The 60948-nt window shown below is 49.5% G+C and overlaps 3 protein-coding genes across 5 annotated transcripts; all 3 read right to left on the reverse strand.

Annotated features, from left to right (window-relative positions):
* Positions 1–33351: 33351 nt before the first annotated feature.
* On the reverse strand, positions 33352–36002 carry LOC120683054 (phenylalanine ammonia-lyase-like). The gene is made up of 2 exons (XM_039965069.1): positions 35466–36002; positions 33352–35324 (listed from the first exon to the last, which is right to left on the reverse strand). The coding sequence occupies exons 1-2, from the start codon at positions 35858–35860 to the stop codon at positions 33578–33580; spliced, it is 2142 nt and encodes a 713-aa protein (XP_039821003.1). The 5' UTR covers positions 35861–36002; the 3' UTR covers positions 33352–33577.
* A 16046-nt stretch (positions 36003–52048) lies between these two features.
* LOC120682315 lies at positions 52049–54229 on the reverse strand. Of its 2 annotated transcripts, none has more exons than XM_039964150.1 (3): positions 54019–54229; positions 52799–52859; positions 52049–52367 (listed from the first exon to the last, which is right to left on the reverse strand). In XM_039964150.1, exons 1-3 carry the CDS (start codon positions 54101–54103, stop codon positions 52313–52315), a joined length of 201 nt encoding a protein of 66 aa, XP_039820084.1. In that variant the 5' UTR covers positions 54104–54229; the 3' UTR covers positions 52049–52312. The 2 variants fall into 2 exon arrangements, with proteins under 2 accessions (XP_039820084.1, XP_039820085.1); XM_039964151.1 differs by having other exon boundaries at positions 52049–52384; positions 54019–54225.
* A 310-nt stretch (positions 54230–54539) lies between these two features.
* Positions 54540–56989, reverse strand: LOC120682314 (probable small nuclear ribonucleoprotein Sm D2). Of its 2 annotated transcripts, none has more exons than XM_039964148.1 (5): positions 56827–56989; positions 56579–56614; positions 55841–55915; positions 54961–55065; positions 54540–54868 (listed from the first exon to the last, which is right to left on the reverse strand). In XM_039964148.1, exons 2-5 carry the CDS (start codon positions 56591–56593, stop codon positions 54752–54754), a joined length of 312 nt encoding a protein of 103 aa, XP_039820082.1. In that variant the 5' UTR covers positions 56594–56614; positions 56827–56989; the 3' UTR covers positions 54540–54751. The 2 variants fall into 2 exon arrangements, with proteins under 2 accessions (XP_039820082.1, XP_039820081.1); XM_039964147.1 differs by having other exon boundaries at positions 55841–55918; positions 56827–56986.
* Between the last annotated feature and the right edge of the window lie 3959 nt (positions 56990–60948).

Here is a 60948-nt window from a genome sequence, read left to right on the forward strand (position 1 = left end):
CGTGGAAAGAGAAGATGGATCATCTTGCAATTCTTGAAGTCCTTCCCTCATGTGTATGAATATCATTTTCAATGTGTCTTCACCTTTGTTGCCTCAATTTCCTTCAACTTCTTCTTGTACTAAGTCATGGTCCCAATCTTTGCTTCTCATCGTGGTCGCCTCCATCAATTCCTCATTGTCCCATTGCTGCCTCATCTTCACGAATTTTTCTTTCAATTTCCAGAACAGAACATGTACTGAAATATTGCTCCATTGCGAAGTGCACGAATTTTCCTTTCCAAAGAGTCCTTATTCGCCCAAAATTGATTCCGAACAAGAGAGTTATGTCCATTTTATCCCAGCGCTGCAATCTGTCCCGACGAATTTCAGAACGCGCAACGTCCAATGTTCTTGCCATATCTCCTTGTACGGGTCTTGAAATTCATTGATCTTGAATGCGTTGGAATGTGAATTTGATGGAGCTTCTGAATATCAACTTTTTGCTTCTTGTACAGCTCTTAACATGTTCTCAAATTGATAAAAACAGCTGCTTGCTTTGGAACTTTGGAGATGTTGACGAATTTGGTTTTTTTCTTTGATCACGAATTCATGGGAACGCTTTGTCATGCCTGCAAAAAAAATTCAAGTGCACAATCTACCCCCAAGGTGACAGTCGGGAGTAGAGACAATTGCCAATAAACCTACCATTCCCTAGATCTCAAATTGTGGCATAGCTAGCTTAGCGGAAAAAAAATAAAAAAAAATAAAAACCTAGTGAGTGTACGTGTGTGCTAGTGTAAATGCAAATGAGAGGAAGGTATATAAACAAAGACAATTTTTACACCTAGTTCTAAACACCATGTTTACAACTAGGTTGCCGAACTTCTCCATAGCCAAAAAGAATTATTTAACCAAGGTCAAAACACCATGTCTATCCCAAGATCAAAAGGCCTTCATAGCACAAGAAAAAAATAAAGCGCATTGCAAAGCTTATAAACCAACCAAATGCAACATGAGAACAAAATGGATTGTTATCTTGGTCAAAAGAGTTTAAAGATGGAAGTCCGCAAACAAGTTTAAACACCACGTTTACACAAGATTGCAATAGGAAAATGCTGTCATGACAAGCATTACATGGATAGGAAAGCATACATCAATAAGATTGAGACCAAGCTAGCAAAATGAGGGCATGAACAATGGAATGGATGCAAAGTGCAAATGCAAAGTTAGCAAAAACAAGTGTTAGCACGGTTGAAAAGACCTTTCGATGTTGTTCCGCAACTAGTTTATTCAAAAACAATTGCTAAGAATGACAAAAAGCCTTCGCGACACTTCATAAGAAGTGAGGCTTTTGTCAATGAAAAGGTTATTTATCGAGAAAGGATCAAGCAACCGAGCTAACAAGGTTTTAGAAGTAGGTTTATGGGTTTCCTATATTTTTGGCTTAAAACAAAAAATTTGAAGAGAGAGTGTTGGGTATAGAAATTCTATCTAAGGTGGTTTTAAAAAAACTAGAGAGAAACAAAAGTTAGATTTTTTTTTGAATGAAAAACATACCCTATGGTTTTGGGATTGCTCTATGAGTGGTTTTCCTAAGGGTTTTAGGATCTCAAAAGCGAGGCTAGTCAATTTTTTAGAAAAGGTTTTTTTTAAAATGCAACATGCAATGCAATGCAAGGGTGAGACGAACAACATGGTATGCAATGCAACACGGGGTGGATGAACAAAATGATATGACATGATGAGATGGTCTAAAACAAAACAAAAAGTTAGCCTAAGTTAACTAGCCACAAGTTTAGAATCAAAGGGTGGTGCAATGCTTCATAAATCTCTCTAAAAAGACACAAAGAAAAAGACTCAAAACACTAATAGGCACACAAAAAAGGTCTACAAGTTTCCCAAGATCAAATAACAAAGTGCTCCCTCAATAACATTTAGAATGAACAACATGATGTTGTGGTTTTTATTAGAGCAATGATACAATGTTACTTGATATTCCGATTAAAGAGTGCAATGTAGACGGTCATATTAATATATAAAATACCGGGTTGCCTCCCGCAAAGCGCTTCATTTAAAGTCATAAAGCTCGACTTTCTCACATACCTTTTCATTGTTGTGAAGCCATGGTTCTTCGTGCAAGAATCCGAAGTAGCCATGCAGCTTGATGTCGCCCTTGAAATCCGTCGTGGTTGCTTGCAACATCTTTTGTTTGTCGAAGGTCGACCGCTTGTGTATTTATTCACCAATGTTCTTGGGGCTCTTTCTCTGCTATAAGCCTCTGAATTCGATCATGCATGCTCAATGTAAGCATCGCCCAAGCTCCTCATTCTTGTTGTTGTCATCGTTATTTCCTATATCTTGTTCTCATCGCATTGCTCCTACCTCTTCTTCGTGGACTCTCTCCTGTGTACTCAACAGAACATATACCGAAATATAGATCTATTAAAAAATTTATGAAATTACCTTTCCAACGAGTGGTCATTCATCTTAAACCGAGTTCAGACGTGGGAGTTATGCCCGTTTCATTTTGGCGCTGCGTGCTGTCCAGAAAATTTCAAAGTGCACGACCTTCGATGTTTCAGCCATAACCGCTTGTTGGAATCTCCGATTGACTTGATTCTTGATTCGTTGGAACCAGAACTTCGTGGAGCTTTCGAATATCCAAAAATATGCTGCTAGTTTACTCTGAGGTGGAGCTGAATGTTGATGATAACAGTACCATCTCGCGAATTGATCCGAAGATATCGATGATCATGATCTTGTGGTCTTTAGAGCGCCTTGTTGTGCGTCCCTAGGCTCCAAGGTCATCACCATTGATTTACCAGCACATAGCATGGCTTTAATTATGTGTCTTCTCCATGATTCTTGCTTTACCCAAGGTATCGGGATTAGTGGAGGCTCCCGTGCTTTGTGTTGATGATCTGAGCAGTTTTCTTCCTTGATAGCATCACTCGACTAGAAGTATATCGAGCATCCCACTGGAGAAGATGGGTGGTGTCATGATTCTTCTAATCATGTTTCCTCCAGCTTTGGTCAACTTCAAATCATCATCTTTTGTGCGCTCGGCCTTCCAATCATCCTTTGACATCGTCATCACTTTCTCCGTTGTTTGCTGCTGCACCTTTCTTCGTTGAATTGCTCCTTCGTCCAGTGCAGAACATGTACCAAAATCCAAGCTCATTGTGAGGTGTATCAAATCATGTTTCCAACAAGTGGTCATTTACCCTAATTAGACCTCGGATGAAAAAGTTATGTTTGTTTTACTCCGGCGCTACGCTTCGTCCCGAGAGATTTCAGAACGTGCAGCGTTGAAAGATCTTTCCATAACTCTTCACACCGATCTCCAAAATTAACGATTTTTGATGCGTTGGAAAGAAGACTTGACGGAGCTTCATAATAATCTATTATTTCTTCATGGCACATATCTGATCTTGGACGAAAAACTCATCACAACAGCGACACTTCATAGATGATGATGATCCAATCGCACGATTTTGTTTTCGGACATGCTTTATACCTATTGCTTGAGCAAACAAATCTTCCCAAAAACATTAGTCTTTAAAACTAATTGACATGGCGGCGTACCTTGTTTATCAACTTTTTTTTCTTGGGAGTGGGGACTCGATAGCGGATGCTGGGCCACTAACAAAAGTTAGCACCTACCACTAAAGAGCGAAACTTGATGTTATTCACATCTTGTCGAAGTGGATCTAGGGTTTTCGATGTTGATGTCGAGAACTCCTTGATCGTCTTGCCGTCGATTGTCGAAGTTTGTTGGAGCGGTTGTGGACTTCTCGAAGCCCAAGTTTGGTGTCTAGCTTTTTCCACCTGCTTTCAAGGACACAAACAAGAAAACAAGGGTATATGCAATAATAAAATTTAGGGTTAGCCCAAAATATTAGATAGATCGCCCTAGGGTTCGAATTGCCGATGCCCGGCAACGGCGCTAGAAAAGCTTGTTGACGCTCCTTAGAGCCCTCAATTACGTACCGCAAGCGCACGGATCGTGTGTAGCTTTTCCCTTAGAGTATTCCATCCAAGGTTTATCAATCCACGGATCGGCAATGAACAACCTAGGGTTTTCCATCTAATCTAACGGATCTATCCTAACATGAAGCATGAATTGCATATAAAGAGTAAACCTATATAAGATGTGAGTGATGTGTATAGGTTGATCTCATCCATGAACAAAGACACAACCAGAGCATAACCAAAGGGGTGACTAAGCCTATTATCTTCTAGTTGCAACTCCGGCCAAAGCGATAACCTAATCTAACTCGTACCATGATAAAGAGTCATCCTACTCAACATTACACGTTCATCCGGCCTTTTCCCTCCCGCATGCTGTCACCACACAAGGATAATACGACCGGCTTCTCATGCACCACAATGATGAATCCGCAAGACAAAGACTAATCACCACGATTAGATCTATTCCTACTAAGAACATATGCTAGCTATCATATGAACAAGAAAGCATGCATCGAAGTGGATCAGAGTAGAGACAAGATTAGATTAACATCACCATTCAATGTACCTATGCCTTGATGGCATGGCTCCGGAACTCCGCCTTGGCACAACCACGCAGGGAGGCCATGGCGGCTAGGGGCGGCCTAAGCCATCTCCTAGGCAACGTCGAGGACTTGCAGCGGCCGTCGTCTCCCTCCGGTCTTTGCCCTAGGTTTTCGTCGAGTTCTGGGTGGATGGATGCCTCGAGTTGAATAAGGTGGGAGCTATTTATAAGACGAGGAAGCCACCGGTCGAAGGGGAGGCCGAACTACCTCAGAAAAGGTCTGGGCCGGCCGGCCCCATGGGCCTAGGCCAGCCGGCCTACCCCTTTTCGGTCTCGCCTCGGTCTCATCTTTGGCGTGTAGACTCCTCGCATCTTCTAGAGTTTCTGTCCTTCACGATTACACCCCTTTAGACGTTGTTATCTTGGAGATATCTTCGAGGAAAGGATAGGATAGGGAATTCTTCCTTAAATCTTCATTTGCTTTGCTTAATCCCGAAGTATCTTGATCTCATCTTCGTGGGCTCGGTCCTTTGGGCTCTCTTGGAGGATGGATGTGCGTGAATGGGCTTCGAATCAACATGGGCTTTGGTCCTCCCTTTGGGCTTTGGCCTTCGTCTCTCTCCGTGTTAGCGCTCAATCACGGGCCTCGTCATTTCATGCTCCAAAATAGGCCAAAAACCTGCAAAAATGAAGTTCCTCCAAAATATATGTGCAAGTGTGAAAATGACCAATAATTAGGCCGGGGTTAGGATGGTTAGTGATTTTGATATTAAATTCATGCCATTATCAAGGATAAACAAGGGATAAAAGGGGTACTTAAGGAGCGCCAACAATGACCTAGCTGCTCACAAAATTTCAGCATCATTAGACTTGTGTGCCAAAAGTTATGGCCTGAACATGGTACCTCGGCCTGCTGAAAAGCAGACTGGACAGAGAGACAAAATTTGCATTTTTCGACCATCTTAACTATCGATTTAGCTTTGGAGTTGAATACCAAAGTTGTAGCACAATAAATTATCTATCTTCTGTAAAAATTTGGGCGCATTTTGATGAACAGAGTGCAAGTTATGGATTTTCTTGTAACAAACAGCGTTGCTGTCCCTGTGGTTATCGTGCTCATTCCAGTTCTACTTTTCCGCGCTTACCCTTCTGTACTTTGGGGAAGTCATATGTAACCATACTAATGAGAGAATTTGCTGTTCCAGATGGTGGGAGCGACACGTGGCAACCCTGAGGGTTTTGGGAACGCGAATGGTAGCGGATCGCAGCAGCTGCCACCACCGCCACCCAACTTCGCGGAATATATGGCCGCCCAAACCGAGTTACTCCGTCAACTCGTCCAGGGACAACAACAACAACAACAACAACAACAACAACAACAACAACAGCAACGGGGTGGACCCAATGTTCATCAACCTCAAGCTGCTGGTTACCCGGAATTCTTGGCAACTCAGCCCCCACTGTTCAACAAGACAGAAGAGCCACTAGATGCGGATGCTTGGATTCGCACAATCGAGTCCAAGTTTTCACTACTTCTGGTGCCATGCTCAGAGCAAAACAAGGCTCGCTTTGCCGCGCAACAGCTTCGCGGTTCGGCGCGTCTTTGGTGGGATAACTACCTTGGCATGCTCCCAGCTGATCACATTGTCACTTGGGATGAGTTCAAGACTGCATTCTAGGGTCACCATATTCCAGAAGGACTCATGGAAAGGAAGCTAAATAAGTTCCTAGATCTTACTCAAGGGACACGTACAGTTCTCCAATATGCCCAAGCTTTCAATAATCTCTGTCAGTACGCGGGCTATCATGCTGACACAGATGCTAAGAAGAGTGATTGTTTTCGCAGAGGCTTAAATACCAAGCTCAAAGAACGTCTAAACCCCATTAAGGTCGACACATACAATGAGCTGGTTAATCTAGCACTCACTCAAGAGGACTGTATCATGGCTCACCGTGCTGAGAAAAAGAGGAAAGCGACAGCTGGACCCTCTAGTGCGCAGCCACAGAGGTATCGCGTAGTGCAGAATATTGCACCCCAGATACCTCAGAAAGCCCCTGTTATCGCCATAAATTAACAGGATTAATTTATGGGCTGAAAGCAAGATGGGTTTAAAGCAGAAGATTGAAGAATGCTTGTAAATCGGCTCCTGCGTGAGCATTTGGGCCACATAGGCCATGTATCTTAGATTTAGTTCAAGATTAGAGATAGAGTCCAATCGGGACAAGATTAGCTTAGATTGTTTCCCAAGTCTCCGGACTATAAATATGTACCCTATGTTATTCATGAAAGAGAGAGCGTCATCACGTCTCGCAAACAACAACTCTCGGCGCATCGCCACCCCTAATCTTAGGGTTTCATCCAAGGAAGCGCCATATTGCCCTGATCGCTTCTCGCGATCAGGGCAGCATTGTTCTTACTTTTATCTTGGTATTACTCGTACTGAAGCATTTTTGATGGCGAGTAATGCTAGTTATCCTGATGTTCATAGTATGGTTTTTAGTAGATCTGTTGTGCTTCGTTGCTTATCATCTATGAATATCACGTTGTCGCTGTGCAGTCACGTTTCAATCTTATGCTAGTTCTTGTCGCATAGAATTAGTTGCACAGAGACAACACCCTGCTTCTTTTATGTCTAGTAGATCTAATCTGTTATGGTTTGCTCTTGTCTCTAAGAGTTGGCGTAATATCTGCTAGATTAGGCCTTGCAAACGGGTTGGATGATCCGGTGGCGTACTAGATGCTTTATCTTAGCCTTAATAGGGATTGTTCTGGGAATCGGCTCTTGCTAGTTCTTAGGCCTCTGTTTTGGGTTTTGATTTAGTTATCTATTACGTTCATTAGGCCCAGTCACGTGTAGGATGTTCCGATCTAGCAGTGAAGCTTTTACCATCGTGGATTGGATTGACTAGATTCAATTGAAGCAGCTTTACAGTTAATTGCTTATTTTATCATATCTAGATACAATTAGATCCAATCTGACACCGGGACTCGATCGGCTCTTTAAAGCCGATGCAAGAGTCATCCCGGGGAGCCGACCACGGCTCGGACTTATGTTTACACGTGTCTTTGTACGTAGGAAACTGTTTGAAGCACGTTCGCACCCTCCTGATCGGGTATAGGTCAGGTGGCATGCCCGGTTTTCCACAGAACCTCCGGGCGTGTGATGGAATTGCGGGCCGTCGACGAGGGAGCAGTGCCTTCCAGCGCCCCGGCGACCTCCCGGCTCTTCGTGTTGCCTGTCGCTGCTCGCCGGTGGGTTTCGACCGACATCATATTCTGGCACGCCCAGTGGGACACTTCTCGGCAACAATGTCTGGAGCCCAAGATCAAGAACCCGCTCCCAAGCCCGTCACGTACGAAGAGCTCCCTCCTGAACACAAGAAGAAGTATGATGAGGTTAAAGCTCTGTTAGAAGCCGATCTCATCAGCTCTTTTGAGAGGACCCGCAACCATGGCATTAAGTGGAAGGGGTTCTCGCCTGAAGGCGCTCTCGACAACGTGGATTTGTCTGTACCATCAGAGGAGCGCACCAGGGCCCTGCGTCAGGAGATGAACTACATGGTGGCCCATTTGCTTCATCGGCACTCTCAGAGCCTGATGAACGAGCTCGAGCGTATGGCGCATCGCGTCATCCAGGAGATAATCAAGAACCAGTACTCTCCATCGGGACCAACCCTGGGGAGTCACACAGAGGAAGCCGCACTGCATTCTAAGCCGCAAGTGCCGTTCTCATTTGCGGCCCCAAGACCACAAAATTCGTCGATCTATGTCGTCCACAAGATCGGCGGCGATCCTGGAGAAGGCCAATTCCTCACCGAGCCACCCAAGGAGATCCCGCACGGCTACACGTGCGCATACATCCCTGACAGTGTCAATCCAACACACTCGGTGCAGTTGGTAAACCCAGAAGCTTCTGTAGCAGACGCGGAGAAACAAGCGTGGCTGGCAAAGTACGCTACTGGGCCGAGTGCTGAGCCATCGGCCCCAGGAGTTCTTAGTGTGGAGTAGGTCAGTGCAATACTGAGAGACCAGTTTAGCATCCTGCCCAAGAGGAAAGCGATCGGCTATTCCAAGCCATATCCAAGTGATTACGACTTGATCCCGTTGCCTCCCAAGTATCGGCTTCCTGAGTTCACCAAATTCAACGGGTCAGAAGGAGCCAGCTCCATAGAGCATGTGAGCCGATACTTAATGCAGCTTGGGATGATCTCAGTGTCAGATCCTCTGAGGGTCCGGTTCTTTGGCCAATCTCTTACAGGCCCAGCTTTTGGATGGTACGCGTCATTGGCTCCGGATTCGATTCGAACCTGGAGGCAGCTGGAAGATCAGTTCCACACCCAGTACCACTCAGAGGCTGCTGAAGCTGGAATTGCCGACCTCGCCCAAGTCAGGCAGAAGCGAGGAGAGACTGTGTCGGAGTACATACAGCGCTTCAGAGAAGTCAAGAACCGATGCTACTCATCGCGCATCACAGAGAAGGAGACAGTCGATTTGGCTGTTCTGGGACTCGCTAAGCCAATCAAGGATCTGGCTTTTCAGTTGGAGTTCACGTCTCTGGCGCACCTGGTGTAGAAGCTTACGACATATGAGCATTACCATCCTGAGCTGTACCAAGATAAGTTCAAGCGCCATGTAAACATGCTCCAGGCGGATGAATCTGATGACTCTGGCGAGGAGCGAGAAGTGGCCGTGGCAGAGTGGACTCGGGGGGAAACCCTGCCCCGTGCAAGTGGATCAAACAGCAGGGGCTTGTGAAGGGCTTCGACTTCGACGTGACCAAAGCAGAGCAGATATTTGATCTGCTCCTCAAGGAAAAACAGCTAAAGCTCCCAGAGAATCACAAGCTACCGACAGCACAAGAGCTGCAGGGGAGGCTGTACTGTAAATGGCACCACTCGTTCACTCATGCCACGGGAGAATGCAAGGAGCTACGTCGACAGATCCAATCGGCTATCGAGCAAGGCCGATTAATCCTGGCTCAGCACACAATGAAGGTTGACACAAAGCCCTTCCCGCAAGCTAATGTTGTGGAGCTGTCAGACTTCGGATCCGAGGGCCAGGATCTGGCATTCCAGATCAACATGGTGGGACCCATGCGCTGCCATGACAAGCAGAGGAGAGAGGCCGCTTCTGGCAAATGGCCGCAGGATGAACACAAGCTGGAACAGCAACATGTGACTGAAGAGCAAGTGCGTCACATCCGCAACCAGCTTACAGCTTCTAATCGGCTTCTGGAAAAGTACCAGTACCAATACAAGTTGCGCTGCCGATACGAATCGAAAGAGGATGAGTTTGAGCACCGCACAGGAAGGACACTGGGGAGACGCCAGGCTATACGCGACCACTGGCATTGCCCGTTCTTCAGGTATTGCTGGAATTCCGGCATGAGCCGATTGGCTACTATAGATGATTGCTTGGAGTGCAGGCCTCGAGGATGCCAGCAGGACGAGACATCGGTGTTCGGCGCTTAAGGCCCAGAACACATCAAGATGACCATGTGAGGCGCCCATCCAGGGGTGATTCCGAGCCAGAAGAAGAAGACAGGTACCATCGCCCACGGTGGTGTCCTGACGGGCTTAATCGCTCGCAGAAGCGCAGAGTGCAGCGCTTGCACAATCTGGAAGAGGCAGAAGCAAAGTACCTCGACGTGCTGAGGAAGGCGCGTCCGGATCTCGCGGAGCAAGTCAGGCGATCGCGAAGGGAGGAAAGGAGCCCTCCAAGAAAAGAGTGGCGCCCCAAGCAGACAAAAGCCTATGAGAAGTCATCGGTTGACGTGAACATGGTGTTCGTGCTCCCATCGGAGTTTCGGGCACCTCAACCGGAAGAATTGGCCATCGCGTAGCTGGATCTCAGCCCACGGCCAATCATCTTTGAGAAGCCCAAGGAGAAAAGCTACAAGCACCTGAAGGGATTGTATCTCAAGGGCTTCATCAATGGCAAGCCTATAAACAGGATGTTGGTCGACACTGGCGCCGCAGTCAACCTGATGCCATACTCTGTGCTGCGCCGACTGGGTCGTTCTTCTGCTAACCTGATCAAGACCAATGTGATGCTCAATGACTTCAACAGACAACCATCAGAGGCAATGGGGGTTCTTAATATGGAGCTGACAGTGGGCCGCAAGGCGATCCCGACTTCGTTCTTCATCATCAACAGCAAGAGTACATACACGGTATTGCTTGGGAGGGATTGGATCCACGCCAACTGTTGTATCCCTTCCACAATGCATCAGTATCTCGTCCAATGGGACGGTGATGAAGTGGAGGTGGTCCGTGCAGATGATTCCAGCGAGGTCTCGCTCGCAGACATGAACGCTTGGGATGCGGATGGGCAAGAGCCGATCTCAGGGATCGCCCTGGAAGATTGTGATAGGATCGAAGCGACAAAAAATGGACCGAGGCTCGTCTTATCCACTGGACTCACAGAGTAGACGCATCCTGGCATGCTGCGGGATGCAGTACGAATAGAGAGGCCGGTCCCAGCGACCGGCCCCAAAAAATAGAAAAATCCTATTTGTGGTCGGAATTGTTACTTCATGAACATACGATGGCCTGCTCTGGCAGTTGGCCACTCATCGATTATTTGGTTTCGAATGATAATGGAAGTATAGAAGCGGCCAGCCCGTGCGGTTGGCCAAATAATTTTTCTTGTCATCTCCCTGTGTTTGCCGCTGATTTTGTGGATAACGAAGACTCACCTGCGTTCGCAGCTGGTTTTTTAGACGACGGCAAGCTAGGATATGGGTTCAAGTCTGCTGACGATTTGGAAGAGGTTGACATCGGTCCTGGGGATAAGCCACGGCCGATATTTATCAGCAAAAAGTTGGATCCGGTCTTGCGAGGGGAGATGATTGCACTGCTGAAAGATTACCGGGACTATTTCGCATGGGACTACACTTTGATGCCCGGTCTGGATAGAAGCATCATCGAGAATCGGCTCCCGCTCAAGAAAGGATTTCGGCCGTTTCAGCAACGAGCACGTCAGATGAAGGCCGAAGTTCTAGAAGAAGTCAAGAAAGAAGTGGACAAGATGTTGGATGCTGGGTTCATCAGGCCGTGCCGGTATGTAGAATGGATCTCTAGCGTGGTACCGGTACAAAAGAAGGATGGCCGATGGCGTGTCTGCATCGATTTTAGAGATCTCAACAGAGCGACGCCAAAGGACGAATACCCGATGCCTGTTGCAGAGACATTGATCAACGCAGCTGCTGGCCACAAAATGATGAGTTTTATGAATGGCAATGCCGGCTACAACCAGATCTTCATGGCCCCGGAAGACGTGAATAAGACCGCGTTCAGAGTACCAGGCGCGGTCGGCTTGTTCGAGTACTTGGTAATGACATTTGGACTGAAAAATGCCGGTGCAACGTACCAACGTGCCATGAATTACATTTTTCATGATCTCATCGGCAAATTAGTAGAAATCTACATTGATGATGTCGTAGTTAAGTCCAAATCAGCTGGAGGGCACCTAAAAGATTTGCGTCAAGTTTTGGAGCGGACTCGAAGGTTTGGGCTCAAAATGAACCCAAAGAAGTGCGCTTTTGGTGTGTTGGCCGGTCAATTTCTGGGATTCCTGGTGCATGAACGGGGAATCGAGATCGGCCTAAAAGAGTCAAGAAGCTGTGAAGACGATGAAGCCACCTACTACAAAGAAAGAGTTGCAGAAGCTCATCGGTAAAATTAACTTTGTCAGACGATTTATTTCTGATCTGTCTGGATGCATTGAGCCGTTCATGGGTTTGGTGAAGATCAAATCCGCTGATGAGTTTCACTGGGGGGCAGAATAGCAGCAAGCTTTCGATGAAATCAAAAAATATTTGTCAAAGCCTCCAGTGTTGGTTCCTCCTCAGCATGATAGGCCGTTTTACGTGTACCTATCCGTGGGTGACACTTCCATTGCTTCAGTGTTGGTCCAGAAGCATGACGGCCAGGAGAGGGTGGTTTTCTATCTCAGCAGACGCATGTTAGACGCCGAGACCAGGTATCCTGAAATCGAGAAGCTTTGCCTTTGCTTATACTTTACATGTACGAAGCTTCGTCATATTTTGCTCTCGGCGGAAACAATTGTCATATGCAAATCGGATGTCATAAAGCACATGCTGTCGGCTCCTGTCCTGAAAGGCCGGCTTGGAAAATGGATGTTTGCATTGTCAGAGTTCGATATCCGGTACCAGCCTGCAAAAGCAGTCAAAGGACAAGCACTGGCGGATCTTGTTGCAGACAGGATCAGCACTGATATTGTTGCATTATTTATTCGTGCTTGGGTTATGTTCTTTGACGGATCGGCTTGTGATGATGGGTGCGGTGTGGGGATTCTGTTGGTCTCGCCTCGTGGGGCGACTTACTCCTTTTCCATCAGGATGACTGCCCCATGCACCAATAATTTGGTGGAGTATGAAGCCGTTCGCAAAGGGATGGAACTACTCCTCGAAGCCGGAGCAGAAGCGGTGGAAATTTTTGGAGATTCGAAGTTGGTGATTTCTCAGCTCACGGAGGAGTATAGACGTGAGAGCGAGACTCTTTTCCCGATTTGGGTGCAGTGCCGTGAGTTGATGTCACGATTCAGGTACATCAACTTCCACTGGATACGCAGGACTCTGAACAATGAAGCCAATGATTTGGCACAGATGGCTTCTGGCTACAAGGAGACAGCCGATGGAGTCGATGTGGAGGTTTAGTTTCTAGAACCCGGAGACTGGAGAGCCGATATCTTCAATTACTTGAAGGATTCGGCTCGGGGGGCACCCAGAAGGATAAGACTCAAGGCCATGAAGTATGTTCAGATAGGGGATGACATGTTCTACAGGACATTGGAAGGACTACTACTTAAATGTCTGGGACCTTCAGAGTCAAATCGGCTCTTGCATGAGGTTCATGAAGGAGCCTGCGGTACTCACCAATCGACTCATAAGATGAAGTGGCTGATTAGGCGATCGGGTTATTACTGGCCCACTATGCTTGAAGATTGTTTCAAATATTACAAGGAATGTCAAGCATGTCAGAGATTCGGCAAGATTTAGATAGTGCCAGCATCAGTAATGAATCCTATCATCAAACTGTGGCCATTCAGAGGTTGGGCCATGGACATGATTGGTCAGATCAACCCGTCATCTAGCAAAGGTCACCAATGGGTCTTAGCTGCTACAGATTATTTTACAAAGTGGGTAGAGGCAGTGCCCATGAGGTCACTAGCGTCGAGAGATGTGATCAGCTTTGTCAAAGAACACATCATTCACAGATTTGGGATCCCTCAGACCATTACGACCGATGGAGGATCGGTCTTTATATCGGAGTTCAGAAAGTTTGCCGATGACATGGGGATTAAGCTGATCAGATCATCTCCGTATTATGCCCAAGCTAATGGACAGGCTGAAGCATCCAACCAGAGCCTCATCAAGCTCATAAAGAGAAAGATCGATGAATATCCTAGGCGTTGGCATGAGGTGTTGTCAGAAGCTTTGTGGGCATATCGTATTTCATGTCACGGGTCCACCAAGACATTGCCGTACCATCTAGTCTACGGCCAGGATGCTGTGCTACCATGGGAGATCACGGCCGGATCAAGGCGTGTTGAGTTTCAGAATGATCTATCTGCTGAACAGTATGCAGCCTTGATGAACGATAATGTGGAGGACCTGACAGAGCTAAGGCTTTGGTCGCTGGAGAAGATCAAAGAAAATAAGGCTAAAGTTTCTCGTGCGTACAACAAGAGGGTCAAACCTAAGGATTTTCATGTTGGAGACTTGGTTTGGCAGGTAGTATTGCCATTGGGAACTAAAGATAAAAAGTTTGGTAAATGGTCTCCAACTTGGCATGGGCCGTACAAGGTTGATCAGGTTTTGCCTGGGAATGCGTACATGCTCGAGGAATTGGACGGTGTCAAGTTTCCTGTTACTGTCAATGGTCAGCACCTCAAGAAGTACTTCCCGAGCATGTGGGAGAGTGAGTAACAAGAGCCGATGTAATCCATCTGGCTATACTAAGAAAGGACAACACGTTGAGTTGGCCAGTAAAAAAAATCATGACAGGCCAACACGTTGAGTTGGCCAGTAAAAAAATGAATGAGAGGCCAACACGTTGAGTTGGCCAAGAAGAAAAAAAAGAAGGTGCATATGAGAAGTAAAATAGCCGATGTGTAACCATCGACTTAAGATGTTTTTAAACAAGTACAAGTCTCAGGTTTTACAGGCAACATTAATTGTTTCTTGAGCTTATCTATTGGTTCAGGAATTCTTCTATGGCATGGATGACTTCTGCACGTACGGCGTCAGCTCTTGCAATTATCGCTTCGTCATCCTTGTCATCGCCTGTAACTATTTGACGACTCAAGGTGTTGATCTCTGCAAACTATGCTTGTATCTGCTCGGTTATTTCCTGAGTTTCTTGTTTGGAGTTTGCGATGGAAGTTTCCTCGGCTTGGATGAGTTTCTTGGTGGTACGAACCTTCTCTTCGAGTTTTGCCAGTTCTTTCTTCAGGAGGTCGAGTCGGTTCATGTTGGCAGACACGTCAGCTTTGATATCTAGAGTTCCCTTCTTCTGGTTGAGGGCCTTGCACTTTTGAGCAATGTCAGCTTTTAGAGAAGCTTGAGAACGACGTGCTTCTATTCTTTGTCGTGCTTTATTCACTTCTAACCGGAAGAATGGAAGATTGCTGGCTGGCCAAAGCTTGATTTGCAATGGCTCCGGGAGTTGGGATTCTATTTGCTCGAAAATGTCCTTTATATTGCTAAAATCATCAACCAGAGCAGTAATCGGAGCAGATAGAAGATCCTTGATGAGTTGAAGCTGATGTGCCAGATTAACCGATTGCTGCGAAGATGGTGTTTCTGCTCCAGGGGCAGCCAGACCCATTGATGCCGGGTCAAAGGAAAGTAAACCTAAAATGTCAAAGCCCTATGGACATATCTGGAGTTAGAGCAAGATGCATTTATGGAGCTATCGGCTGGTTCAGAATTGGGTTTGTAGTGTTACCTGTTCTGAAGAAGAAGCGTTGGGCGGTTCAAGAGCAACTGTCCTGTTAGAGCTGGTGTTGACATCAAGAATATCGACTGTATCGGCTTGTTCCTCATTTGCCTCCATCAGTGCATTACGAGTTGCAGTCATCTCATGCTGTACTGGGCTTTCTGCATTGGAGATGTCTTCAGTTACAGTCAACCAGAGTACAGGTGTATGCAATAAAGAAGGAGTTTTTGAATGATAAGTTACCTGGTTGGTGTTGGACTCTGATGGGTTTGGGGAAGCTGGTGCTGGTTTCTTGATCACTCGCCTCGTGATCATCTTCCTTTTCTTGATCAAGACTCGGGGGGCAACGCTTGCAGAAGTTTGTCTTCGCTTGGAAGCCGACTGAAGTAAGTCTGGCTGAACAGTCATTATCACTTTCTTCATTGATGGTGATCCTTTGCAGAAGAGTACATCAGGAGCAGTTGGAAGAAAGTGGAATGGCTCCCCAGTGCTGGTCGTAGGTTCTGGATAATCTTGTTGCTGCTAACAGGATGAGCAGGATTAGTCATGCAAAGGATGGAGGACTTAGAAGGATGAATGCATAAATTCAGTACCTCTTCCTCGGGGATTACGTATTCAGGATCGATTTTCTGCAGTCGAAGACCTAGAGCCTTCCTGAATACATGTGTTCTCCACATTCCCCACCATGTGCTGAAGCCGATTGACGAGGATGTGAAGGACAGATCGGCTGCTATTGGAATATGGAGGTTATCAAACATGTTGTAGCATCTTGAGCTGGTGAGACCATCAAGCAGATCGGCTCTGCTCTCCACCAAGTGGTGAATATGGAAGTGGGGAGGGACCTGTCCTAGGCCAAATTGTCGAGCTGCTATGACTGGTTGGTAAGATTTATAACCTGACTTGATAATTCTATTAGAAGTACTAATGCCAACAGGGAGGAAGCCAGGTCGAATCATCAAAGAATACAGATGTCGAGTGCTGTCGTCATCGGCAAAACTATCTAGTCTGAAGGCAGTTGGGTTTTCAAAGGATTCAGATTCAGTAAATGGGAAATAGAGGGGGTTATCTAGTCCTTTGTAGAAGACTCTGAACCAGTTTGCTGCATCTGCTGAATTCAGTTTACTGCCAGGGAGACTAAATAAAGCTTGGCCGTAGCTTGTACATCTGATTGGTTTGCCACTCTCATCAGGGAAAGAGTTATTGGTCAGGTCTTGGAAGTTGGGAATATGGTGCTGAAAGTACAGTTGTGCCCACAACTGAATAAACCACCAAGGGCCTCCAGTTCTCAGATTCTTTTTGTTAAGCAAGTTAGATGTCATCAAATGGAGATATCTGTATGTTTCTCCAAGAAAAAGTTTGCCTAGGCCGGTGTGATTACCATGGGCCAGGTGATAGGCCAAGGGGAGATAGTTCTTAGTTGGAGCTAAAGAAGGACCACAGAAGATGAAGTGTTCTAGCCAAAGGTTTAAGAAGGCTGTGTGTTCCTTCTCAGTCACTGGACCTTTTGTTTTCATGTGCTGACTCATGTAAGTACCCCAGTTTGTGCAGTTAACCTTGGAAGAAAGTTTGAAGGGGACTTCTGCCATTTTGTGAGCAGCAGGATTAGGAGAGCTAATGTCTAGGCCAGTGATCATGGTGACATCCAGCAGAGTAGGGGTCATGGGTCCATGACCAAAGAGGAAACAATTCAGGGCATCAGACCAGAAATAGCCGATGGTTTTTAGAAGATTTTCATCTTTATCAAGGGGTGACAGTGATAAGCTAAGTGCATCGGCTATGTTCAAATCCTGCCATAAGGGCATGTGAGCTTTTGCTACTCTGCTGTACCATGTAATCCAGCTCTCAGGGGGATTAGGCCAGGCCCTCAAGCAGTCGGCCCAAAGGTTCAAATCGATGTTTTGACTCACAAAAGGGATCCTATTTGCTTCACAAGAGATCAAATCTATGGGGTTTTCATGGGTTTGTGGGCCAAGACAAAAGGATTTTGGGTTGGAAGGATGCGACAGAAGGATGCCTGACACCTGAAGTTCAGAAATTCAGAAGTATGCGTATGGTGTCATATTTCAGAGTTTTAGTTTCAGAAGCTTAGTAAGCTGAAGAAAATTAAAGGATTAGGCCGAATATTACCTTCAGGCCCCAGATTGCCGCATCATCGATTGCAGAGCTTGTCGTCTGAGCTGCAGAATCTGCCATGGTTCAGATCTGTTGACTTAGGGTTTGATTGCTAAGGGTTCTGATTCGAATTCCGGCTCCTTGGATAGTTCTTGCTCGGATTTGTAGAGCTTGGTTTCGAATTACGCTCGAATTTGAGAGTTCGTCAAGTTCGGTTCAAGCTGGAAGTGATATTCTACTCATGTGTGGGTTGCTTCTAGTTTGAATTTCGTCAGCTCTTGGATATTTATAGAAGCCTGATGCGTTGCCATCGGCTTTTTGGAAAGTAAACAAATGCGCGGAATTGAAGGAAATTCGATTTCATTTAAAGGAAAGTTCATTACAAAGAAAGCCGATTTTTACAAAGGAATTAATCCTTCGGCTTTGTGATCCTACCCCTACGATGCTACCTACATCTACCAGTCATAGGTATCTGAATGCCTATGGCGCTTCGGGCTTCGCGACGGTGCGTCTCCGCCGTCATCATCATCGTCGTCGTCGTCGTCGCTGCTGCCATTGCCGCTGTCATCGGCACTGCTGCTGCTTCATCCGCCGCCGCTGCTGCTTCCTTCTTCGCTCCCCTCCATGGGGGCTTTGAGTAATTGGTGAGGGTTTCCTCCTGCCGTCGTGTCGTCGCTGGAGGAAGAGTCGATCTTTTCGGAGGGGTCGGCTCCCTCCCAGGAGAAGGCATCATCTTTGCTGCTCTCCAGTTTCTCTTGGAACAGGAACTGGAGGTCTTCTTCTCCTTCAGTTTCGGGCTCGTCTTCCTCAGAGACGACCTCGAAATCGAACTCCTCTGCGTCCCAATGCAGAGGAGCCAGCGCTTCGTACGCTGCTATCGGGTCCCATTCGGGGGTCGGCTCTCGGCTCTCTGGGATAGAGTCGATGGAGGAGGTGGAGAGGGAAGAAGAAGACGGAGATGAGGAGGAGGAAGAAGAGGAATCTCCAAAAGAGTTCGAGCCCGAGGAAGAAGAGATGGCCATGGCTGTTGAAAGGTTGGGGTTTCTGCGCTACTGGCTTTGGGAGGAAGAAGGAGTTCGCTGTGAAAAAGAGCTGATTCGGGGAGAGATTAAATAGCGAAAGATGGAAGACGGATCGGCAGTTTCACGTTCTACGAGGAGCCAGTTGCTGAGATGTTGTGTCTTCCTTGGTGGTTGCAGCAGTTTTAATGAGCATTAACGGGAAGATGAAGCGACGGAGTGGTTTTGGAACTATCATTGCCAAAACCAGGGGGGCATGTGTTATCGCCATAAATTAACAGGATTAATTTATGGGCAAAAGCAAGATGGGCTTAAAGCAGAAGATTGAAGAAGGCTTATAAATCGACTCCTGTGTGAGCATTTGGGCCACATATGCCATGTATCTTAGATTTAGTTCAAGATTAGAGATAGAGTCCAATCGGGACAAGATTAGCTTAGATTGTTTCCCAAGTCTCCGGACTATAAATATGTACCCTATGTTATTCATGAAAGAGAGAGCGTCATCACATCTCGCAAACAACAACTCTCGGCGCATCGCCACCCCTAATCCTAGGGTTCATCCAAGTAAGCGCCATGTTGCCCTGATCGCTTCTCGCGATCAGGGCAGCATTGTTCTTGCTTTTATCTTGGTATTACTCATACTGAAGCATTTTTTATGACGAGTAATGCTAGTTATCCTGATGTTCATAGCATGGTTTTTAGTAGATCCGTTGTGCTTCGTTGCTTATCATCTACGAATATCACGTTGTCTCTCTGCAGTCACGTTTCAATCTTATGCTAGTTCTTGTCGCATAGAATTAGTTGCACAGAGACAACACCCTGCTTCTTTTATGTCTAGTAGATCTAATCTGTTATGGTTTGCTCTTGTCTCTAAGAGTTGGCGTAATATCTGCTAGATTAGGCCTTGCAAACGGGTTGGATGATCCGGTGGCGTACTAGATGCTTTATCTTAGCCTTAATAGGGATTGTTCCGGGAATCGGCTCTTGCTAGTTCTTAGGCCTCTGTTTTGGGTTTTGGTTTAGTTATCTATTACATTCATTAGGCCCAGTCACGTGTAGGATGTTCCGATCTAGCAGTGAAGCTTTTACCATCGTGGATTGGATTGACTAGATTCAATTGAAGCAGCTTTACAGTTAATTGCTTATTTTATCATATCTGGATACAATTAGATCCAATCTGACACCGGGACTCGATCAGCTCTTTAAAGCCGATGCAAGAGTCGTCCCGGGGAGCCGACCATGGCTCGGACTTATGTTTACACGTGTCTTTGTACGCAGGAAACTGTTTGAAACACGTTCGCACCCTCCTGATCGGGTATAGGTCAGGTGGCACGCCCGGTTTTCCACAGAACCTCCGGGCGTGTGACGGAATTGCGGGCCGTCGACAAGGGAGAAGTGTCTGCCAGTGCCCCGGCGACCTCCCGGCTCTTCGTGTTGCCTGTCGCTGCTCGCCGGTGGGTTTCGACCGACAACAGCCCCTCAGCAAGGGCGTTGGGTTATCAGGCCTCCACAACAGCAGGGCATTGCATGTTTCCCTGTTCCTCAATTAACTGGCCCAAGGCCAAATGCTCCACAGCCCGCCCGTCCAAGTGATGGAAATCGTTGCTTCAATTGTGGGAGCTCCACTCATTTCGCCCGTGAGTGCCCGCAACCCAAGCGACAAAACCAGGGCCAAGGCTATAATCAGAACAACAAGAACAAGGGCAGAAAGCAGACTATTCAGGCCAGGCAAGGGCGCATTAATTTCACCACTCTTGCAGAACTTCCCGAGGGCGCACCAGTGATGACGGGTACATTTTCTATCCACAACAAGCCTGCAGTTATATTATTTGATTCTGGTGCATCACATAGCTTCATTAATGCAAAATTTGGTGCAAAAGTGGGTTTGGATTTCTGTCACACCAAAGGGTCTTATATGATATCAACACCGGGTGGAAAAGTTGCTTCCAATCAAATCATGAGAAACGTTCCGATCAAATTGGGTAGCAAAACTATCAAAACTGAACTAATCCTTTTGGCACTGGGAGGCATAGATGTGATTTTGGGTATGGATTGGATGAATCTACATGGAGTGGTCTTAGACATTCCTTCCCGAGCTGTTGAAATCAATTCCCCAACCCATGGAACCACTACTCTCTATTTGCCATTTCAAGAGTGCATAAATTCTTGTGCATTTACCATGAGTGGATCCAAAGTAGAAGAAATCCCGGTGGTATGCGAGTATGCCGATGTTTTTCCGGATGACTTGCCAAGAATGCCACCAGATAGAGACATTGAATTCATTATTGAGTTGTAGCCAGGCACTGCCCCTATCTCAAAGAGACCATATAGAATGCCACCTAAGGAGTTGGCCGAGTTAAAGATTCAACTTCAAGAACTTCTAGACAAAGGTTTCATTCGCCCTAGTGCATCACCTTGGGGTTGTCCAGCCCTCTTTGTAAAGAAAAAGGATGATAGTTTGAGGTTGTGTGTGGACTACCGACCTCTCAATGCGGTGACAATTAAAAACAAATATCCACTTCCCCGCATTGATGCTCTCTTTGATCAACTAGCCGGAGCTCGAGTTTTCTCAAAGATTGATCTTCGCTCTGGTTATCATCAGATCAAGATTCGTCCATGTGATATTCCTAAAACTGCCTTCTCCACGCGATATGGACTCTATGAATATTTAGTCATGTCTTTTGGTCTCACAAATGCACCTGTCTACTTCATGTACCTCATGAACTCGGTATTCATGCCTGAGCTTGACAAGTTTGTCGTGGTTTTCATTGATGACATCCTTATTTATTCCAAGAATGAGGAAGACCATGCTACGCACCTACGCATTGTTCTCCAACGTCTTCGGGACCATCAGCTCTATGCTAAATTTTCCAAGTGTGAATTCTAGCTAGATAGTGTGAAATTCTTGGGCCACACTATTTCCAGCAAAGGCATAGCTATGGATCCTAGCAAAGTGCAAGAGGTGATGGACTGGAAACCTCCTACCTCCGTTCATCAGATTCGCAGTTTTCTTGGTTTAGCTAGATATTATCGCCGATTCATTCCAGATTTCTCCAGAATTGCTAAGCCAATGACGGAACTGTTGAAGAAAGGAGTAAAATTTGTGTGGGATGAAAAATGTGAAAAGGCTTTCCACACCCTAAGGGAGCAGTTGACTATAGCACTTGTCTTAGCTCAACCTGATAATACCAGGTCCTTTGACGTGTATTGTGACGCGTCGGGTACTGGTCTTGGTTGTGTGATCATGCAAGACAATAGAGTTATTGCTTATGCGTCACGAGCTCTTCGACCCCATGAGCAGAATTATCCTACTCATGACCTCGAGTTAGCAGCTGTCATTCATGCCTTAAAGATATGGAGGCATTATCTTTTGGGTACTCATTGCAATATCTACACAGATCACAAAAGTCTCAAATATATCTTTACTCAAGCTGACCTAAATATGAGACAAAGACGGTGGCTAGAATTAATCAAAGATTATGATCTTGAGGTGCACTATCACCTAGGCAAGGCTAATGTTGTAGCAGATGCACTAAGCCGCAAAGCTCATTGCCATTGCCTATCCATGGAATCCTATTCTGAAACCCTCTGTCATGAGATGAGGAAGCTCCAGTTGGAAATAATTCCCCAAGGCACGTTAAATCACATCTCAGTTGAACCAACTCTTCATGACCAAATCATTATGGCCCAATTACATGATAAAGGTGTTGGGATCATTAAACAAAAACTCTCTCAAGGAGAAAGGAAATATAAGTGTTTTCGTCAAGACCATAACGGAGTTCTATGGTTTGAAAGTCGATTAGTTGTTCCGAAAAATCATGATCTTCGGAAGCAAATTCTCGACGAGGCACATCTTTCCAAATTTCTATTCACCCGGGCAGTACCAAGATGTATCAAGATCTTAGACAAAATTTCTGGTGGACTAGGATGAAAAGGGAAATTGCTAAATATGTCTCAGAATGTGACACCTGTCAGAGAGTAAAAGCCAGCCACTTGAAAGTAGCCGGTTTACTTCAACCTTTGTCTATCCCATCGTGGAAATGGGAAGACATAAGTATGAACTTCATTGTTGGATTGCCAAACACATCCCAGAAGCACGATTCCATTTGGGTTATCGTGGATAGACTCACCAAGATGGCACATTTCATTCCGGTACATACTACTTACACTGCCAAGAAGTATGCTGAGATCTATCTCGATCGCATTGTTTGCTTGCATGGGGTACCCAAGACAATCATTTCTGATCGCGGTACACAATTCGTTGCACGCTTTTGGGAACAGTTGTAAGCATCTCTTGGGACAAAATTGATTCGAAGCTCAGCTTATCACCCACAAACTGACGGACAAACTGAGAGGGTGAACCAAATCCTGGAAGACATGTTGAGAGCTTGTGTCATTCATTATGACAAGAGTTGGGACAAATGTCTAGCTCTAGCGGAGTTCTTGTACAACAATAATTACCAAGAGAGTTTGAAAATGGCACCATTTGAGGCCATGTATGGTCGATGGTGTCGTACCCCTTTGAGCTGGTCGCAAGTCGAAGAACGAGTGGTCTTCGGACCCGATCTCGTAACAGAGGCAGAAGAGAAAGTACGGGTAATACAAGAGAATCTAAAAGCCGCCCAGTCTAGACAAAAGAGTTATTTTGATAAAAGGAGAGACCCTTTGCAATTTGAAGTGGGTGATCAAGTCTATCTTCGAGTCTCTCCAACCAAGGGTGTGCAGAGATTCGGAGTAAAGGGCAAATTAGCTCCCCGATATGTTGGCCCTTATGAAATCACTGAAATTTGTGGACCCGTGGCCTATAGAGTGCGACTTTCTACCCGACTTGCAGCAGTACATGATGTTTTCCATGTCTCTCAACTCAAGAAATGTGTCCGAGTTCCCACCGAGATCATTGAACAAACAGAAATATTAGTAGAACCAGATCTCTCTTATGTCGAGTATCCTATCAAGGTTCTTGATCAAAAGGAAAGGGTCACTCGAAGAAAAGTAGTTAAAATGTACAAAATTCAATGGAGTCACCATACCGAAGAGGAAGCTACCTGGGAAACTGAAAGCTACCTAAATCAAAATTTCCCCGGTTTCCTGAATTCAACTGGAGGTACACCCCTTTTCCTCGCTTAGCTTACTTATCTGAATCTCGGGACGAGATTCTTTTAAGGGGGTAGGCTGTAACACCTTCGGTGTTTAGCACTGTTTAAAACATGCAATTAACATAAAATGACACGTTAAAACCCCCAAAATTTTCAGTTACTTAAAAGCCCGAAATCTGTTTAAATGAACCAAAAAGTCAACTCTCACACCTTGGCTCAAATGAACTTTTGCCCAAAACGAAAGTTGTAGAGTTTGACAAGATAAACAACTTTCGTATTCAAAGTTTTTCAAGTTATAACATGAAATTTGGAGATAACCCCGAAAAACAGTGGGTTCATTAAACTTGAATTCAAATTTTAAACTTTCAAATCGTTGCTCCAACGAAGTTTTGCCTGAAGGGAAAGTTGTAGGAATTTGAATTTTGAACAACTTTCGTATTTAAACTTTTTCGAGTTCCCATGGAAAATTTTGAGTTTGGATCAAGTCAAAATGTTGACTCTCTCTTTCTCTCTCTACTCTCTTTCTCTCTCTCTCCCTCGCTCTCCCTGTTCCTCCCTGAGCGCGCTCGGCACTTGAGTGTGCACGCGCGCGCTCGCTGCGCTGCTGTCACCCCTTCACTGCGCCTGCTGCCGCCGCGCTGCTGCCTTGCCGAGGGCGCGCCATCAACACGCGCTCGAGTGCGCACGCCCCGGACCGAGATCGCTGCGCCTCTGCTCGGCTCTGCTGACGCTCCGCGACGCCGCCGTGGCGACAACCGCGCACGCCAGGGCGCACGCCGCGGCCGGCCTTCAATGCCACGCCGCCCGCTGCTGCCACCATGCCGCGACACCCCCAACCCTCCTCTCTGCGCCCCTGAGCCGGTCAGTGCTGCCGCTCGGCGAGCACGCCACCGCACGCCGCGCACGCGCCGAGCTCGCTCTTCAACTACGCCCCCCCTTCCTGCCGAGCTCCCCCTCCCCATTTGCTTCACCAAGGGGCGTTCCACCCTCCCGCTCCACTCCCCTTCCCTCACCAAGCCGAGCCGCGCCGCCCCAGAGCCAGAACGGCGCCGCCGCCCCGCCATTGCCGCCCGCCGCTCGAGCTCGCCGCGGAGCCCCCTGCTCCGCCCCTCCTCGACCCAAATAAACCCCCAAAATAGCTTCCTCATGGCGCCGTGAAGCTCCCCGGCCTGCCCTTGCCCTCCCTCTCACGCCGGAGCGCCGCCGCCGGCCGTGCTGCTACGCCGCCGGCCGCGCTCCCGGCCGCCCCCGACCTCGACGAGACCCCCTCCGAGTAGCGCTCGCCTCCCTCTTGCCTTTCCCCCACTTCCCCTCGCCGCCGGTGAGCTCCCCCGCCGGGAAATGCCACCGCCGCCGCCTCCTCTGTTCCAGCTCCAGCCAGGGGCTTATGTGCGAGCCCCCAAATCTTTCCAGGGGCCTAGATGCAAGATCTCGTTTCCTTTTCTTTTTGTTTTCAAAAACAGCAAAATTGTAAATTCGTTTAAAAATCGTAGAAAAATCAGAAAAATACAAACTCAACTGTTCTGGAATCCTTGCAAAGAGATTTACAACTTTTGTTACATGCACTTTTCTTTTGCTCAATATTTTTTTGCTATATTTAAAACACAAGGAAAATATAGCTTTTATTAGATCTTAAGTTACATGCACGATCTGTTGGCCATTTTTGTTCAGTGTGTCACATGTTAGATTCATAGCCTTGTGTATAAGTTTCATAGTCAGTTATCATGCCTAGCTAGGTCTTGCTTTATGTCTAGGTTAAATAGTTTTATTTATCCAAGTTGTTCTGATATGATTCATGAGCTGAAACTTTTACAGTTGCTCTATATAGATGCATGTATTCTTCAGAAAAAGTTTGGAAATTTTTAGTTAAGTCAAACTGGTCCAAATAAATTAGGGTAGGAAGAAATGTACTAAATCATGAAAAATAGTTCCTATTCCTGGAAAAATCTGATATTTTTACTACAGTCTTTAATTAAGTTGGGAACATTTGTTATAAATTTTAAGTCTCAGAATCTTGGTATAACAGTCTGTGGAATTTAGTTTTGATCCATGCAGCTATACTTTGTGCTATTTTTCATGCCTTGTGTAATTCTTAGTTAAATCTGAAATTTTTACAATAGACTTACAATAGATTGAGAAAAACTCAGTAAAAATTGTAGCATCTTTACTTGTTGGGTTTGTTCTGTATAAATGAATCTTAATCCTAGCAGTAGCTGTTTAAAGTATTTTTAATAATTAATATGCTTAGTGAAAATAGCTGAACATTTTATGGTAGGTTTGTACTTAAATAATTGACTCTCCATAAAAATTTCATCTTCAGAAGCTATACCCACCAGCTGTTTGGAATTTTCCATGCTTGCACTTGAAAATAACTTTTCCAAAAATAACAAAACCCTCACTTACTTAATAAGAAATAGTTAATCTAGATAATACTCTATAAATGATTGCCCAAGGAGATGTAAGGAAAATATTTTATAACTCTATAGTGAATTAAATTAAGTTTGTTACCATCACCACAACTCACGCATATGCATTCATGTAGATTTGACTACTCTCGCTGACGGTACGTACGAGCTGGTGCCGGAGTCCGAGAGTGAGCAGCGTGAAGCTCAAGTTAACCTAACTGAAATCACTAAAGACCTGAACCAGAGTTCAGAAGAGCCCAAGGCTAGCTCCGCTCAGGAAGGCAAGCCCCGGAGCATGTCCTACCTATTTTAAATTTATGCAACTATTTATATTTTTATCTACTTGTGCATTTAAGTTTGTAGGATTTGTTTGGAACCCTAGTTGCATAATCTTAAGTACCTATGTTTAAATACTAGTATGTGTAGCTAGTTGGCTATACTAATGGTTCGGTAGAAGTCGAGTGATTTCCTGTCACTCGCGAGCTCATAGGAGTTGAATGCTTACTACACACTGCAATATAAGGTTTATGGGCAGGGTTGTTGTACTTGTGATACCCCGTCTGTTTAGTGAAAATGGATAAGGCCGTGGTGTGTGGTAGTGGTGGTTAAGCGTTTGAACGTACTAACCACATGCCGAGAAATATGGTAATCGGTAAGCTTAAGTACCTGATCGGACCGGGGAGTGGACTTTTCCCTCACCCTCTTGGAACGTTGTTTCTCATGCAGGTGCAAGCGTGGTCACGACCCGGCGTCGACCGTGGCATGGGGCTCTTGTAGTCGAAGGGGGTGACCCTGATCCACAAGCCGGAAAGAAAGGGGAAATGTTGTGTGGGGATTCGGTTCCCATGCGTGTGTTTAGGTCTACCTGGCCAGGTTAACAAATTCGATTCGAATCGTCCGCCTCTTATGGATATTGGGACTGCTTAACCCCTTTTCCACATAGAGTAAGAAGTGGAACAATGATGATGAGAAATATGGTTGAATGATGAAAATAATTGTTTTTCACCATGTATGCTATTGGATAGATGCTAATGTAGAATGGTTAATCAAACTAGAACTTGAAAGCTAAAATCGGAAAATAAGGACTTACTCTTTATTGCTTTTCGGCAGAAACAAACCCCTCAAGCCAAAAGCCTTGCATGTCTAGTTAGAGGGCTAAGTATATCCTAGTCGGGTAAGCCTTGCTGAGTATTAGTATACTCAGCCTTGCTTGTGGCTCAACTTTGTTTTCAGGTGATACGTTTGAAGATCAGATAGCTAGCTTGACATGGCCGTGTACTTTACCTCCTGTTTGGTCGGTAGAGTGGGATTCGACTCCGGCCAACGATGACAATGCCGAGTGATGTCATGTACGGGCTTCATCATGACATCGTGTATCATCGTTTAGATCTCGCTTTATTTCCGCTGCAGTTGAACTCTGAACTACTTTCAATTTGAACTTCAAGTACCTTTCTGAGATTTCAAACTTGGTTTGTAATAATTAAGTTAAAACTCTGTAATATAATGTATTTGTGAAATGTTGTACTCTCTGGACTCACCTTCGTGTGGGTTACATGTAAGCTTTGGGTTCAATCGACGCTCAGGTGGATTCTTCGGGACTTTACCCGACAGCCATGCCGAATTACTCCGTTTGAAGTGCGTGTTAGCCGGGATTACCTTTAGGGTGATGGTTAGCGCACTTGAGCCGGATTAATTTGGGCGGTGCTGCCACAGCCACCGGGGCGCCCGCCTGTATCCGGGCGTTCACCGGAGGCTTGGGTGCCGCCACGTCCAAGTCGGCGTTGAGGTTGCGGCCCTCAATGTTGAGACGGCGCTCTCGCACCCTCTCCACAGAGATGCGGGCGTCCTCACCCGCACGCTTACGGTTGAGCTCCGCCCGCAGGTCTTCTGTTCGTGCACCCCTCACTATGGGGGAGCTCACGGATGCCAACGCACCGCCCTGGCGCCGGTGGTAGGGTATCACAGCATTGACAGGCGGAGGTCGTTGCCCAGTCTTTGCAGAATTGGGGGAGGCCTGAGCCAGATGGAGGAGACGGTCAACATTGTCCCGCCACTGCCTCAGGGCGTCTGGCGAGGCTGCAGCAGCCGGAGGGTTGCGAAGCAACTCCCTAGCTGCCGCCAGCGCTCCGCCGCTCGCAGCTTGTGAGGGGGCCCTTGACGGGCGCCCTGACTCCTGCCGACGAGCAGCGCGCGCCGCCGCCGACGGTGGCTGCTCCACAGGCACGGTTGCCCCTGGAGCAGGAACGCGAAAGGCGTGTGGCGTGGAGGACGCCACGCCCTCTGTCATCTCCACGTCGTCCACCCGAACCATGGAGACGAGCAAGAGATGAATTGGAACCAGCTAAAGTGCCCCTACCTGGCGCGCCAAATGTCGTGGTGTGGCAAACCACAGCCAGGTGACGGAATGCACCCGCTTAAGCCCAGAGGGTGAGTACTCGGGGGTTAGATAGGATTAGTTCGATCTCGCCCAAGAACACGATGAACACAGCAGGGTTAGAGTGGTTCGGGCCGCCGGAGCGTAATACCCTACATCCACTGTGTGTTGTATTGCCTTGCCTCGAGAGAGTTTGCGAGAGCTTGGCGCTGAGTCCAGCGTGCGCCTGTGTGTTCTGGAGAGCTTTCTCAATACAGCGAGCGCCTCCCTTTTATATCTCAAGGGAAGCGCGTACATGGCCGTTGGGTCCCCGACAGGTGGGCCCAACAATGTAGTACAAGATAACATATTGTCCATACGTTATGGCTTTGCAGGCGGAGGAGATCTCACTCCTGGATTTCCTTACCTGCTCCTGGAATCCCCCGTTCATCATGTCCAGGCGTTGTCTTGTCGAAACGGCGCCTGGCGTAGCTTGCGGCGTCGCCTGCCACGTAGCTGAACGGGCCGTGTAGCTTGCGGCGTAGGCGGCATGATGGAAAAGCGCCATGCCGTCGTATCCAATTAATGCGGCAGACGGGCTCTGCGCGGGTGTGGCGCAGGCGGCCTCACTGTGTACCTCGGTAATACGCGGTCTACAGTGAGGACTGACAAAGTCTGCCCCGCGTGCCGCGGCAGCAGAGCACGCCTCAATTACCCGCATTGAATGCGGTGGGTGGGCGAGTCTTCCAGTGGAAGACTCGTGTTCGCGCCTGCGGGACGCGTGGCGGCTCCGGACCCCCCCCCCCCCCCCCCCCGGTATGTTGGTTCTACGCGCGTGGGAGGCCCGGACGGACGCGGGAGGTCCCGGACCCCTATGGGGGGTCCGCGGCCTCGGCTATCGGCTCGGAGCTTCCCCTCCTCAGGGACACGTGGCGTCTCCGGACCCGTCCCTGAGCGGGGAGCGGGTCCGGGGCCGTTGGCCCGATGAGGTAAGGGCCTGACCCTTGGGGCCTGGCTGCTCCGCCCTTTACCGCGTAGCTACGGATGACTACGCGAACCTTGCCTTGCTGCAATAGAAGTGGGTATCTCTATTACAGGGTACCGACAATGCAGGTACGGTGTTTATGGCCTACTGGTATCCCTCGATATTATATGGATCAGCATGATCAAGAGAAATAGAAACAGAAAAAGAAAAAAAAGTAACTCCCCGGATGAGTGGTCTTGAACTTTTTTTTAATGAAACAGGAGGGGGTTGAGCTTCTGATTCAAATATGAGGGTATTACTGGAGCCTCAAATGTTCCAGCACATTAAGATGATAATCTCCATGGAAAAGGGCACCTGCAATTATCCCTGAAAGATTCCAGCACTTGAAAAGGTTGCGACGCTGATGCAATGTTTAGGTTCAGTAAAGCCCTGCAAAAGAACATTTCAGGAAGAGATGCTCTACTGTTTCTTCTTGTGCTGTTCCACATCCAACACAACTATAATCTTGCAGGATCATATTCCTTCTTCTGAGCCTCTCTCTTGTACTGAACTTCCTATTCATTTCATCGTTGGTCCGATGGGGGACCAGCTTATACAGAACATTGGAGTTACGGCACGACGTAAAGCAAACGCCGGAACCTTCTGTTTACATTATCAAAACATACGTGGATAAAAATGATTGGAAATGAAGACCCAGCCCAATCCACACCGGACTGCCCCAAGGTAGTAGTTTAGGCCGGGCCGAGATGACAAGTTTTTTCACTCAAAAATCCACGAGCTTCTTATTACGTGGCCGTTTCGGATGAGAAAAGGCATAAACAGGCTGCGTATCCTCAGCCTATGCTTTACATTTCTATTTGGACCAGCCCAGCCCAGCCCAGTAGCGGGCCACGCCGGCCGTCCTCCTCGATTAGCGGCATGTGTCGCGGGCCACGTGCCGCTAACCGAGGACGGACGGCCGGCCGACGTGCCGCTTCTTGGTCTGCCGGCGGCTATCTGGTCGGGTCGGCGACACCGCGCGTCAGGTGCTCGTGGCATCAGCATCACTCCTTCGCGTTCGTCCGCTAGCTCTGGAGGCCCTTGCCCGTGTGTCGTGTGTGCGCTTGACGCCCAGATGCGCCCAGACCGCAGCCAAAGAGCCAAGGATCCCAGTATAGTAAAGACCACACCGACCATCGCCCATCGCCGCCGGGGATTTATTTTTTTAACAGGAATTATTACTGGTGGATCAGGCGTTATGCATTCTTCACGGGTCATATCCCAGTCAGAGGCTAAACTTCAAAATTTTAGTCTCATATCCCACATAAAATTAAATACGGACTAATTACAAAATTAATTGCATAAATAAGGCTAATTGATAAGACAAATCCATTAAATCTAATTAGTCTATAATTTGACTATATTGTGTTACGATAAATATAAATTAATGATGAATTAATTAGGTTTAACAAATTCATCTCGTCAATTAGCCTCATTTGTTTGTACAAAATAGAAGGACCCCACACCAACTAGTGAATACTGACAACATAGGTGCCCCATCACGCATTAGCAGTTTCAGAACTGGAGGGATGTGCATACTGACAACGTAGGTGCCCCATCACTTCTTGGGCTTTTTTTAAGAAAAAAGAGAAAAAAAACATCTTGGGCATGTGCGTTCGTGTGAATGAAGTATGGGCATCTTCGTTCATGTGCAGTTTTCCAAATGCCTCTTTTTTCTTGGCTGGCTGCATCCCATCAGTTCAGTCCTAAACTACTGAAATTATGAGATGCATCCAGTACCCGATGCAGTGGCTAAGGTTATTTGTCCTTTTTGTACCCTGATGTTCGGATGCCCGGTCCTAATTTATTTCTTGTTTGGACTGCGATCGGATCTGAACTGAAGAGCATGTGTGCTGGCAACGAAAAACTATCTGACGCGGTGCCAAAGACAACATGCATATTGTGCTGGAAAACTATCTCACGCGGTGCCAAAGACAACATGCATATTGCCCTATTGTCTTATACAATATGCATGCTGTGTTTGCTTCAAAGAAGAAAAAGAAAAACAAGCTTGCAACTTGCTCATAATTCTTGATTAATAATGTGACGAGTTATGATGAGAAAATAAGGGCTCTAGCATGCTAACTTGCTAAGCAATGGATCTCTGACCACTAACTTCAAATCATCTGGCAAGTTGCTTGCGACACGAGCTCCGTTGCCATTCCCTGAATTAATTAGATTTAGGGGTTGTTTGGTTTCAGGAGCTAAACTTTAGTCTATGTCACATCAAAAAAAATCTTAATATTTAGAAATATTAAATAAATGTTAATTATAAAATTAACTGCAGAACCCTAGGGCTAAACCGCGAGACGAATCTAATGAGGTATATTTAGTTAATGTAGCATCACTGTAGCAAATTATAAATTAATTAGATTCATTATATTCGTCTCGCGAATTAGCACTCAGTTGTCAAAAAAAATTTAAACAAATTTTATTTGATACTTCAAAATAATAAGATTTTTTTAATGTGACAGAAACTTTAAAATGTTCCTGAAAACAAGCAACATCTTACTCGCGGACCTTGGTGTCCAACACATGTACATCGTCAATTCTGCTGGCCCCCTCCAGGCCTGGGCCCTAGGCGGTCGCCCGCCCATGGCCCTGAGCCGGGCCTGGGACCCGCGGCTGCGACGGCAGGCAAGGGCGGCGGTGTCTGCTCGGCTACGTCTTTCCCAGGTGGTGCGCGTTGCCAAGTTGCCATGTCGGGGAAGCTAGACACCACAAGCTGCAGCAACCCATCCGTCTGCCATATTAGTGCAGGTAACGCGTTCGACGAAATGCCTCTGAAGACAACGGTAGCACGGCAAGCTGGAGTGGCGGATGCACGTGAGGACCTTTTCGTGTGTGTTAGGTTGAGACGGCTTTTCATGTGTGTTAGGGCCGGAAGTTATGGGGCTGATTGGTTGGGTCAATCAGTCTCGTCCAGTCTCTTGGGATGCAGGGCGCTTCTGTTTGGTTGCCTGAGGACTAACCTGAGTCTGGCTTGGCGCATGCAAAAAGCACCCGCGAGCCTGGCTGCTGGGAAACGAGGATGAGGTCCGTTTCCCACGGGCCTGGCTCGCTGGATGCGGGTACCCATCAGTTAATGATGGAATTAAGCAGATGATTAGTATACATTAACTAATATTAGTATTTCTAAAAGATGATTAAGGTTTAATGAGGTAAACTAAGTATTATTAAGACATAATCATACAGAATAAATATTATAATGATGCTTGTTTATAATATTTTATCTCAAGCGATATGTTCTCGTGCGGTCAACCAAACAACATATATTCGTAGCCTGGCTGATCGAATACAGACAACCAATCAAATTGCTATTGCATTCGTAGAGCCTGGCTCCCAGATACGAGCCAGGCTAGGCTGAGAAGGAAACCAATCACCCCCTATATGATACGGTCAAAGTTGCCTTGCTTGTATTGTATGCTTTTTATCGTCATTCTGTTTGCTCACCCATGTCTGAACATGAACGTATGTGTAACCTAGTGTGTGCATGTGATGGACGCTTTATTATTTGAATTATTTTCTTGCACAATATGTATGTTGTCTTTGCTTCAGATTTTGCAGTGCAATGGATCATACCGTCATAATATGTTGCTTCAGATTAGTTGTGATAAATAAAGTCAAAACAAATACTATATGAACGATGCTGAAACAAGGTGCAACCACACAAATGCTCTCACCCACGTAACGGTCGATCTTGGCGTCTTGCCGAAATGGACTTGTCTTTTGCATTATACTTGAGGGTAAAATGTCTTTCAAGTACTCAATATATATACATGGGTTACATTCTACTTGAGGGTAAGAATGTATTTTCAAGTAACAGTTAACAGCCAATTAGACGGAAGTGTTAGATAGGGTAGAAAAGTTACGATAGGTGTCAAATAAGGAAGAAATTTTTTCCAGTATCATACAAGAAGCACATTTTATTGATTTCGGTGTCAAATAAGGAAATTCCCTCTAACAAGAACTCCAACGGAAAATTAAGGGGAAAAAACAGGTACAATCAGCTACGCACATCTGGATGTGGGCACCTACAGGGCCCTGGGTCTGACCACTCTGTAGCTCGCTATCTCTGGACGTCTCATTTGGGGGCACGGGCGTCCCCTGTTCAGCAGATGGGCAGGGGCTCGCCGTTCCACTCCTTGAGGCACTCGAGCACGGCGTCGATGTGCTTGCCCGCGTTCATGGCCACGAATACCTTGTTCACCTCCTCGCCGGGGGACCTCGTCTTCTCCCCGGTCAGGTACTCGGTGCCGAGCTCCTGGCGCACGAACCTGTACAGCGGGTACGACCGGCACTCGGCGATCCGGTTCGGGATCGCGGCGGCGCCCTTCTCCACACCGGCCCGGGAGGCTTCCACCTCCGGCGGCAGCGCGGCGCGGAGCTCCTCCTCGAACGTGGCGACCTTGCCGAACACCGACGTGTCCGGGTCGCGCTCGGCCTCGCCGTTGGCCAGGGCGTGCTCGACGAGCACCGACCGCATCTTCTGCATCAGCGGGTAGTTGGTGCTGCACGGGTCGTCCGCGTACGCGAACACCGCCTCGCGGTCGATCGCCGTCAGCAGGTCCTTCTCGCAGAAGCGCGCGCTGTGGAGCGCGCCGGTGGCGCTGGTGCTCAGGGTCTTCTTGGCCACCGTCATCACGCAGCTCTTGACGGCGCTCTTGAGGTTCTCCTCGAGGTGGCGCAGGTCGATGGCCTGGCACAGCGCGATCAGGAACGTCGACGACATGAGCTTCAGGATGTCGACGGCCTCGGCCGTCTTCCTGGACGAGATGAGGCCCAGGGAGTTGACGTCCTGGTTGTGCTGCTCCGCGCTCTGGACGTGGTTGGTCACAGGGTTGGCCAGGAACTGGAGCTCGGAGCAGTAGGAGGCCATGGCGATCTCGGCGCCCTTGAACCCGTAGTCCAAGCTCGGGTTGCGGCCGCCGGACAGGTTGGATGGCAGGCCGTTGTTGTAGAAGTCGTTCACGAGCTCAGAGAACTGCGCGAACATGAGCTTGCCGATGGCCGCGATGGCGAGCCTGGTGTTGTCCATGGACACGCCGATGGGCGTGCCCTGGAAGTTGCCGCCGTGGAGCGCCTTGCCGCGGGAGACGTCGATGAGCGGGTTGTCGTTGACGGAGTTGATCTCGCGCTCGATCGACTTGGTGGCGGCGCGGATGACCTCGATCTGGGGGCCCAGCCACTGCGGCGACGTGCGGAGCGCGTACCTGTCCTGCTTCGGCTTCATCAGGGGGTCGAGCTCGCCGAGCTTCTTGGCGAGCATCATGTAGGAGCTGCCGTCCAGGATGTGCTCCATGATGGCCGCGGCCTCGATCTGACCCGGGTGGTGCTTGAGCTTGTGGGTGAGGTGGTCGGTGTACTCGGGCTTGCCGTTCATGACCTCGCAGAACACGGCGGACAGGACCTCGGCGAGGACGGCGAGGACGTTGGCCTCGAAGAGCACGATGGACGCGAGCCCGGAGCCCACCGCGGTGCCGTTGACCATGGCGAGCCCTTCCTTGGGCTGCAGCTCGAAGAAGCCGTGCTGGATGCCGGCGACCTTGAACGCCTCCGCGGCGTCCACCTTCCTGCCGTCGGGCGTGACGGCCACGGAGTTGGGCCGGCCGGTGACGAGCCCCGCGATGTAGGAGAGTGGGACCAGGTCGCCCGAGGCGGTGATGGTGCCCCGGAGCGGCAGGCACGGGGTGACGTTGGCGTTGAGCAGCGCGGCGATCGTCTCGAGGATCTCGAAGCGGATGCCGGAGTAGCCCTGGAGCAGGGTGTTGATGCGAACAAGCATCGCGGCGCGCGTGGCCGACGCCGGCAGCACGTGGCCGTCGTCGCCGGTGCCGAACGCTCCGGCGTTAAGGAATCTGGAAAACAGACAAAACGTGCGAAACGCACGCGTATAAGGAAGGAAGGCCTCTAAAAAAAATAGTAGGAGTACACGTTGTTAATTAATAAAGAAGAAGAATAAAAAAGGTCCTTATCCTGTTACTAGTGGTAGTGCTTACCGGACGAGCTCCCTCTGGAGCGCGCCGCCCTCCTTGGTGCGGCGGTGGGAGGTGGCGCCGAAGCCGGTGGTGACGCCGTAGCTGTCGGTGCCGTTCATCATGCTGTTCATGACCCAGTCGCTGCTGGCCTTGACGCGGCCGCGGGCGGACTCGTCGAGCTCGACCCTGGCCTCGGCGGCCGCGGCCACGGCGGCGACCTGGGCGACCGTGAGGCTGGCGCCCTCGATCTTCACCAGCGGCCTGCGGTACTCCTCCACCATCCGCCTGACGGCCTCCAGGTGGCTCCCGGCCAGGTCCTCCGCCGCCTTGCCCCAGTTCAGGGGGTCGGCCCGCGGCGGCACCGGCAGGCAGACGCCATTGCCGTTGGCGGCGACGTGTCCGTTCTCGCACTCCATGCGTCTCAGCGGCGCAGCTGGACTGAAAGGGTCGAGGCTGTGTTTGCAAGCTTGGTAGTTGTGATGGATGGGCGGCTGGACTGGAGGAGACGTGGAGCGGAGAAGAGCTCGGGTGCCGGATCAGGCGGAGGCTCTTCTTGGAGGGGAATGGAGCAGGGGGGGAGGCGTTTAAATAGGCAGCAGCAGCACAGCAGGGTGGGTGTGGACGTCGTCGGGATGGTGGGGCAGAGTTGACCGCTGCTGGATTGGTTCGCACTGACCAGATCACTAGACGAGACGGTGGCCACCGTGGCGGCTCTGCGGCAGTTGCCTGGCGAAGTGGGAGCCGAGGGAGATGCGGCTGTGGTTGGGTGCGCGCCGCGCGGCGCGGGCGGGGTTGGTGCGGGCAGAGGAGGAGAGTAGCAGAGCGCGCCCGGACCGCGGCTGCGGCTGCAAAGCGGGCGAGGAGGGCGCAGTGGGCACGCCTGGTGCGGCTTGGAGCTGTCGTGATTGTCCTCCTGACTTTCTCGGGTTTCTCGTTTCTGTAACGTCCGGGTCGGCGTGCGTCTTTGCCGTTTTGGGGGGCATTTCGTCCGGACCGATGTGTTAGCGTTCTTCCGTCTCGGTGACAGAAATGGTGTTCTTACGGGTGTTGTGGTGTACGTTGAGATTTGCTTCTGCTAATAACAACTTTACAACCAATGTTTATCCGGTTCTCCCTTAAGCCACATGGTAACAAGAATGGCCAATGACACGCTACAGTGATGACTAAGACCGATAAATACTCACCACTTCCGTTTCCCCATCTCTACCTGCCTACTCACTACTCCACACGTCTGGCATACCATACTACCATGCATTGTCCTGTACTCAATCTGGATGAGCCGCTTCCGCCACAAAGAACATAACCAACCGAGCAACAGCAGGTTTACATGGACAATTTAACCACGTCAATACGTCAAACTTTGTTTCAGTCCTAAACTGTGATCGGGTTGGATCAGGACACGCTTCTCATGTTGTTCTCTAGGCTCTAGTCGCCTAGTCGCACTCTTCATCGCATTTTCTGACAACTAATCATGCAACAAATACAGTTTTGTACACATGAGATGAGACGAGACAACGCTGCTGCAGTCAATGCAAGTATCCTTCAAGCGTGGAATCAAGCGTGGGTCTCCTTCAGAATAGGCCCCCGGCCTGACGCTGCAGTGTGCGGTGGAAGCATCTCTCGAAAAACGGAACGGAGAGCTAGCTTTCCGGCTGTTTCCTTCATCACTTCATGAAAATGGCGCGGAACGTACTGAGGTCGAACTGCAAAGGCACTCGGATCATGTCGTCTGAAGTTTCGTTCCCAGTGAACACTCGAGACCTGATGACCGCCGGAGGAGTCCCAGCTGCTGCTTAATTTTCTCGGCATCTCACGTTGAGGTCGCCTCCGTTCAAGGTGGAGATTACGCGGCCAAAGACTTGGACTAATCTGAAATGGGCACGAGATTACGTTGCGGCTGCAAAGAGCTTCGGTGTTACGACTCACGACTGGACGCACTCATCAGATCAAAGTGAGGTGAAGGTGAGAGTGCTGAGTTGCGGCTGCAATGAGCCCGAAACTGCAGCATAACTTCCTGCGGTTTCAGTTTTTTTGGGCTGGATTTCTGCATGCATGCATTCACCAAACGCAGCAGCACCAGCGGTCGCTTCGTTTCGAGCTTTCGGCGGATGGGTGGTCGTGCCACGCGGAGCACCGGGAATGGAGGCACAGGATCTAGCCTGCTTGGGAGATTGGGGAAGCTTTGGCATCACGCGGTGATCGGCCATTTCCGCCGGGTCCAAATCGAGCCAAGCATTCCCCCAGTGGCGCGTTGTGTGCGGCACCTCTCTCGTGCTCCGCGGCAGCGATGAAGACGGCGATCGGTGGTCAGTGGGTGGGGTAGCGGCCTCTCTCCGGTCTCAAGTCCTTGGGTCTTGATGACCCCTACAATTTCACACGAAATGGGCAAGGGACGAGGAGGGATTATTCCAACATCTGGTCATGCGCCTGTGCTCCTGGTCGGTCATCTGCATGCACACTCTGCATCCCGCAAAGGATTGCAAGAGAAACTATCTTGGATGCGCTGCTAATCTCCACTTGTTTTTAGGAATCGCCCCCTCTAGCTCAACTGCTCAAGAGCAATGCATCGCGAAAGTTGCATCACAATATTGACTAATTATTGGCACGGTCAAGTCACCAGTCGTCACATGTCTGGTCTAAGTCAGTCAGGTGCGCACATACTACTCCGCATCAAGGCCAGGAGAATATTCTTCTTTTTTCATTTTTCCCCCACCGACCTGTGATTCTTTTTTAGGAGATCACAGTATATGCCAGTAAGGTAGGATCCAACAAATAAAAAAAATATTAATTATGTTTCTCCACCCACATATGATTTTTGTTCATAATTTTTTGAATAAGGCAAGTGGTCAAATTTGGAGTTAGAAAAGTGAAACGAATTATAATTTGGAACAGAGGAATTAACTGATTGCATGTGCATTTGCGCGAAAAACCTATGCGTATTGGTCTCAGTCAACAGTCATCAGGGGCGGAGGCAGCACTGGGTCTAGGGGCGCTCCAGCCCCCCTAGACCCCAAAAATCCACGGAGCCCCCCTTGAGCCCCCTCCCCCCCCCCCCCCCCCCCCTCAAATTTTTGAGAAGAAAGGATGAGGAAGAAGAAGAGGAAGAAGAAAGGGAGAGAGAGGAAGAATAAATCAGCCCCCCTTTAACCATTTCTGGATCCGCCACTGACAGTCATGCCACTTCACTAACAGTGATTTCGCGGAAACAATGCTTCGTCGTTCCTGTCTTCTGATTGCCTTTGTAGTGGAAAATTCCCTGCACTTTTTCATCCTGTAGTCTGTCGACCTGAATTGGCCGCCAGATGCACCGGCCTGGCTGCTGGAAGAGTGCGCGCCCACTTTCGACTCAAATTCATGCTTTATTTGGTCTTGATTTTTGACCTGAGATATGTGTTCACGTACATCACTCGCCGAGTTCAGCGCCGAACTCCATGTGAGCCCAGGGAGAGAAGAGCGAGGCCGCCGCGCGCTTGGTCTACGGATGCAGCCAATGCTGAAATGGTGCCCACCACGCACCGCACCTGCGCGACGAGCGCTTCGATCGAGCTCCGACCCCGCTCATCATCAGCATCAACTGTAGTAGTTCGTCGTCCACCTACATCCTGCCTCCGTTCGTCGCCGCTGCCAGCAGCTAGCTACCCCGTTCTGGTCCCAAAACCGCCGTTGCTCGATCTCCATCATAACAAGCAGCAGCAGGGATCTCGATCGGTTCACGTCGACGCCGGCCGCTGCGTCGTACGCCGTCCTGCCCGGCCGGCCACCAGCGGCAGCGGGCGTGGAAAACCGGAGCCGATGCCCATATGCATTTCATGTGTGCTCTGCTCCGCATGCATGCGTCCACGGAGCTACATGCATACAGACGATGCTGCGTGTGCGATCGATGGCGGACCACCACCACGCGCAGACGACGAAGCGTTTTCCACGAGCTAGCTAGCTAGCAGATCGAGGCCGCGCGCGGCGGCATGCGCGCACGCGTCGCCGTCGGCGTCCATCGTCCATCGTGCTGCAGTAGTCGATCGTCGTGTCGTGTGCGTGTATGGTGCATCTCCGGCCGGCGAGCGAGCGAGAGGCCGGCCGCACGTGAGCGCGAAGGTGACGGGGTCGCGCGGTGCGGGGCACCTGACATGATGGGCACACACGGTGCAACACAACAGCGGGTGCGTGCGTGCACGGTCCATGTGCCAACGAGCTGGTGTCGGCAGCCGTAGTCGATCGTCACATGTTTGCTAGCTTTGTTGTCCCTCTTGCTGCAGCCTGCAGGTGGATAGACCGATCTCGGTGTGCGCGCGAGGCGTGGCGACGGCCTGCAGAAGCTAGCAGAAGGGGATGGTCATTCAGCCACAAAACAAATCCTAGCTTTTTTAGATAAAGGAAAATATCGGCCTTAACCTCAAATGAGCATTTAAAAATACAAGAAAGAAAACTCTAAAACAAAGAAAAAAATCAAGAAAACTAAGCTTCAATCATTCTCTTCGTCCACGTTTCATCTTTGGAAAACTTCTTTAGAGCAAGTATTATAGTTGGCTGCAAGCTGGCTAAATGATGAGGTGGAGGAGAGAAGAGAGGAGAGAGAGGAGAAGCGGGCTGTAATCTTACAGCCGGCTTGAGCACAAGAACTAAAAAAATTTGTGAGAGAGACAGGTGGGCCATGTATTAATTGTGAAGAGCTAACTATTATACATGTGGGCTGAGAGAAGGTTGTAAGGATCTTTACAGCCGACTTATTGGCTGTATTATTAGCCTTGCTCTTACGTAGCACCAAACCATCACAAAACAAAACCCTAGCTAGCTAGCTAATTCGATCTCTGGCCGGCCGGAGCTTCGATCGATCGAGTCGCCTTCAGAACCTCGTGCAAAAAAAGATAGGACCCACACCACAAGCTGACAACTAGTACTACTACTGTACATGCATATGCGTGAAGCTCTTCAATTCATGACGTTTCCGATCTCCGTCAATCATCGATGGCGTTGCCGTTGCCGGTTGCCCCCATCGTCGAGTCGAGATCGATCCAGGCCAGGTCCCCAGGAGCTAATTACTGCAGCCGATCGTGCGGTTGTGGTAGCAGTACGCACGCACAGCGCCTGTAGTTCCGTTCATTTCCGTCTTTTGGCTCCTTGATTGATTGGTACCTGCCAGCCGGCAGTACGTGCACGCAAGCGGAGGACGGCGAGCCGGCGGCGACGTACGCCGTCGGCCGTCGCGTCGCTGGCCGCTGCGCGCGCGGCCCAGGGTTGCGGTAGTAGGTAGGTAGCGCACGCAGCGCAGCGGGTGGCGGCGTCGATCGGTCGATGGGCCAGCCCAGCCGGGGGTGGGTTGGTTTGTTTGCCTGGTCGGTATGGCATATTGGCACGGCACGCCGGCCATCCACAAGTCCCACCAAACACACATGCGGATCGGAGGCCCGCGCGATGTCGGCCGGTAGGTACGCGCGGCGACGCCTGCCTCGCTCGCTCGCGACGGGCCACATGCACGGCTGCGCTCTGCGCCGCGCACGGCACGGGGAAAAGATGCGTGCTGCCTCTCCGCTCTTTTTGATCAAACAAGGCGAAAAGATGCGTGATCCGGTCTTTTCATTTGCGCATGTGTTTGTCCAATTGGCGATCAAACAGGGGGTGGGGGGGGGTGAAGTCATTCATTTATCTGTGTTTTTGTCCATTGGGATCATCAGGAACAGCTGTTGGCATGCTGAGGTTAGTACTCGCAGGAGGATGCGCTCGCTATTGGATGCAGTGCCTGTGATCCACGTCCACATGGAACAAGCAAAGGCACTCAAGTCTTAAAGAACATAGTAATAGTAATCTTAACGCATTTTTGTTTTGAGTCGATTTCTTGTCCGTTGCATGCTGGCATGTGGCCAGCCACCGCCGGCAGCTTCCCGCGCAATCGTGGGCTGCTAGTGCTAGCTGCCTTCGCATGCTTGCATGTGGCCAGCCACGCCGGCAGCTTGCCGCCCATTCGTGCGTGGGCTGCTAGTGCTGCTGGCCTGCAGGCGCTCGTGGGCTCCTAGCCTGTCCGAGAAGGCCGGGTGCGTCCGGTTCGGACAGGTAGCGTCTGGTTTTGCCGACAACAAATTTCCAGATTGGTCTATCAGCGACTCAGCATGACTGCATGAGGCATATGGCTTTTGCTAGTGATACAACTCGGTAGTTTTTTTCAAGACCAACGGGTTACTTTGATCTGGATATGATAAAATGATCCAAACATTGTGTGCGTCTGGTTTGTTTGGGTGAACTCATGAAGTCCCATTTTTATTGTATTTAGGTTTTATCCGCGCTTTGATATTTGGACTAGAATGTGTTCATTTTGGACGTATATGAAAAATTACTTTAGGTAAAAATTTTGGACCACTAATTATAGGGAACCTTGGACTATAGAAATATGACATTTGTTTTTGTGCAAAACATCACAAAGATGTTCAAAAATAAAAACTCAAAGCTGCTGGACACAGAGCAGACTAAATTTCATCCAACCGGTAGATGAAAATTAGATTTCGTATAAAAAATATAGTTTCGTCCAATGGGTAGATGATATCTAATTTTCATCTACTCATGAGAAAAAAAACAAGATACTTAGGAAAATATTGTATTCCGTCATCTCATTAGATGAAATATCGTATTTTCATCCTATGGGTAGACGAAATTTAGATTTTTGTCTACTGGGCAGATGAAAGGGATCTAGTTGAGATATTTCGCAGGACTAGAGCATTATTTCGTAATTAAAGTATAATTTCATATTAAAGATAAAAAAATCGCGACGATGCCCTACAGTTCGTCTCAGTTAAGCAAGCGTCGGGGCCAAGGACTACTCCGACATCTGAGTTGTTTATGGTGTCACTTTGGCGACGGTAGTTTGGTCATACGAACCTCTGGCGCTTGAATCTTGATCCAGCACAATACACATTTTAAGCTTTGCATAGCTCTAGTTCGTCTGGAATCTGCTACGAAAATGGACAGGGTTCATGTAACTATAGTTAGAGATTCCAGAACTGCAAGGAATCTCGAGCCGTGAACTTTGGCAGTCACAAATCGCGGAAGCAGGGAGAATTCGTTTCAGGTTTCCGAATCCTCATTTGACTTGACAATATAGCCAGAGAAATTCAGAGTACCGCGATACAGTTTCGTCCAAGAACGCCAAACCCAACGAAAACTTCTGAAAACAACGCAACCAGACAGACAGCACGGTAAACATAAACGTGGAGATTAGAGCTGTAAACTCAGACAACATTGGCATACAAAATCATTCAACAAATAAGAAAAACAACCACAAGGTAGCAACGGGGGAAAATAATTCACACAGCACGAGCCAACACACTATGCAGCAGCACTAGTATGTACCAAGCGGAGAACGGACATGTACATGAAGACTACCCGCTCTGCTACACTTGGGCGGCAGCCCTGGCGGCGGCGCGGCGGCGGCGGCGGCCGCCTCGGCGCGGCCGCGGTTCCGGCCGAGCAGGTAGCACCCGAGCGCCAGCACGATCAGCAGGAGGATCGCCGGGATGGATATCACGACCTCAAGCATGGCTGGAGCCTGGACCCGGACCTGCTCCAACCCTTCTGCGACAGCTTCCTCTTCTTTCCTCTGCACTTCTGCAGGACTGAGAGCGATGTCTCAAGAACCCAACCCAAGAAACGATAGGCACCGACACCACGAGACGGAACGGATGGGACCAATCCAGAACGCTGATCGCTCGCACAAGCCACGCGGGTGTTGACGCTTCGGGACGAAATGACGTACAAGCCTGGGCACCGGATCGTCTGACGGATGGAGACGTGAGAACGCCGCGACAAGAGTTGGTAACCGTTCCGACGTCAAGAGAGCTCGGGCTTGTCTGGAAGATGCCAGGAGAGTGCAGGAAGGATCGGTGCTTCCGTGCCAGTGTGGCGAGGACAAGGACCTTGCAACAACCTTCTCAACTACAGACGGACTGTAAAATCCTGATTTTCGGAGGATATGAATGAAAAAGTTACTGGGTGAAAATTAGACCCTGTTTAGATTCCAAAACGCAAAATGCAAAATTTTTGCAAATTACTTGCATGGTGTACTAAATTTAGTCGAAAAATAAATCGCATTACACAAATGGTCTGTAAATCGCGAGACGAATCTAATGAGCCTAATTAGGACAGGATTATACACCAAATTGCTACAGTAATGCTACATTAAATATGCCTAATGATGGATTAATTAGGCTAATTAGATTCGTTTTGTAGTTTACAGACGAGATCTATAATTAGTTTTGTGATTAGTCTACATTTAATACTTCAAATGTTAAAGATTTCATTCCAAAAATGAAAAATGATCTAAACAGAGCCTTAGCCTGCATTCCGAGTAAAGGGCTAAAGGCGGCTTAGGTAGGTTTATGCTTTTGATGGGTCAAGGGCTTACGAGCTTATCAGACCAGACATAGACACCAGTATACCACAACTTACCGCTTGGCCACAACAAAGGCAAGCAGCTCTGGACTCAATCTTTTTTTTTTTTGAACGAATAGCATGAGAGTGTGCTTATTTCATTGATAAAGAGGAAGAGAGTACAAACACAAAGGTTATGGCTACAAATGGGAAAATCTCACGGAACAATTGCCGCTAGGGGCCTCGCTCCTACCGCTATCCAAGCGGCTACCTCCTCCTTAATCTTACTGAGTACCGAGCAGAAGCTGGACTCTCTCCTGTTGAAGATTCTTGCGTTACGTTCGTTCCAGATGATCCACATGATGAGTAGCACAAGGCTGCGAATTCCTTTCTTCGAGATTCCCGGTAAAGTGCCGAATTTGCAATTTTCCAATTCGATGGTTTTAGGAGCGGCACCTGGATCCAAAGCGCAATGCTCTCCCAAACTCTCCTTGTGAAGCGGCAGTCAGCAAGCAAGTGTAAGGTAGTCTCCATTTTCTGCCTGCAGAGAGCCCAAGAGGTGTTGTGTGGCCATCCTCGTCTGGCCAGTCTGTCAGAGGACCAGACCCTATTCTGGAGAATAAGCCATGCAAAAAATTTGCATTTCGGCGGTGCCCATGTCTTCCAGATGCTTGAGAGAGCGGGCGTGGCAATTGTCCCCAAGAATTGCGCTTCGCATGCCGATTTAGAGGAGTATTCACCAGAAGAAGAGAGTTTCCACTTAATGTTATCCGGCTGGTCATTGTGTCGTACCACATTTCGCAGCATTCCCCAAAGGTGCGCAAATTCTAGGAGGTGTGCGGTGGTAATCGCATGGGTGTTTCTGAACTCCCGAATCTAATTGTTCCTATGGAGGGCGTCCGCCACCGTCCGTTGCTTGTTTTTGGATAATTTGTATAAGTTTGGCGCAATGTCTTTATGTCGACGTCCTTGGATCCACCCAGACTGCCAGAATTTTGCCTTTTTGCCATCTCCAAGTGTGATAGTTGTGCAGGCCGCGAAAAGAAGCCGGTCTGAACCAACGCACGGGGGGTCGGAGCCAACCCACGCCTTTTCCGGAGAGACCCACTCATGCCAAAGCCAGCGAAGCCGCAGTGCTGTCGAGAAGCTGTCCAAATTGAGGACTCCCAGGCCCCCAAATTTCTTGGGGAGGCAAGAACGTATCCAGTTTACTTTGCACTTTCCTCTGGTGAGCTCTTGGTCACCCGCCCAAAGAAAGCGTTTGCGGATTTTATCGATCTCATCTAGGACTTCCTTGTGCGGTTTGAGAGCCGTGAGGAGGTAAATAGGCTGGGCCGATAGGACCGATTTGGTGAGAGTTGCACGTCCGGCTTGCGTAAGGTTTTTGCCGTGCCAGGCTGAAAGTTTGCTTGCCGCCTTATCAATGAGAGGTTGGAAGTCTACTCTGCGCAGTCTTGTAGGAGACAAAGGTAGGCCGAGAAACTTGATCGGGAAGGTGCTTCTCTTAATTGGTAACCCAGCAAGGAGCGCTTGAAGATCAATGCCCTCGCAGGAAATTGGAGTGACGCTTATTTTGGCCATGTTGGTATTTAGGCCCGAGGCTTCGCCAAAGTTGTAGAGTAACTGCGTCAAGTTCTTGAAGTCGTCTTTGTCTGTCCTGATGAAAATAGCAGCATCGTCCGCATAGAGGGATGCCCGAAATCGTGCTGCACGACCACGAATTTTACTAAGCAGACCCATGTCAGTGGCTGCTGAGAGGAGTTTCGGAAGCGGGTCGATTGCCAGCATGAAGAGTAGTGGAGATAGTGGGTCTCCCTATCTTAAACCGCAGCCATGTGCAATCGGTTCAAGAGGAATACCATTCAGAAGCACCCTAGACGTCGATGAGACAAGGATGGAAGCAATCCAGCTCGTCCATCTCAAAGGGAACCCCCTTTTCTGTAGTAGCGTTAAAAGGTAGTCCCATCTTAAGGAGCACTAGTTGTTGTAAATCGCGTTCGTAGCAGCCATGACGTCTTGCTTGATGATCGGCCAGCATTTTTTGAAGAAGAGCCCTGAGAAACCGTCAGGCCCCGGGGATTTATCAGCAGGCAAATGGCAAATGGCGGCAAAGATTTCCGATTCACTGAAGGGGGCATCCAGTGACGCAAGATTCACTGCAGGAAAGTCCAGTCGATCCCAGTTGAGATCTTTGGAGTGGTCGGCCGGGGTTGCCATGATGGTGGAGAAGTGCGCATGTATGGTGTCCTGCTTTTCTTGGTGAGAGATTGCCCAACCGTGGCCAATGCAGAGGCGTTGGATGAAGTTTTTTCGGCGTCTGTCGTTTACTTGAAGGTGGAAGTATCTGGTGTTTGCATCACCTTCTTTAAGATTTACGGCTCTCGCACACTGTCTCTTACGCACTCTTTCAATTACTGCCCAGCCCAGAATCCTTTTTTTGAGTTTTGTTCTGATTCGCAGTTCAGCTTCAGTTAATTCTCTGCTTTCCTGGGCAATGTCCAATTGCAAAATAACTTGCTGGGCCATGAGGAGTTTAAGTCTCGCATCCAAAATGATCGAGGAGCTCCAGGATCTCAGCGCCCTTGCTGTTGCATGAAGTTTATGCCCAAGTCGGTGGAAGGGTTCTGTGTTGGAAGTGGGAGCGTTCCAAGCAGCTTGCACTGTTTGCATGAACTGTGGAAGTTTGATCCAGAAGTTTTCGAATTTGAAAGGCGTCGGCCGGCGTGGCCCAGAATCCTGAGCCAGGAGGAGCGGGCAATGATCGCTATGTGAAGACGATAGCGCATGCAGCATGTGGTCTGGGAAGGCCAAGTCCCAACCCTCGTTGATGAAGAAGCGGTCAAGTCGTGTCAGCGTAGGGCGGCGTCTTTCGTTGCTCCAAGTGAAATTTCGATTCTGTAGGTGAATCTCCTTTAACTCGCAAAAATTTAGCGCCGCTCGGAAGCGTCTCATAAGCTGCAAATCCAAATTTTGGTTGTTCTTGTCTCTTGCTCTGTAAATCAAATTGAAGTCACCTAGAAGGAGCCATCTGATGTCTGGCGGTGGTTTAAGAGCGCGTAGGTGTTGTAGGAACGCCGTTTTTTGATGCCTTCGGGAAGGGCCGTAAACCACGGTTACCAAGAATGTAGTTCCCGAGCTTCGAATGGTAACCGTCGCACTGAGTGAGAAGATCCCAATGTGTATGTCATTTACAAGGATTGTGCTGTCATTCCAAAGAATAATGATGCCGCCCCTAGTTCCCTGCGCAGGTTTGTGAGCGAAGCTGTTGAGACGATAGCCCCCTAGAAAGCCAGCAAGGGCATTATCAACGTTCTGAAGTTTAGTTTCTTGCAAGCAGGCAATGTGGCAAGTTGTTGACTTTAAGGTTTTGTGGACTGCCAGACATCGTGCCGGCGAGTTGAGACCGCGGACATTCCAGCTCAGCTTGTTGAAGTCGTTAGACATAATATGAGGAATATTGTCGCTTGCGAAGTTGTGTTGCTAACGTAGGCAAGTAGGGACGCAGTTGCCAAATGTAGGAAAGGTGCCAAAACCGCCTGAAGGTCTGAAATAGCGGGGCATAGGCGGAGGAGCGCAGACAGTCGAAAGTCATAACCGCCAAAGCAAAGTCGATGTTTCGTAGATAAGGCCCGAAGGTCATAGCCAGCAGGGCAGAAACGCGGTCGCATACAGTATGCCCGAAGGTCATAGACAGCAGGGCAGAGACATGGTCGCAAACAAAATGCCCGAAGGTCGAAGCCAGCAGGGCGTGAAGGTAGCGTAGGATACATGGCGCAGATCATGCTCCAGTGCAGGGCAGGGTGCTGCATCAATCATCTGACACCGCGATCTCCTGCTGAATGTCTGGTGCCGCCTCTCCCACGTACTGTATCAGGGCGTCGTGCACCAGATCGTCATCATCGTCGTCAAGGTTGAACAGCGCCGTCATCGCCGCCAGTATGTGCTCGGGAAGGGGACCGGAGAAGGTTCTGATGAAGTCCTGGAGGATCTCTTCAATGGGCTTCATTTCATCATTGGAGATCCCCTACTTGCGCCAGAGATTACGCTGCGCACGCTGGACAGCCGACAGTAATGAGCGCTTGGCAAGCCTGGCGCTCCTCCTCACTGCCGACATGTCGAAGGTTCGTCGTTGTTGGGGGCACCACTGCGGTGGCAGCAAGACGAGGGGCGGTTCAAGAGCCGTGAAGAGGTCATCGATGGCCGGCTCCTGCTGCTGCTCCTGGAGCGTCGGCGTCTGGTCGTCGGTCGGCGTAGACCGCTCCTGGACCGTCGGCGCCTGGTCGTCGGTCGGCGTATACGTTGCCGGCGCGAGCACCTCCTGTAGGCCGGCCTCAGCCGGCGGTTGGTGTAGAGCAGGCCGGCGATGTTGCCCTAGCTCTTGGGCCTGAGACATGCGGCCCAGAGCAGGCCCGGGAGGAGAATCCGATCCGTGGGCCTCGTTGTCAGGATCGGCCGGAGTCCTTCCAGGAGAGACCTCGGCCGGCATGGCAGCCACCGCCGCCGAGACCTGCAAGCCGATCAGGGCTCGCTCCACCTCCGCGATAGAAGGGTCTGCATCATCAACGATCCTGGAGAAAACGTGCGAGATAGGGTGTCGGTACCCTATAGCAGGGATTCCCACTCCTACTGCAGCAAGGCAGGACTCACGTAGTCATCCGTAACTACGCCATGAGGGGCGGAGCAGCCAGGCCCCACGGGTCAGGCTCTTTCCTCACCAGGCCAACGGCCTCGGACCCGCTCCCCGCTCTGGGACGGGTCCGGTGACGCCACGTGTCCATGAGGAGGGGAAGCTCCGAGCCAACAGCCGAGGGCTCGGACCCCCCATAGGGGTCCGGGACCTCCCGCGTCCATCCGGACCTCCCACGCGCGTAGAACCAACATACCGCCGGGGGGGGGGGGTCCGGAGGCGCCACGTGTCCCACAGGCGCGGGCGTGGGTCTTCCGCTGGAAGACTCGCCCACCCACCGCATTCAATGCGGGTGGTTGAGGCGTGCTCTGCCGCCGCAGCACGCGGGGCAGCCTTTGTCAGGTCTCACTGTAGACCGCGCATTACCGAGGTACACAGTGCAGCCGCCTGCGCCGCATCCGCGCAGAGCCCGTCTGCCGCATTAATTGAATACGACGGCACGACACTTTTCCATCATACCGCCTACGTCGCAAGCTACACGGCCCGTTCAGCTATGCTGCAGCCAACGCCGCAAGCTACACCCTGGCACCGTTTCGACAAGACAGGGCATGGATATGCTGGACGGAGGAATCCCGCGGGCAGACAAGGAAATCCAGGAATGAGATCTCCTTCGCCTGCAATGCCACAATGTATGAACAATATGTTATTTTATACTACATCGGTTGGGCCCACCTATCGGGGACCCAACGGCCATGTATGCGCCTCCCTTGAGATATAAAAGGGAGGCGCTCGCTACAGGCTCTCGGGGATTCTCAGACTCACGCTGGACTCAGCACTAGATCTCTCAGACTCTCTTGAGGTTAAGAAAACACAAGCAATACAACACACAGTGGACATAGGGTATTACGCTCTGGCGGCCCGAACCACTCTAAACCTGTTGTGTTCATCGTGTTCTTCCAGCGAGAACGAACTAGTCATAGCTAACCCCCGAGTACTCACCCTCTGGGTTTAGGCGGGTGCACTACGCCACCCGGCTGTGGGTTTGCACACCACGACACAGGGATTAGGCGCTCACATTCCTTTGGGGCGGACCAGGCTCCATTCCGGCATGCCGGAGCTTCAGTGGTGATGGCAATTTTGTCGGCGAGGAGGCTGGCTTTGTTGATGTAGTCCGCCGCATGCTGAAGCCAGGCGCCGGCCGGCACGTCCACTCCAACCAGAGCATTGGACTTGAGGGCCTCTGCCTGCCTCAAGAAAGTTGCACGGAGCTCGTCTGCAGACATTGCAGACAGCTCCGTCAAGGCAGGCAGCGGCAGCTGGAGGGTGCGCAGGAAGCTGTGCTCGACCAGGCGTGAGGAGCATTGCCGGCGTCGGTCAACCTTGAACTCGGAGTCATGGCAGCGTGGCGAGCGCATGCGCTCATGTCGCGGGGCGTCCGAGGCAGCACGGTCCGAGTTCCAGGGCCAACGCCGCGAGTTGCCGCCCCAGCCAGGGTGGTCGTAGACGTCGTCGTCATCTTCGTCGTCATCGTGTCGCCGTTCCAGCCAGATGAAGCCCGCATCCTTGCAGGTGCGGCCACGGTTGAGTCGTAGGCTGTCCGAGCGCTCCTGGGGGCGGCCAACGCGAGCCCGTTCACGACTAGTGTCCTCGAGGCGCAGGGTGTCGTCGCGGCGTGGCCGAAGAGAGTCCCCGCTGGGCACCGGCTCGCGCGGTGGCAGGGGGAGCCGCGTCGAGAACTTAGCTATCGTGTCCGCAAGTGAGCCGTCGGCCAGCCCATATCGCCAGGCATAGCCCCGGCGAACCGGCTTGAAGGCAGCCGGGTTGGAGACCGTCCCTTGAAGGTCCTGCGCCACCGCCGTGGAGTCCTCGATGACGCCCAAGTGAATGAAGATCTCGTAGCGTACCCCTTGTTGCCACCGATCCGGCTGCTCGTGCAAGACGGCGACGGCGGAGGAGCGGTCCGACGGCCTGTGGTGAAGATGAGCCAGACCTTCTTGGGGATGGCGCTCGGGTCCTCAGTCCAAGCCCACAGGTTGATGTGCCTCGTGTCGAGCGGCTGCACCAGGTCTGAGTTGATGCACTGGAGAGCACATCGGCGACCAACGATGCGTTCAACAAGCTCCAGCGTCCAAGCGTGGCCGGGGATGCCGTCGAGGTAGAGCCTGACGCGGTAGAAGACGTGCATCCCCAAGGCGTGGGTGAGGCTCCGTCAGCGCCTCAAGCTGATGTCGATGCCCTGGCGCTTGAAGCGGCCACGGCTGCGGGCCTTCTCGCAGTCCTCTTGGCGCTCGAAGCGAATCAGATATGGCTCCGGCTGGTGGACGGTGACCGTGATGGCCCCGCGCTCCAGGTGAAGGGCGTTCAGCATCAGCTCCTCAATGTCCAGAGCCCCAGCGCCGCGAGGCAAATGCAAGGCCCAAGGGACGAGCGTTCATGCCTCCCAATCGCGAGCGTCGCGCTCCAGGTCGTAGGAGTTCGGCACGAAGATTGTGTCCTCAGGGCACGTGTGCGGGTCGCCGATGGCCATGGGGACGACCCTGGGGTGCAGAGGAGGGGGCGGCGGAGGTGGAGGTGGCGGCGGAGTTGAAGAGGGTGGAGGAGGAGGTGGCGGCGGCGGAGGTGGAGGCAGCGGCGGAGTCGAAGAGGATGGGGGTGGTGGCTGTGGTGGAGGGGGGTGGCTGGTTGCGATGCTTGCGCAGATGACAGTCCCGCTCACGGTGGCCAAAACGGTGACAGCGGAAGCAGCGGAATGGGTCTCGGCAGGTCGCGGCGAGGTGCCCGCGCCCAAGACACCTGAAGCAGCGGCCGGCTGTGGCGATCTTGAATTCGTGGAGACCGGTAGCTGAACGCCTTGAATGGTGGCGTGCTCCCCCCGAGTGGCTTGGATGCCGGTCATGTCCGCCGTCACCTCGGAGCAGGGTGCCCATAGCGCCGCGACGCGGCCCCTTTCGGCGCGAACGCGCGGTTATCCAGCCTTGGTCAGACTCAGCTGGGGCAGGGCGACGCGGAGCCCAGATTTGCTTCGTCCTTGAGATCTTGCCGGAATGAATGCGTGTCAATGAAGGAGCACGTCGCGGCGGAGTGAATGCTCGGTGTAGAGGCTGGCGCTGTGCAGATGAGGTAGCCGGGTATCATGACGGGCGGCTGGGGGGCAGCTGGGTGGCCGTCGCAGACGGATGAGGCGGAGGGGAAGCAACCACAGCTGCACCGTGTCGGGCTACATCTGCGTAGGTGGGGGTCGGAGTCGGCTAGGCGGGCTGTAGATCTGCCATGGCAGCCTCCGGATCCGGCGTGGCAGGGACCCATTCGGCCTCATCGGCGACCGAGCGTCCATGGCTGGGTGGAGGTGGTGGCGAATCCCTGAAGAAGGCGTCCCACGCAGATCTGCGGGGAGAGGCTTGGGGAGGCAGGTCAAAGAGGTGCGAAAGGGGAGAGGGAGACTGACGGTGGAGGATTTTGGGAGGCTGGGCGATGGGGCGGCCGGCGGCGGTGGGGGAGGGCCGGGTGGCATTTCGAACCGATGACTGGAGACCACTTACTCTGGACTCAATCGGCAATGAACTGATGAATGATACACGCACCGCGAGTACAGGAAATCAGTAATGGGTGGAACACAACAGAATCATGGTGCAACCACGAAGCACGGCGGTATAGCAAACTAGCAATCATATACAACACAGCAACGTCGATCTCGCACAACATCAAGCTGTCCTCCCTCACTAGACAGAAACACAGGGAGAATTTTAGCTTCCAGGCAGCGAAGATACAGAAATGGCTACACGGTAACAATTGTCTAATTAGTTTCTTCACTGTTACTCAGTTAACAACTAATTAAAAGGATGAAATTACATGGGCAAAATGATCACAAGCAGATTTCGTCCAACCATGGCTATGTACTGCCTCGCCCAAGATAGTTTCCATCTTGGAAAAGCGTCTTCAGATTACTGCAAGGCATAGAAAGCTGGCATTACATTCCAATGAAGATTCAATCTTTAACCAAAATAAGGAAAAAAGAAGGAAATTAAAGCAAAGAGGAGGCATAGAACATCCAAGAGGCAGTGATGGAAACTATGAAGTAGTTTTAGTCGCAGATGGCAAATACAAGTGACTGCAAAATATTTCGGGATGAATATGCCCCTCTACACAAATAGCTTCATGGAAGTTCGTGCTTGGATTTGCTACTGTGTAGTGTGTACTGTATCTACTCAACTATATTCATGAACTCGCATCGTCACAAAAGATGTAACTTAGAGGTATAATCTGCTTGTATAGCCATTTGAGTTCCTCACAAATACTGATTAAGGGGAGCATATGACAGCTGGAAACAGTTTTAGCTCAATCAGATAGTAGTCCCAAAAAGGTAAGAAGTTTGTACCTTTGGAAGAACCCAAGGAGATACCGGAGAATGTACCAAAAGAGGCAAACCATCAAAATATCTAATTATAGTCAAGGGATAACATGTTATTTTACTGAGACTCATAAGTAATCAGAACTTTAGGAGCATTTGGAGTGGTAAAAGGACTGCATCAATGGAAAACTTTAGAGCCACTGCTATTCTTCAATCTTCATTGCAGTCAAAAAACACCCAACCCTCCATGAAGACACTAGAGATCGTTAAAAGGCTTAGTGCATGTATCAACTAAAGCCTTTTCTGTCAGCAATAAATATAAAGTAGGAAGGGAACATAAACAATTTACTAAATAAAAGGTTGTGGGTGGCCTCCAAAATTTCTTGCACATTTCAGGCTTGAGAAAGTTGGGGCTCTGTAAATATCATTATCTTGTTTTCCAGGACTATCTATGTATTCTGGAGCGACGGTTGCCAATATATGTGGGACATGAACATTAGCATTTATAGAACATGGAATCAGATGTTAAGCAACAAGGAAGAACATGGTGCATGGCACTCTTCATTGCAGGACAACCACGATTGCATACTGTCCAAAAGCAGTAGCTCGAGGAGTACGCCATGATCAGGGCAGGGTTAGCCTGACTCAAGGAAGGAATACTTTATCTCAAGCAAGATTCAGGTCCCGACCTAGCTGTCTAGTGGTACGATAATTTTACATTCTTGTTGTTTCCTCTGCAGTTTTCAGAAAGAAAATGGCCATGTTATAATCCACATTCAGACTTCCTAAAATAGAGCTTTGAGCAACTTTAAGCCTGGATTACTGTAGGAGCTCTGCTAGTCATTGACAGACAAACACAGGCAACATCTGCAATATAACTTTCTGAATTTCCTAGCTAATATATAAATTGCTTTAAAACTCATATTCTCTGGATGTTTGGCGCTAAAGAACTATAGCCCTATTACTAGTGTCATCCATCAAAGGAGGCTCTCGTATTGGTAATTATCTATAGTCTTAAAAATTGCAGCGGGGAAAGGAAGAAGAGTGTTAATGCAATGAACGCTGAAAGATCCCTAAATTCGACAAACCATAGGATATATCCGCATGGTTTTCTCACTTAGCAAAACAAAAAAAGAAAAAAAATTACAACTAGACTGAGGCACTGAGCCGGGTGCTAAATGGATCTACCGAGTAATCAGGAGAGATGGGAACGAGACTGCAAGAGAAGCAATCGAGGGAAAGGATACTGAAGAGGTAGCGCTCCCACCAATCGAGCATGTAGAGGCCGATGGTGACATTGTATAGGTGGATCTTGCGCCCGATCCAGTTCATCCTCCCTAGTCCCTCCTCCCCGCGACGGCCGGCGCCGCAGCTCGCCTCGCCCAGATCCGGAAGGAGCGGCGGCCTGTAAGATGCTCGAGAGGACGAGGAAGGCTGTCTGCTCTCTTGATGCGGGTCAAAGGCTAGTCTCAGCCGTTAATCGTGATCCAATGCTCCAGATCGACACCTTGGGGCTCACCCATACAGAAAGCGTTCGATCTCCTGTGGACGGTCGAGATCGAGATCGAGATCGAGTGAGCTCGATCAGACAGTGGTGTAACCAGCTGAAACTCCCACCTACAGAAACCTGTACTACAATTCAGCCTTTCAGTTTCAGATAATGAATCGCGGGGATCAAAGCTGATTGTCAGGTGTAGGCAATGTCCCACTGAGTCACTGAGATGATTGATGAAAGTTAAGTGATAAAGATCACGTCGCACAAGTTCAATAACCAGAAAGACAAGCGAGGCATTCCGTGATCAAAATACTGCAGTTGGCAGGTACATACTCCAAGTTAACAAACTCATGAAACATGTGCTCATGCGCAGCGGTTCCAGACTACCAGTTAATTCTCCAAAAACATACATAAGTAGATAAGCTACAGCCTTCAACAGATACATGGCTTCCTCAAACCCCACATCAAGGGGGCTTGCTGCAAGCTCACTTCGGGTTTCTCAGCACGATGATGACTGAGTCACCCCTGAGGAACATCTTGCTGATGAACCTGTCCTTGTTCACAGGCAGAGCCTTCTTCTTGCCCTTGCCAGTCTTGGGTACCTGTAAAGAGACGAGCCACGGTAAATTACGCTTTCAAAAATTAAGAACTTGAAGGATCCTAGGGACCACAGCCTTAAAGCTCAGTTCGTTACCTCTGTCCACATTTCCCGCACGTTCTCAAGCACCATGTTACAGTGGCGATCAAAAGCACGAACACGACCAAGCAGCTTCTTGTTGTTGCGGCAGTTGATGAGCACCTGAAGACATTCAGATATTGAAGTTTTAGCTTTGCTGACAAATTGCGGACAAAATTCAGCAATCAAAATAATGTTGTACATGCTTAACCATTAAATTGTTCTGAAAAATAAGAAGATACTCTCTCTCCAGCCCCAAAAGAATGCAACTCTTATCTCCCGAGAAGTCAAACAATTTCAGGCTTGGTCAAATTTATACAAAAAATTACTAACATTTATGTTTCCAATTAGATTTAGTATGAAAATATATTACATGATTAATCTAATGATACTTATTTTGTAACATAATGTCAATATTATTTTGTATACATTTGGTCAAACGTGAAGTTGTTTGACTCCTTGGGAAGCGAGAGACCGAGAGTTGCGTTCTTTTTGGGATGGATAAAGTACAAAGCAATGCAAAAACGAGACCGGATGGCAGATGAATATGCTGTAAAACCTAGTGAGCATGCACAAAGGATAGATACTATATATAGAAACTTAAAACAATGTTTTTATGCACCATATGATAGTCATATGATAGTCAGGTTCTTAATTGGGAGCACCATGAATGTGAACAATGCTTTTATGTGCCATATGATAGTCAGGTTCTTAATTGGGAGCACAATGAAATTAGATCTAATGCGAAAAACAGAGGCTGAGCCATGCATGAAGTTATACCCATTTGCCAACTAGTGTCTATATATTTTGTATGGAACCCCAAAAAAAAAAAATCTAAGGACACAAGAAGCATAGTTTTCTAGCAAATAGCTGCAGGGAAAAAGGATAAAGTTCGCACCTGGGTGTTGTTCTTAACACTCATCATTAGGACAGACAGAGGACCAGTGCTAAATTCCTCCTCTTTCTTTCCAGCCTGCTGTAAATAAAGATATGAGTTAGCATTGTCCCGGTTTACCAAAAGAGGTTAGAAATGCAATAGACACCAAAATCAAGCATAGCAATGACTCTACAAAGAAAGCGGATTTCTCTGCGATACCATAACAGCATCTATGAGCATGCAGAAAATGTTTCACCATCTATGATGTAACTGGTTGATGCAGCGCATAAGCTTAAGGCCTTTATTGGTTCATTGCTGTAATAGGCTATTATGAATTACCAGGACCGATTGGTCCATTTGGTCAAGCAAAAAAAAGCCATGCTTCTCTTCTGGAAAGATAAGACACATAGGTGGGGGATCCCAAAAAAAAATGCAAGTGCATAGAGATTGCGCTTTGCTTCAAAAATTGAGCATAAGAATTGACTAAGTATTTTAACGAAATTTAATTGCTGGAATTTGCCAATTCAGGGCTGAGTGAAAAATTCAAAGGTTCTACCAGACAACTAACTAGCCAGCCTAGGTCTAGGGTAAGGAAAACAGGATGGAAAAATACAAGGCTAAAAGCCTTCCAATATATCTTAAACTGAAATTCTAACCAAACGAATGGGGTTCCCTACAGTAATCTCTGCTTCTAAAAGTACAACAGCAAATCCAAACAAGAAAACTGCATCTTTAAACAGCACTAAGAGAGGAACTTACATTCTCTTCCGCCATCGCGTAGCCTCCTCCGCTCTCCTGCGAAGGGGAAAACAAAGGGCAGCCTAGTTAGCCAAGCTGACACGCGCGGGGAAAAAACACAAGCGCAAGAGAGATCAAGCCCGCATCTAACGGCCCGCGCCCGATGCCTAACAGAAGCTAGGAACTAAATCAGAAATCTTGCGGCTACAGAAAAACCCTAACTGAAAAGGGGGCGCGCTCGGATTGGTGATACAGCGCCGGCTACGTACCTCCTCCGCGCCGACGGCGAGCCGCTCCGGGGGGTGCTGGTGCGCTGCGAGCGGCGAAAACCTCGGAAATTTTTGGGCGTGCGTCGCTTCCCTTCCCTCGCCTGCGTTTTTGAGCGGCGGCGTGTTAGGTGTTCGGCACTGTGCCGACCCACAGCAGGGCAGCAGAGGCGGTTCTAGTGTTGGGCCGGGCTGCCACTTGGGCCTGTTTGCGGGCAGCAGAGGCGGCTCTAGTGTTGGGCCGGGCTGCCAGTTGGGCCCAAATGAGAAGAGTAACCAAACTGTTGGAACTGAACAATTGTAGTACTGACAAAATCCTGAAGATGTAAAATTTGACAGGCTTGGATTTACAGCCATTCTTCTTCAATGGGGGATTGGATCGCGCGGTTTCGATCAAACCGTAGGCTGGTAGTCATCACGGACTCACAGTACATTGACGCCTTTTGCCACCATGTTGGATGGATCAAAGAGTTCGGCAACCTCATCCTGTCAGGAAATGTTGTACGCACGATTGATTGCACGTAAAGATCGACCGATAAGGTCGTAGGCCGTCCGGCGGCGTCGCGCGGCGGTCGATCGATCGGAACTAGCTCAGAATCTGACACAAAAGACACTGCGATTCGATGCGAGAGAGATCTGCCGTAGCGCCGCCATGGCATTCGTCAGGATACGCCTGCCGGGCTACGCACCCTATCTTGATTCGGGCTGGCAGAGTTCGCTGGACTTGCTTGGGGCGTCACATCGATCGAGCAGAGAACGACCGCCGTACCCTTTCCATTCTCGTGCAACGGGTTACGGGTAGCCCGGTCCAGAGAGAACATACACGGAGACGGAAAAAGTCACTGCAGCACAAGCTCGCCACGGGGACCGCTCGCGCAATATTGTGACAAGAAGCTTCGAGCAACATTGCCAAGCAATTTGCATACACAATGTGACAAGAGTACGTATTAGCTGCTAGGTAGAGATGGTAGCCGCCGGCCCGGTTGGATTCTATGCCCCGGCAGCAATCTGCAGGATCAGGGCATGCAGTCACCTCGGGCTCCAAGTGTAACACATGCGGTAGAATTTTTGTGGGAACCAAGTGGCGTACACGATGTGCATAAACTATGCCAAAACACAGTTTACTAAGACCCCATAGCTTGGGGACATTCAGAAAATATTATTAGCAATGCAATAGTGTTGGCGCCGAATCAGGGCCAACACACGATTGCACTTGAACGCGCGACGCAAAGAGAAGCTCAATGCAGCTCTCCTACGTAGGGTGGTCAGACCGATCAGGGGGACCGGTCGGACCAGTCGCCGGTGAAGATCGGCGATGACCGACGAACGCTTACCCGGGAGGGACTCCGTCAAAGCAAGCGCGCGCAGGGTTGTTCTAAGATCGGCATGCCACCTAGAACGCCTTTAAACGTCATGGAGACGAAGGAAGAACAATAAATATGGGGTTGGAAGAGTTAGGGTTTCGAAAAAAAGTAAAGACGATAAAAAGTAGTAATTGTATTATGTTTTGATCGATTGGATGGTGACTCAATCGGCCGTGACCTTTTATATTTATAGGGTGGGATAGACTTATCGAGCAAGGAATCCTTTTTACAGATCTAAATTTACAAAAAATTCTAATTATATTCGGACTCCTCTTTAACCGGTCAGACCAGTCGGACCCACCGGTCTCACCGGTTGGTCTCTGTCGGATTGGCTACATAACCCCGCCCGGTCAGACCGCTACCGGTTACGACCAACTTTGGTCGTCAACAAATAGCAAGGGAATAACGATGGGCATGGAGCACGCACGCTTGAATTGGTCGGCATATAGCGGTCAGGTCAGTGATGAAGAGCAGAGCAGCTCGCTGTGTGTGGGAGAATGGAGGCGGCAGCTGCAGCGGCACTCGTACTACATGCTTGTTACCGAGACAAGACAAGACGAGACATGGGATATATCTGTTGGTGTAGAACACTCTCCGGGACGAAGAGGTCACAACAGTTCGAGTGATTGTGAGCGAAGACTTGTGGGAAAATAGCAGCGGATGCGGTAATGACACGAAAATCAAAGCAGCAGCGCGTTAGCTCTGTATTCCATAATGATTTGCACGGTTACAAGAGGGCTATTTATAGCCCAACGGCTCACCTACCCATTAGTTAGAATTCCCAAAATGCCCCCTAACTGCCCCAAATACAGAATATTCCATAGGCTTTTAGGTAACATCACATTTACAAACACTCAGTGGATTACAGCTGGCCCGACACACGGGCCCCAGGTCCTCCGCGCCGCCGGATGCCTTTGTTTCGGGGCTTCGGATATGACCCTTCGCCGAGCGAGGACGTCCTGAATCTGTGGAGACAATTAAAAAGAAAGAAAGCCAGTTGGCGAAGTTAGGTAACAACACCTTTATGTTTTACGCAGAATTGATCAGGACAAATAGATCGGGAGAATGATGTGGATGAATCTTCAAGAAAAGACGCCGCTGCCCCGCGGCTCTTCAGATTCTTTCTGAGCGACGCGAGGGCAAGGTCGACACTTTACACTGGCGGCGCGCTCTCCCACATGCCACGACTAGGGGGCCAGCGCTATATAAATCGACCCCCGGGGGGCGAGAGCTCATCCCCCTCCCACGCTTCAGCCCCCCCAGCCCCTGGCCTCTCTTTTGCTCTTGCTTTCCGAGGCCTTCGCGAGGAACTGATTAACTGGTTTGCTTCGGCTTCCTTCTTCGGGCACGATGGATTCTTCCGAGGACATGGCGTCACGCGACTGGGCTCGATTTCCTCCAACGAAGATTCTTGGCAAAAGCTACATGACCCATGCCATGATCGAAGACCTGGAGAGGCGAGGTGTCCTCGAAGCTGGTATGGCGCGGCCTCCTCCAGATGGTGAGATTGAAGCGAAGCCTCAACCTGACGAAGTTGTTGTCTTTCGCGACTTCTTCATCGCGGGCCTTCGCTTTCCGCTGGATCCGGTGGTGGTGGAGATTTTCAAGCTATTCGACGTCTACACTCATCAGATGACGCAAACAAGCTTCGTTCGGTTGAACTTGTACATGTGGCTGTCGAAGACCTATAAACTGAAGCCTACGGCCACTGGCTTCGTCCGCCTCTTCAAGATCCACTTTCAGCCGAAGACGGTGTTTGTGAAAGCGAGCGAAGACGCTGAAGCCTCGGAGGTGGACCCTCAGTTCGGTGTGTACACCTTCGCTTTTCACACCCACGTTCCAAGCCCGGTCGTTGCTTATCGCAACAGGTGGGGCGCGTGGACAACGATGTGGTTTTACCACAAGGTCCCTCTTGATGGGTCTTCGCGGACCCATCCTCTGGTGGTGAAGGAGATTGGACCGCTCCCGGAGCAGCCTCCGTTCGTGGAGGTTGACGAAGGGACGGAGGAGGCGAAGGCTCATGTCGCGATGCTTCGCGAGGTATCAAAGTTGTTTTTGACTCAAGATATAGTGAAAGAGTATGTTGCTTGCAAGTGTTTTCCCGTTCGCGAAGGGTGGTCCATAACTTCGTGGGTGGGAAGGGAGAAGCGTGTGGGCGGTCTTCCGATGCCCAACTTCTCTACGTCTTTCGGGATTACAAAGGACGGTAAGCCCCTAGCCTCTTTTTTTTAATTATCCTTCGCATATTTTTGCGTAGGTGTTGATCCCATCACTGTAGAGATCCTTGCATACGAAGCCATTGGGGCGGAAGCTACGAAGGAGCATACTCTTCTTGAGTCCCGGCTGGGGGGCACTCGGAACAATCGGGTATTTATATTTTTTGAGATCGAGGCCCCTCAGCGCGCTGCTGATGCTCGATTGTCTGAGGCCGAGAAGAAAACAGCAAAAATGGAGCCTTCCGGTGCTGCGGGGGCAAGCGCAAGAAGTCCAAGGGTGGCGGTAACACCGGGGTCCTGGAGAAGAAAAAACGCAAGACTACAGCGGGCGGGGGGGGGGCTTCTGAAGAAGCGTTCTAGGCTTATCGACGCTGTCCTCGCGCCGTCCCCGCTTTGCAGCAAGGAGGATTCTGAGGAGAAGGTGGAGTCAAGCGGTGACAGCGCGACGGCGAAGCGAAACCCCGCTGCTCCGACTAGCGTTGCTCCGAAGCGGGCGATGCCCGCATTCTCCCTCCAATTCAGCGAGCCAGAAATGGAGAGCGACA

This window comes from Panicum virgatum, chromosome 7N (assembly GCF_016808335.1).
Source record: "Panicum virgatum strain AP13 chromosome 7N, P.virgatum_v5, whole genome shotgun sequence".
In the NCBI taxonomy this organism is placed as follows: domain Eukaryota; kingdom Viridiplantae; phylum Streptophyta; class Magnoliopsida; order Poales; family Poaceae; genus Panicum; species Panicum virgatum.

Excerpts from the sequence above, each read along its gene's own strand:
- LOC120683054 (XM_039965069.1), bottom strand. The coding sequence starts at position 35,860 with ATGGAGTGCGAGAACGGACACGTCGCCGCCAACGGCAATGGCGTCTGC. Across the intron at positions 35,325-35,465 it reads CTCCAGAGGGAGCTCGTCCG|ATTCCTTAACGCCGGAGCGT; the intron begins GTAAGCACTACC and ends TCTGTTTTCCAG.
- LOC120682315 (XM_039964150.1), bottom strand. The coding sequence starts at position 54,103 with ATGAACTGGATCGGGCGCAAGATCCACCTATACAATGTCACCATCGGC. Across the intron at positions 52,860-54,018 it reads GTGGGAGCGCTACCTCTTCA|ATATTTTGATGGTTTGCCTC; the intron begins GTATCCTTTCCC and ends GACTATAATTAG. Across the intron at positions 52,368-52,798 it reads CTCCTTGGGTTCTTCCAAAG|TAATCTGAAGACGCTTTTCC; the intron begins GTACAAACTTCT and ends TATGCCTTGCAG.
- LOC120682314 (XM_039964147.1), bottom strand. Across the intron at positions 55,066-55,840 it reads GTGTTAAGAACAACACCCAG|GTGCTCATCAACTGCCGCAA; the intron begins GTGCGAACTTTA and ends GAATGTCTTCAG. Across the intron at positions 54,869-54,960 it reads TGCGGGAAATGTGGACAGAG|GTACCCAAGACTGGCAAGGG; the intron begins GTAACGAACTGA and ends GTCTCTTTACAG.